Source organism: Poecilia mexicana, unplaced genomic scaffold (genome assembly GCF_051168715.1).
Source record: "Poecilia mexicana isolate PSO_F unplaced genomic scaffold, ASM5116871v1 scaffold_21, whole genome shotgun sequence".
NCBI classification, from domain to species: Eukaryota; Metazoa; Chordata; class Actinopteri; order Cyprinodontiformes; family Poeciliidae; genus Poecilia; species Poecilia mexicana.
Window position 1 is genome coordinate 12,171,744 of NW_028263390.1, and position 70,491 is coordinate 12,242,234.

The 70,491-nt window shown below is 38.7% G+C and overlaps 6 protein-coding genes and 2 non-coding genes across 8 annotated transcripts in view; 5 read left to right on the top strand and 3 right to left on the bottom strand.

The window, feature by feature from the left end:
• Positions 1-16,386: 16,386 nt before the first annotated feature.
• On the top strand, positions 16,387-21,925 carry zc3h14 (zinc finger CCCH-type containing 14). Its single transcript, XM_014990763.2, has 17 exons — positions 16,387-16,610; positions 16,927-16,969; positions 17,055-17,169; positions 17,250-17,290; positions 17,404-17,569; positions 17,653-17,965; positions 18,681-18,847; positions 19,103-19,203; positions 19,397-19,552; positions 19,634-19,696; positions 19,990-20,131; positions 20,286-20,488; positions 20,582-20,720; positions 20,843-20,982; positions 21,181-21,263; positions 21,355-21,460; positions 21,709-21,925. The coding sequence occupies exons 1-17, from the start codon at positions 16,575-16,577 to the stop codon at positions 21,714-21,716; spliced, it is 2,022 nt and encodes a 673-aa protein (XP_014846249.2). The 5' UTR covers positions 16,387-16,574; the 3' UTR covers positions 21,717-21,925.
• A 1,027-nt stretch (positions 21,926-22,952) lies between these two features.
• Positions 22,953-23,248, top strand: LOC148153048 (signal recognition particle RNA). The gene has a single exon (XR_015761887.1).
• Positions 23,249-25,582: 2,334 nt separating this feature from the next.
• Positions 25,583-25,763, top strand: LOC148153049 (signal recognition particle RNA). The gene has a single exon (XR_015761888.1).
• A 599-nt stretch (positions 25,764-26,362) lies between these two features.
• eif2b2 (eukaryotic translation initiation factor 2B, subunit 2 beta) lies at positions 26,363-30,046 on the bottom strand. Its single transcript, XM_014990760.2, has 8 exons — positions 29,792-30,046; positions 29,262-29,382; positions 28,279-28,430; positions 27,181-27,344; positions 27,001-27,096; positions 26,789-26,926; positions 26,637-26,703; positions 26,363-26,551 (listed from the first exon to the last, which is right to left on the bottom strand). The coding sequence occupies exons 1-8, from the start codon at positions 29,961-29,963 to the stop codon at positions 26,394-26,396; spliced, it is 1,068 nt and encodes a 355-aa protein (XP_014846246.1). The 5' UTR covers positions 29,964-30,046; the 3' UTR covers positions 26,363-26,393.
• A 540-nt stretch (positions 30,047-30,586) lies between these two features.
• tmed10 (transmembrane p24 trafficking protein 10) lies at positions 30,587-37,134 on the bottom strand. Its single transcript, XM_014990761.2, has 5 exons — positions 36,899-37,134; positions 35,076-35,196; positions 34,747-34,820; positions 32,475-32,601; positions 30,587-31,872 (listed from the first exon to the last, which is right to left on the bottom strand). The coding sequence occupies exons 1-5, from the start codon at positions 37,082-37,084 to the stop codon at positions 31,751-31,753; spliced, it is 630 nt and encodes a 209-aa protein (XP_014846247.1). The 5' UTR covers positions 37,085-37,134; the 3' UTR covers positions 30,587-31,750.
• An 8,856-nt stretch (positions 37,135-45,990) lies between these two features.
• fosab (Fos proto-oncogene, AP-1 transcription factor subunit b) lies at positions 45,991-48,350 on the bottom strand. Its single transcript, XM_014990759.2, has 4 exons — positions 48,029-48,350; positions 47,468-47,695; positions 47,254-47,361; positions 45,991-47,141 (listed from the first exon to the last, which is right to left on the bottom strand). Exons 1-4 carry the CDS (start codon positions 48,161-48,163, stop codon positions 46,518-46,520), a joined length of 1,095 nt encoding a protein of 364 aa, XP_014846245.2. The 5' UTR covers positions 48,164-48,350; the 3' UTR covers positions 45,991-46,517.
• A 669-nt stretch (positions 48,351-49,019) lies between these two features.
• On the top strand, positions 49,020-56,626 carry LOC106920010 (protein c-Fos). Its single transcript, XM_014990757.2, has 4 exons — positions 49,020-52,654; positions 53,077-53,274; positions 53,762-53,869; positions 55,317-56,626. Exons 1-4 carry the CDS (start codon positions 52,526-52,528, stop codon positions 56,007-56,009), a joined length of 1,128 nt encoding a protein of 375 aa, XP_014846243.1. The 5' UTR covers positions 49,020-52,525; the 3' UTR covers positions 56,010-56,626.
• A 9,525-nt stretch (positions 56,627-66,151) lies between these two features.
• Positions 66,152-70,491, top strand: part of LOC106920009 (jun dimerization protein 2-like) — a 10,721-nt gene continuing 6,381 nt past the window's right edge. The window contains exons 1-2 of the mRNA XM_014990755.2: positions 66,152-66,575; positions 69,098-69,151. The gene's annotated coding sequence lies outside the window, so the exon portion shown is untranslated. The remainder of the gene's footprint in view (positions 66,576-69,097; positions 69,152-70,491) is intronic.

Consider the following 70,491-nt stretch of genomic DNA (forward strand, 5'->3'; position numbering starts at 1 on the left):
TACGACGAAGGATGTGATTGCGATGTGACAAAACGTGGAAAAGTTCGAGAGGTGTGAATATTTCTCAAACCTTTTTCAGTTCTTTCCTTTACAGGTCATGTTGTATATTATCATGACACATAATCATCCGATTGTTCTTTACAAGTGTAGCTAACATTGGCTGGGACACCAAGTCTCACACATTACCCACATTGTCTGAACATGGACACTGGAGGATGCTTATCTGCAAAATATGCTTATCTTTTGGGTTTTCAAAAGATAAATACTTGCCATGGGTTGTATTTAAGAGTAGGAAGAGGACTGAATAAAAGTGCTGGCAACACTTTGCAGGATCATTTATGGAAAATATTTCAAAAACCCTGTGTCCTTTTCTAATCCCGTTTTGCAATTATTCATTACTTAGTGTTTGGATATCTCTCCCAAGGGGCAAATATATATTTCATGGCATTCTGTTTGTCCAGTTACATGGAGTCAACCTGATATAAATTTTAAACGCTAAAGCACGATGATGGAAAAGAAAACGCAGCGAGAGGAAAACATTGGTTAACCATATGTTAACTTAATAAGGCATTGCCTTATTTCACTTTAAGAAAGTCTTGTCTGTTTTTCCAAAACTAGATGACAAAAACAAGTTTTTTGGGGGGGAGAAGCATCAATTTAAAACCACTTATACCACTACTTGAAAACATAAGCCGGTAAAAAAAAGAAAAAGAAAAAAAAGAGCCTGATAATATTCAAAGGTTATAACTGATGTGGCTTTCTCACTCAGTGGATCTTAATTGGCCTGGTGTGGTGCCAGGACACTATGTGAGAGTGAAGCTGCAGGCGAGTCGGTGCCAGCAGAACCGCCAGGCCGCAGGAGGAAGAAGTATTGTTCTTGGCACGAACCAGAGCGACCAAATCCAAACACCCAGATGGACTCCAGAAGGCTCCGGCAATAATACACGCACCGAAGAAGAATAGAGGTCAGCTCAGGATACACTCACACACGCACAATACAACCATTGTTGCTGGCTGTCGACTCCAAAGGCATTTCCCTGCTCGCAGAAGTTTTCTAGCTCTGCTAAGTGAGGATAATTCAAGGGGATTTGGTGAAAATTTTATTGAGAACACATACAGATGTGATGCCTGAAATCAGATGGCGTGTATCTTTTTAAAGTGCAAAGTGATCAGAGTTTATAAAGGGATGTGTGAATGTATGGCGCATTTAAATCACTTAAGTAGCTTCCTCTTTGCAAGTTGGACATCATTTTAAAACATTGCTTGTTATAATTTACTTGCGGTACAAATGTCTAGACAAATGTTGTCTGCAAATATACTCATATTTCCGATGTAACCACAAATAAAATAAAAATAAAAGGTGCAAACTCAAAACAAATGTGCCACCCACTGAAAATCACACACTTCTCCACACTTCACCCTCTAATGTATCTTTCACAGTTGCAAGGAAAAGACACAATGACAACTCTGTCTACGGTCTTCAACATACATGAGCCTAAGAGGCATTTACGTCAAGTACGTATGCCGGCACATCTCTCTCTCTCGCTCTCTTCTGCTCTGTCAGTGTTTCTCTCAGGAAAACAAAAAAAAAACAAAAAAACGCCACAGCAGCCATAGCGACAGAGAGCAAAAGAAGACCTGGCCCGGGCCTGTCACCTTTTAGAGAGTCCTGATTGGTCGAGGCCCCGCTGTGTGAGCTTTGTTGCCGTGTGGACGTCGAGGCGGGCGGTTCTCTGAGCATTGACGTGGACGCAGAGCCGTCTCAGCAGTCCTGTCAGGTTGGATTTACACTCCGAGCTGAAGGCTGATTCTTCCACTGTGTGACACATTCTGGGACCAGAGAAAAAAAGAGGAAAGCTTATTGTTGTAGTTTGTGTTATTTACCTTATATATTGTGCTTGATATTCTTTTTTAAAAAGTTATCGCAATTTCAGAATGGAAGAAAAGTTGAGGGATCTGTATCTTGGATTCAGAAACCAACAATCCACTAATAACAAGCAGAGCTTTAAAGGGAAATGGTAATTCACCAAGGAGGAGTGAATTACAATATCCAGGGTCTTTCGACAGTTTTAAAAGAATGAGCTTCTATTTACAATCAAGACTTGAAGAGAAATTAAGTCTCAAAAATTACAGCATGCTTGAAGTAAATTTTCTTGACCACCCAAATCGCCTAAGATTCAATCTGACCTTTCAGCCTCCAGTAACTCTTGAAAGAAATATTTGTCTTTGCGGTGTCAGACCGACTGACTCAAGCATTTACCTTCCAGCTAAAGCTTTGATTAGAGAGTTGGGGGGGGGGGAGGAGTGAACAAAACATGAGGGGATATGAGTCATTTACACTTATTATCTGACTTAAGTCTAGATTTCCTGAAGTGGACTCAAATGCACTTAAGAAGCTCTTGACAAATCCCTGTCAGAATTACAACAAAAACTCCCTGTGAAGCCAGCTGAAAGTTGCTGACAAACCCGAGGTTCACCAGTATCCAACACAGTGCCTTACAACGGTACCCATTTACTTTTAACATTTCTGCACTTTCTCACATTAAAAATACAAACTTCTATGTATTTTGTAGACATTTTATGTGATTGATCAACGCATTTGGCTGCAGAGCTATTGCTACTGTCCTGCCAAAGACTCAAGTTTTTAGGTCCAACTATTGCCCCAATTACTCTAACCAACTTCACTGGCTCTCCTTAAGACTGCAAAATGTAGGATGCAAATGTAACTTTGTATCTAGGCCACAAAGCTACATTTTGGTCTCATATGACCAGAGCACCTTATTCTCCATGTTTTATATCTTGCTCTACGTTGTGTGATGACTCCTCTCTTTGCCTGCTCAAATATTTGACCTTCTGTCTCTCAGGTGAAGTCTGAGTGGATTGGAGTTAGTTTCCATCTGGAAATATATGGGCCCAATGTTCCCTGTTAATTCAGTTCAATCAGCTGGTGAATGTGTGCATGAATGGGAATGACTGAGTTCATTGTCAAGCGTCTTGGAGTGCCCTAATAAAGTGCTACATAAGTCTGATGTCATTTCATTTCATTTAAATTTGAACCTGGTTTCTCTTGAAACCCTGCCCCGCAGATAAGACTTAAATCCTTTGAACAATGTAACCCTCTTTGTTAATCTTTCTAAAGAAATGTAGCCAGTTTTGTTCTGAGCATTGTCTACGCTTCCAAATATTGATCTAATCAGATCGTATGAATCGTTTTAATTATGACAGGGCCATCAGTGAAATTCTATCAAACAGAATGAAATATCTGGGTTTAGTCCATCAAAGTCTCAACCTTGCAGCTGAGTGTTGCTGCAACAAACATCACAGCACCGACCACAGCTCTGTGGCTCACCCACATTTCCATTTTCATGCCCACAGTGAGTAACAAACCCCAAGTAAAGATGCTCCAAACTGGGGTAGAACCAAACCAGACATTAACCAGTTGAAGACAATGGAGAGGCAGCTACATATCGAAGCACCTGCACAGGGCTGGGTAATATAACAATTATATTTGATATATTGTCCTTTGTTCCACATGCAATATCCAAAATGAAAATCCTGACGCTATTCCAGTATAATTGATTTTGTGACATATGTTGTGGCCAAATCCAAACCATATTGTGATCCTCATAAGCTAAATCGATAGTGGAAGGAGAAAAATCAGCTTTGATACATTAAATATAATTTTTTACAAGTCTGACAAGTAAAAACCCAGATTGCAAAAAAAAAAAAAAAAAAAAAAATTATTACATTATGCTGCCTTGTCCTGTGTTTGATTACTGGCTTGGAGTCTCTATGCATGGAGTTTGCTCTCCTTGTACCTTTGTGAATTATCTCCTGGAACTCTGGCTTCCTGTCTAAAAACATGACTGTTTGGCAAATTGATCTCTCTAAATTGCCTTCAGGTATTAGTGTGTGCATGTCTCTCTTGTGTGTCTGCATGTTGCTATGTGATGGACTGTCAGTCTGTCCAGGGTGTTGTCCCTGAATAATGACCGAGGAGCATTATATGTTATACAAGGTCCAAGAAGACGAGCCAAATTCTCCGTCCATCCATTCATAGGTTTCCTGACAATGTTCATGGGGATGTTGATGAAAATCCCAGTCATCAGTCCATCACTGCTTTCTCTTTGAACTCGGCTTTAGGTAGGAAACGGGCCACATGTGAATCTGCCTCTGGGGCCATTGTTAGTCATCCTCCTCTCATTTATTAGTGCCCTAAGCGCAGTGTTGATAGATGAGGTTAAAATGCAGTGAATAACTTGTGACAGTTGTTTCCTCTGTAGGAAGGAGACGCACAATGAATGCTCTGGCTCTGTTGTTCCCAGACTGGGTCCAGATTGTGGCGATGACTTCCTATGAGTCCTCTGACTCACTTTCGTCTGTATCAGAGATCAACAGTGTGTTGATCTAATGATGAGTAAAGACAAGAAAGGTCATGATGGATTTTTTTAATTTATTTATTTTTTGCTCTTCTTTTAGATGTAATACATGTATGAATCCAAAAATATTGAAGAAAGTCTTCTTGTTCATTGCAGGGTTTCATTAATCCACAGCACAGCACCCAAGGTAGCAGTTATAGCAATAAGGAAAGCACATAATTGCCATTGCATAGTGGACTTTTTGTCATGTTGCTTTTAAACAATGATGCAGCGAAGCATCGCATGATAGATGCAAAGGTAATTGTGGGTAATGTGTGGAGCTGTTTCATACAGCTGCAGAGCGGTGCACTCCGTAATTAGCAGACAAAGCGGTGACCCTTGGTGGTTGTTGGGCTACCCCTGAGAACAGCCTCGGGCGTTCCGACCGAACTTTCATCTCACTCCAGCAACGCAGAGCATATTCAGAAGCATATTCATACACCAGCCTCATCTGTGGAGGGAAATCAGATGGGAGAAGAGAAATTAATTTTTAAGCATTTACTCACCAGTAGCTCTTTGTTAGGTTTTATTGCCTCGGCTATCAGTGCTCTTCGCTAGATAAACTTCAAAATAGACCGCAGCAGTGTAAAATCATTTAAACAGTTCCTTCCGAGTGCTGGTAAACTAATATAAGTGCAGAAGAACCGGAAGAAACAAACATCGTGAAGACGCTGGAATCCAAGGAAAGTGTAGGACTGAAGACAGAGCAACTTATTTAACATGTAAGAACATGTCTAGTAATCTGTCTAGAATAGATGACTGGATTGTTAACAGGCAATCTGGCAACAATTTAGACTCTCGCTTGTCGTCTTATACCAAAAGGGGTTAAGGAGGCCGATGAGAGGAGCGAGTGAGTGTGACAGTGCTGCAGAGGCTCAGCAGCTAACAAGGATTTGTGCACCAATCACCGCTCTCTGGATTTTGAAAAACGTTGTCTTGCTGATAATGTCGTTCTCAGATTCAGAGTTATCGGAGTTGTGAGTGGTGTAGCGGTAGAGCAGCCTCCAGGGTTCGATTGCCAACTCTGGGACGCCTGCTCAATGATTTCCGTCAACTTACTTCCTGTCTGATTCGCTGAAAAATGAAGATGACTTGCACCAGAAAAATATTTAAAGTAAAAGATTCTGAGTTATCTTCAAGAGCTAAAGCTCAAGAAGATTTAAAAACAGCATTAATATATATATTTATTTTTTTAGTGTTCCTGCTGTGAGCAGTCATTAATTATTTGCATTATAGGAGAAATGGCAACATGTGAAAGCTGTGGGATAGAGAATTCACCGTGAAGTGAATTATAAAGATGATTTTATAAAATGGAGTCGTATGCAGCAACATGCATAGCATTACTAAAACAGTACTCTCTGTGTGTCTGGCCTTACCTCTGATATGCAAACATTCCCTTTCTCGAATCAAGCTTGTTCCACAACAGACTCTGACAGCTTAAAAGGATGAAATAAAACTAATTTGCTGTTCTTTGTTCAGACTTCTGGTTATTTGTTTCTGTCTTGCAGCCTGAATAACATACAGATATGACTTGACACGTAGCAAATGCATTCTTCTGTTTATTATCTTCTATTAGATTTTTCTGAATTGATCTTGAACACCTCGCTGACACTGTAGCCTTCTTGGGGTGGATTTACTGCTTGGAAAACGATTGGACAGTTTCCTGTTTGTTTGGTAAACGTTTTCCACTTTTATTTTCGCTTAAGCTAACTTCCTGTTGCTATCATATAGCAGTTACTGTTTCTTATCATTTTACTTTTAATCAATTAGAAATGACTTAATATTTATAACTTTCAGTCACCCCTTTTATGGTTTGTTGTTCTGCTTGCTTTTGACTTCTCTATGTACTGTTTAGATACCTTTAATCTTTTTCTTTACCAACGTTTGCTCTAAAAATGATGAGAGAAAAAAAGTATGATGTTGGCTAAACAACATTTTACAAAAATGTTACTTTTAATTGACTCACCAAGCAGATATAGTCTCCAGTAAGGCTGTTTTAATGGATGAACAAATGCTTAGCGTAACCTTGGCACCAAAGTGACTATGCTAGAATATCTTTAAAGTCTATCAGTTTCATTATTTTACCTACCCACTACAGAAAATATAGGCCTGTATTTTCTAAATGTCTGGTCAAGTAATTAGGCACAGATTTACTCCGGGATTGCTCAGAAAAAGGTCATGAAATAACTCATCTTTGACGTTTTAGACTGAAGACGTTCCAGGGACATGTCCCTCTGGGCGTTTCTAGAGCACAGGCACTGGAAGAAGGAAGAATATATTACATATATATTCTGTCTGTAAGCCAAAAGGGTAGAGAACAAAATAATGTGAACCAACAGAGTCCCCAACATGGTCTTATGACCTTACCAAACCAAATAAAATAAACTTCTTGAGAAATTATGCTTGGATTACATCAACAGCTGTAATATTTCTGCACAATTAATTAAACAGGACATCACAGCATCCATATTTTGGTTACACGACTGTACACTGCTTGAATCTAAAACGTGAGATCTGACCTATTAAAGAACGTGTACCACAAGGTCAATTTGAGATTTCACCTAAAATCAATTGGAAATGAAGTTGAATGAAAAATATTGTCGTTGATCTCTACACCATTAGAGTCCGCTCTTCATCACTCGCTGCTCATGTCCTCTCAGCAGCAGCTCAGCGTGAGTCTCCTGTCTGCTTCTTTGTCTGACAGCTTTATTCACGCGGCAACGCCAACAGTGAATTTCACTCAAAGGTAATTAAGCCTGAAACCCAAATCCGCTCCCCCGTTCGCGGCAAACGAGACACAAAGTTATACCTACAAGGTTGCCGGGTCCAACAAGGGCAGTGAGAGCGTCGAAAGACAAGAGACTGAAAACTTCACCTTTAAAAAGTTTGATTTTGCGTTTCAGCAGTCGTTCTCTTGTGATTGCACTCAAGTGAGGCTTGCATTCAGTCAAAAAAAAAAAAAAATCAAGGTTTTCCTTTGTGAACTTTTAGCAGAGAATTTAAATGATATTTTAAGCAGGCCAAACAGCACACAAAGACAACATAGGAGGAGGAGGAGGAGGAGGAGGAGGAGGAGGAGGAGGAGGAGGAGGAGGAGGAGGAGGAGGAGGAGGCGGCTCAGTGCGGTGCAGGTGTTGAGCGTTGTCAGTGAGGGTGCTGATGGATGACTTGAGAGCAGAAGATCGCAGTTTACACCTGGAGGCCATGACCGCATAATAAGTATCTGAAACCATCTGTTGTCTGGACAGCTTTCAACAACTGCAGCTCTCAGATCAGCTCAGATGCATTTGACTTGCAATCGCACGGTTTAAAGACCTACATCTGTTCAAATCTGGCTGAAGATAAATGATGAAGCTGAGCATCACAGTGACTTTGGCGCGTCAGATGATCAATCGCAAACCTAACCACGATGCATAACTCGCTTAGCTTTGGATTTTAAATGCACAGTTTAATTCATTTGTAAGAAATTGACAAGTTGCTTTTCAGCTTTTAACCAAAAAGCGGATTACGTGAGTTTAAATTTAACATCATTACTCTGACTCAAACATAAAGCACAAAATACATAAAGCATGAAGTAGCTGCGACAATCGAAAGCGCATAATTTTAATTGTAGTTTATCACTTTAAACCAAGCAATACATGACTTTCAACAAAATCCTTCCATGATGACTCCTGTGACTTATCTTTGGAAATCATATCAATTTCAATGCGCTGTAATAGATGTGTGACAGAAATAACTGCAGAGTCAAGAAGCTTCCAGCCCGTTACATCTCTAAATAGATCTTCAGAGAACAGAAACTTTTAGAAAGTCTCCAAAATTAATGACAATAATTTTCTTCGGGAAATGAAAGTCTGGTGTTTTACAACCGCAAGGCAATAAGGCTACATGAAGCCCAACATTTTTATATAGTTTATTTTTGTATGTTTTAGGTCTTTAAACATTATTTTGTCAACTGGAAAACAATACATAAATGTATTTCTGAAGAAAAGAGAACACAGACACGCGTCTGTCTGTGTTCTCTTTTCTTCAGAAAACTGAAGTTATTATCTTCAGACCTAAAAAGGAACAATTTAGAGTCTCAGATCTTCTGAGTCCGGTCTGCTCTGCATCCCCAGAACCGGAACCAAACGAGGAGAAGCAGCATTCAGCTCCTGTGCACCACAAATCTGGAACAAAGTTCATGAAAACTGCAAAACAGCTGAAACACTGAATTCCTTCAAATCCAGACTTAAAATACACCTGTTTAGAGGTGTGAAAGTGAGGCAGTGTGTGGTGGTTAAATTGTAACCTCAGATTGTACCTGATATGTTGGTGTTATATTAGTCTAGGTACATTGAAATAAACATGTTTATTGGTTTAGAGTTTCCGTTTTGTTGTTGGAGGTAATCAGAATTTGTGACGTTTTATTAAGTTATCAATTGCATGATTTCTTGTGGTGTCCCTCAGGGGCATATGTCGGGGCCAAAATCTTTCATAAAATGTATTCATGTATTAGTTGACAACTTTATAAGTCAAGGTTCATGCTACCTCCTTACTAATACCAACCCAGAAAAAAAAAAAAAACAGTGTTACCATGTAAAAACTGCTAATGATGCCACATGCTGTTGTGTTAACCATTTATGTAAATTATTATGCACCACTGCAACTGTCAGATGTGGTAAGCAGTCTCTTAGTAATCTTCACAGCATGGCATAACTAACAAAAAAAAAAAAAGAAAACAAAATTACTCACAAGCAGCAACTTGAGTTCAAAATCATTGTGATGAATTTTCTCCCCCCGACGGACTCGCGTTGGAACAGTGAAACGGCCTTTGAAATAATTTCAAAAATGAATTTAATCTGAGCATTGGCAGAAAGCCACGATTTTTTTTCACGAGGATGAAAAGGAGAAACAGTTTTTACGATGAAACACTTTGCACGCATTTTAGCCCAACACCAATAAATGTTTATCTACACTTTCATTTCTGTTTTATTCATTTAATGATTGAATACCACCTTTTAGACGCTGACTATAAATACTAACCTCCTTTTCTGCTTTTGCTGAAGAATTACCCCTATTATTAATGTTTTCATATTCAGCCACTTTACAACCTCTTAGAAGTTTATTATTCTGCCTGATCATATATTAGTGAGCACTAAATGAAATGCTCCTACGCCCACATGGTGACTTCTCCTGCAGCAGGAAATATTCATTTTGACAGATTGTGGGTGTAATGTTTCTCACTGCTAGTGACTAACTACTACACTAAGACAGAGTGCAGCTCATGCTTTCAGTGTCTGAAAAGCTTTCCATTCACTCTGATAACAACGAGCTGCTGCTTCTATGTTAAGCACCAAAATTTGAGAGAGTAAATGCTTAATGTATAAAGCAAAATTTTATTCTCTTCCGGATGCATATAAAAAGGGATAACATGTCCGTTTTATGTAAAATGTTCTAATGAAATAAGATAAAGTTACCACTTTGTTGTTCAAAAACCCTTTTTTATTCGTTATTTAAAGTATACCAAAAACATAAATGAAACAAAATTGCATTTTGGAGCACATTGATGAAGTGGTGGAGAGGATAAAATTGGATTGCCTGGGCCATGATTCCTGCGATGTTTCTCCACCGGATTGTGTTCAGTATCCATGGTAACTGTGGTGGATGGTTCTTCACTACTCCCATCACTGCATCAGGTTTTAACGTAGACATCCATTACAGATATGTTGGGCACACAAGGTAGAACCACTGCTTTGCGATTTTAAAAGAAAGGAGATTAGCTGCTAGTTCGCTAACGTGCCATCGCAATGAAGACAGTCAAACAGTTCGCGTTCATCTGATGTACGACTCACATGTCAAGTCTGACATCAACACATTAAAATATTGTAATTTAATATTCCCTTTTTGAAGTTGTGTTTCTTTTGGGAGCTTCTTCGAACAATGGAGCTTTTTTCATCAATTAGAACAAACTGACACTGAAAAATCTTACACAGATTCACTTTGCTTTTATCTGAACATAAAAAAAAGATTATGCCAGGTGATTAGTCAGTACTGATGCAGGAGTTTTAGGTTGTTTAAGATTTGTCTCCTGCTCTGAACTGTCAAAGAGTTACAGAATGCCACACAAAACACAGATTTATTTATTTCTAATGGCGGAGAAAGCTTCACCGTTTCCTCGAGAAACCTTCACTGTTTCCTCGAGAAAGCTTCACTGTTTCCTTGTGCTTGCCTTGGCTGCAGCTTTACTTCCAGTCTTCTCATTATGCTCTTTGCCAGAGGGCAAAAGCATTTTGAAAATAGGACATCCCCACCTTGATCTGTATTCTTAGGAACCTGTTTTGATTGCTGTCTGCATTTAATGCACAAAATCCGTATATCCTTTTAACACGGGTGCCACTTCAGAGCCCGCTCTTAAAAACCAGATTCTGTGAAGAGCCCAACCAAACGCTGCCAGTCTGTGTGGGAGGTTGGTGTGTGAGAGAAAATAGAAAGTAACAAATACAAAGACAAAACATCCCGTTCTTAAACTTGATGCTGCTCTCTTAAGGGGAATTTAATAACACAACAGGATGGATCCTCGCAGCTCCGCTCAAACAACAGAACTCATAATACAGTCAGAATGTGCAAACACTGTGTAGTTTGCATTTTTCTCCGAAATCCACAGTCATATTCAAAAACTTGTCCTGACCTGCATTCCCACGCAGCACAAAAGGGGAACATGTGCAACAGTTTCCAGCTGTGTGGATCTGGCTCATCATGTTGAAACTGAGCCTCCAGGTGATTAAACCAGCTCTTAAAAGGTTTTCACTTGCCACACGAATCAGAAAAAAAGCTTCAGGAAGAGCGTTTGTGAATAAAAAGCAGGATTCACTCAAAATGTCATGGAGTATTCATATGTAGTCACACACTCCACTGGAACCAGGTTTTTTTTTTTTTTTTTTTGGTCATAGGCAAACATAAAGTAGGAAATTATACATCTTCTTTTCCTTCTTTGCTAATTTAAATCTGAAAAGTGCGATGTGCATTTGTTAGGATTTTCTTACACTGCAGGTCTTACACAGTATGGCTTTACCATACTGTGTACACATCTGTGTACACATGTGTTTACATCTAGAAACTATGGTTTATGATGATGGGTTTTTGTATAATACCTTAATGCAGAGGTTCCCAAACTGTGGGGCGCGCCCCCTAGGGGGGGCGCCGTGTCATTGCAGGGGGGGGGCGCGGGAAGCCGTCTGGATGAAAAAACAAAAACAAAACATGAACACTGTATGCGCTGGGTTTTTACTTTAGAATGGCCAACTCTCTGTTATTCCTATGTCAATTTGATACACTAGAGGCTTCCACACTTCCCATATATGTGTCCTCTGTCACTTTTATCAGCAGTTAAAACTGTTTAATCCGTTGTTAACATGTTGTAACCTGTTTTTCCGAGCCGCCTTTAAACGCAACGCCCTGGGTTTACACCTGTGAAGGAGACCTGCTGCTGCTGTGCGGAGCTCCGTAGGTTTGTGTTAGAATCACGGCAGCAAACCAGCAAAACGCAAAGAACTTTTCACAGTTTTTCCCTCCAAACTAACCGACTGAGTTGAGTAAAGCTGTTGGATGCAGGTAATGTTAGCTAAAAGATGACTAGCTAATATCAATACAGAACCTTAAGCTTAACAAGTACCTTGTAGGCTACCGATGTTGGTGTCTATTTTCAGCTACGTACATTCATTTTGCCCCCAAAAATGTTGATGCCCCCCCTCCCCCGCGTCGTTTCTACCAGACAGCCATTTGTAATCCATAGGGGGGGCGCAGAAAATGTTTGGAAACCACTGGGGGGGCGCAGAAGAAAAAGTTTGAGAACCACTGCCTTAATGTAAGTCAGACTGGGCGGATAACCTTTGTGAAGATTTTTTCGGGCTGCTAGTTTTAGTTCTGGGCCAGATGAACGTGTTTTTATGCAGAGGTGCAGCTTCTGTTTTGGCTCTGCCTGTATGTTCTGAGTGTCCTGTTTGAATGTTTGTCCTAGTCTCAAGTTTGATTCAGTGTCTAGCAAATTTTCACCCAACCCTGCCCTGTATTTAGCTGCATCTATCATCACATTAACTCAGAGCTGCTGCCCTGTTCCTGCTAATGGAAAGCCTCACCACAGTATGATGCTGCCACCAAGTTTCATGCCAGAGACTGTGTTCTCTACGACGGTCAGTGTTAGATTTCTTGCACACAAGGCATTTCCATATAGAGTAAAAGTTACATTCTAGTCTCATCTGAGCAGAGCCCTTCTTCTTCATCCCTTTTCTATGTTTCCTAAATGGTGTCATTCTTTTCTTTCAACCATTGCTTTTTTCCCCCCTGCCCCCTTTAGGCCAGATTGGTGTAGTGCATCCCTAATTGTTGTTGTGTACTGACTCTTCAGCTCATCTAGTCGCTATGCATGGGCCTCTTGGCTGTTTAAGGTATTGCTGTTTTTGCGTAGCCTGTCACCCAAGCAGCCCAACATGTCTCTGTAACATTAAGATGTTCAGAGTTTGGGACATGTTCTGTAACCTAATTTTGCTTTAAATTTCCCCACAATTCTGTCCCCGTACTACTTGATGTGTTGCATGGTGTTCTTAGTCTTTAATGTTCACTAATGTGCGTCAACAATATCTACTGAGATTGTATTGCACTCAGGTAGATCACTACCTATTTGCAAAATTACAAAAACAAAACAACAAAAAAAAGGCCATAATAAAAATCCAAACTGAATCAGGGAACCTTCTCTTCCATTATGACAAAATTACTGCAAACATTCAGAAGATGCCATCTTGTGCGTTATGCGCGCCTTAAAATACAGAATTTATAAGAATGATGAGTTATTTACTCCCATGTAGAAAAACATGGGCCAGTATTCTACAAAATGCATGCATGATACCTCGTTTAAATATGGGTGAACTGCGTCAAAGCCGAGTGACAAGGCTTCCTTGGTAGAGCTATTCTAGGAGCAAAGCTGGTTTCAGATTCACAAGCAAACTCAGGTTTGCAAACATTTTGCACCCGCAAACATGCTCTGTGCATGTACCCCTGTCTATTTTAGTTTGCATCAAACTGATAACACCCCTGAGATTCTCACTGGTTGTGTGCAGGCACTACCCTGCAGCATGCCCATTCACGTGAGCATCACCTTCTTGGGGGGAGCCAATGTAGGGACCATGGCAGAGTAGTTGTAGTGAATTGTTCTTTCTCCTTTTGTTGTTGCTGTTTTTTTCTTTAAGGATTTTCTCGACAACCTTCTAACTTTTCTCTTGCCATGTCCAGTGTTGATGCACAACCTCTTCACTGCAAAAAAAAAAAAAAAAAAAACATCAAGACTTTTTGGGGGGGTTTTCTGAGGAAAATTAGAGCAGAGCGTAACATCTGGCTCTGGGACAGGATGAAGTTTTTTGTGGTGTCAGGACTGTCGTCATCAAGGTGCATGCGGTCGAAGAGTTTGCAGAAGTCGATCAGTTGATTCACGAGGCAACTCTCCTGGTTTAAAGTGTTTCGGAGGAAAAGGAAATACAGTTACCGCTCAGTGATGTTTGTGTGAGAGGGTAGGGCGATGCCAGCCGCAGATTAGTCAACTTGTGGTAACAAGCTCTCAGAAGCTTCAAAGCAGCTACATTTGGAATTAAGGTAGATGTTCTCAGAAGTGTTTTTCACACAATTCCTTTATCTTATGTTGTTTTAGTGGTCCATGATCAAAACTTACTTGTGAAGTTTTTTTTTTTTTCCCTTTGTGTTGTACATATAACATCCTGACAAACAAAGCATTTCACTGATAAAAAAAACGTAAGACTTAAGGAGCTGAGATTCAACATAATGCCACTGGAAATTAAGCAATTAGTCACACTGTTCCTCAACTACAAAGTATGGCAGCTTCATCTGCACACAGCACATCTGGTGAACTTTACCTCGCAAACATATTTATACCTCATGAACATTTTGCCTCGTTACAGCCACAAATTTTAGCATTTCATTAAAATGTTATGTGACGCTTTGTGGAAACGTGGAATAACGTGATCAGGTAGCCTAAATGCAAAACAATGCAAAACAGAAGACTAACACTGTACCACGGTGGTGGCAGTATTGTACTTTGGGGATTTTGTTTTCTTCATCCCCTTTGATTTTGTGTGTGTGGTGCAACACTAAACATGCGTCTGTGCTATAAATTACCTGCCTTGGCTTGCATTGCACTCAAAAGGGGCATTGGCAAGGAACCTGAAAGGAGCAGATTAGAACTAAACATTGGGTAAGTCTGGAAGAAAAGTTGTTAGAGGCAGAGAAAGACTTGAGACCAGAGCGGAGGTTGAGACCAGAGCGGAGGTTCACCTTGATGCACAACAGCAACCCTAAACATACAGTCAGTGCTCCACTCAAAAGGTTTGAAAATCAAATTCCAGACCTAAATCCAACCGAGAATCCTTACACTAATGTTCGGAGATGCTCTCCACCCAATCTGCCTGAGCTAAAGCGTCAACTCCTAGATATCCACAGCAGACAGAGACATTCCCTGGAATTCCAGTAAAATTTGGTAAATGAATTTAAAGCACTTTTTCCTTTTTCAGATGTTTATCCGGAAAAAGATATTACTTTCCATTAACTCCGCATTTATGTACTTACCTTGTGTTCCCTCTGTTGCACAGAATCGAAGTAGAACACATTATGTTTGTGTTCGTTAAAGAGAAGATGTGGAAATGCTTAAGGAGCATGATTGTGTTTGTATACATTAGAGAAACCAGCTCATTAACACACTGAAGAAAACACACCAGACCCAACCTTGTGCAACACGGCACGGGGGATGTTTCGACAGCGCTGATGGATGTTGTTTTGGAGCTATTGTTCCACAGGTCAGTGCGGAGGTCCAGCTTCTCTTGTGATCCTGTTAAGTTGTGAAAAAGAACAGCAATGAGATAGAGCACCTTTGTGCCCCGAGCTGGATTTGTTTCAGGCATTCTCTGAGGGTTTCATACGAGACCATTCAAGGCTCGGTGTCTCTCAAAGACTGCCTGCTTTACGCCTCCTCCTTAACCTTGAACATCAGTGCAGAACTACACGGGGTTGGGGCGTGCTTGAGCACTGAGCTGAGCATTGAGCCACATGATGTGTGAATTATTCCTTAATACAACCATATTTTGATTCTGTGGTTGTAATATCTGAATACTGGGTAAAAAAGGAAAAGCTTGGCACCACACAAAGTCCATATATTGAGCTTTGCAAGCAGATAATGCTCGTTCAGCTCTGATGTAAACACTGCAAAAAGAGACTAAGCAGACGACTACCACAGAGAACGTGTTAGACATTCGTCTAGACTGTAGGCAAGATCCTTCCCGTCATTGTTAGATGGCATTGAGGGGTTGCAAAACAGGAAATAATTGCTGCGTAAAACACACACACACACACACAGCAATGAAAATTAGAAAGTAAAACATGCGTAGAGCAGATAAGTATGCCAACACAAATGAGATTGTAATAAACGACCTAGAGTTTAAACAAAGCATCAGCAACTGGCAATATCTTGTTTCACCACAGCAAGGTGTGATTCTTATTCTTATCTGAGCTGAGCACATTGTTCAAGTTGTCTTATTTTATTGTCAAACACCTTCACGTTATAGACGATCTAACTATTGTAAATAGCAATTTTCTGCATTCAGAAATCAAATGTTGTCTTGAGCAGTCTCTTGCGCCATCTAGTGGTTGACGGATGATTCGCCTCTCTTTTTTTGTTTCAGTGTTTGCTTTTTTACCCTTGCCACAACATATCAGTTTTTTGCTGACTTGTTTTTGAAATTTTTTATTTGATTAAGTTTTATTGTATTTGAATTCATATTTGGTTTTCATTTGTTTATTTACTGTATTTTTATTCAGTCCAGGCAAAACCTACATATTCTCGTTGGGACAGTGGGACAATGAAAGACATTAAAAAAATTAAAATTAAAATTAAAATAATAAAATAATAATAATAATAATAATAATAATAATAATCTTTTCTTAAGTTCAAAGCATAAAAGTTGAGCAAAACTGAGGATCGATTAAACTCGTGTCCTCTCGGTTCCGCTTGGTAATCACGTGATTCTACGTCACATCTGTCCCTAGCTGTTTCGTGTTGCATGTGTTATTAAAACAGTTCCCTCTTTTTGAAATATTGTTTGCTTGAATAAACAAGCAGGCATGGAGATCGGAACTGAAATAAGCAAGAAAATAAGAGTGAGTAGCTGTGGATATTGCGTTTGAACAGTCCGCCATGTTTATAAAAATAAAACCGAGCCGCTGCTAGCTCTTTAGCTTGTTAGCTTCAACGAGTCTAGAAATCAGTTTTTTTGTGCGCAGGGTTGGTTATGTGGCCCTCTGTTTGCAGTTCAGCTTAGTATGTTTGAGCTGTTTAATTTGCTTTGCTTTTTTTGTAAACCTCGGAATATTTTTCTAAAGTTTTACCATTTGAAAATGGAATCAGGGTAGCTAATATGCTATCCATACTTTACGTCGCTAATGCTATTTGATCTGTCGGTTTGTTGTCTTTCAGGCTGCTATAAAAAGCAAGCTCCAGGAGCTCGGTGCTTATATTGGTAAGCTCATGAAACAAGCGAAATGCATGGGACACACGCTGCTGAAATTTGGAACATTTCTTTAATGTTTATTTTTCTCCTGCAGATGAAGAGCTTCCTGACTACATTATGGTGATGGTGGCAAACAAGAAAACCTCCCAGCAGATGACTGAAGATCTCTCCCTGTTCCTGGGAAACAACACAATTAAGTTTACCACTTGGTATGATCAAAATGAAGTTCTTGCTTTCTGAGTTCACTCTGTGTTTCTTTCTATCATAACATTAAATTGACCTTCTCTAGGCTGCATGGTGTCCTGGAGAAACTACGATCGGTCGCCGGAGGTGAGAAACTTCTGCTGAAGTAGTTGTTTTTTCTGTACTTTGCTAACCATGATCTGATGTTTTATCGTTTGTCTGATTCTTTTTCTTTTTTTTGTTGTTTGTTTGTTTTTTAGAGCCACCACCATCTCTAAGGCATCTGCAGTCCGACTCTGTTGCCGTGTACGGGAAGCCGTGTATTGATGAAAATGGCAGAGCAGAAGACTTGAAGCTGCTGGCAGTGTCCAGCTCGCGGACCGATAGGATGGAAGCACCTGTGTCTAGTTCTGCTTACGACAGCAGGTACCTGGAACGCTTTGATATACATAGTTTGTCTACAAACGGTTTTTCCAAGTAATGTAATACTGATGCTTGTTTCTTATCAGGAAAGGGATGCTGGGGAAAGGTTTCTCGCGACATACCTCGACTATTAAGCCTCACACCGAGCCGCTCCCCTCGGAAGCCGTCATCGATATCAAACCTGAGATGGACGACGATCTAATTGCGGAGGAACCTGTAGAAATGGGAAACGGTCGCACCCGCGCTGCTAGTCGGCCGACCCTTGAGATCTACAGACCCGGTCAGAGCAAGTTTACGTCTGTGAGCTCTCTGGAGATGTGTCGGCCCCCTGAGGGATCCTCAAGCATGAGGCAGCAGGACGGCAGAAGCAGCAAGGCATCCAGAACCGGGCTGAGCAAGGTACAGGGATGTTTTTTTTTTTTATTATGATGCTTTTCAAAAGATGTTTAAATTCTTTATGTTTTGCTTCAATTGTAGGATATCTTGCTTATTTTTTATTTCTTCAGATTATTTGAATATTTTAATAGGTTTTAGCTTTTAAGTTTTGTTTTTTTTTTTTTTTGGTAATGTCGGAATCAACGCCTTCATTTACCACGAGTCTTGTGTTGAACATTTAGACAAAATAGTCTGTTTTTAACCACTGAACCTGTTGATCAGGGGTCTGCGATTCTGGATTCTGGTCCTTAAGGGCTACTGTTCCAATTAATCATTGCTGGACCAAATTTGAAGGAAAAAAATAGAAAAAAAATGTCCAAATTTGGGTTTTTCCTTCTATTGCGGTACGTTACGTTTACAATGCACGTCATTTTAAACTGTCTCAATTAAAAACCTCAGAAAAATAGTGGGACAACCTCATGATATTGTGCCATTTGCACCAAATTGTACTTTTCCTAGACGCAACTAAGAAAAATTGGGTCCGACGACAATAAATGACCCAGTTCTCACATTTAAGTTCTTCATTTTTATATCTATCATAAAATAACTGTAGAGAAATCAATGGTGACACCTTTGTTTGTTTCTTTTGTTTTGCCTGTGATGTTCAGCTGCTAGGCGGACGTCTCTGACCAGCATCTAGTCTTGTTCTTAGTAATGCCCACGTTCCTCCTTTGTACAGCAAGAAGAGATGTCCCGAAAGAGAAAAGCTCCCGTGGCAAGTTCTGTTGTTCGAGTGAACCGAGCCGATGACGAAGACAGCGACGATGCAGAAGACGACGACGACGCGGGTTTCGGCAGCCGCAGCCTCTCCAGCAGAGTCTCCCTTCCCTCCAAACCAGAACGAAAGTCAGTCTTGCCATCTCTGAATGTCATTTAAAAATATTTCTCTCTTTATTTTAGGACGGAAAAAACACAACTAAGCATTATGTTTTGTTAAATCTTCTAAAAATGTCCGTGTGTGTGTGTGTGTGTGTGTGTGTGTGTGTGTGTGTGTGTGTGTGTGTGTGTGTGTGTGTGTGAAGCTTAAATCATCTGCATTCTTTCCTGGATTGTAACTTTTTTTTTTTTTTTTTTTTTCTGGTGGGTGTTTAACTGTTTCAGACCGACTCTCCCACCAGCCAAGCAAGCCAACAGGAATCTGATACTGAAGGCCATCTCTGAGGCTCAGGACTCGATCACCAAAACTACGTCCTATCCCCCGAGTATGTTCCCGTCAGCCACGCGTCAAACACACCGTACCAGCATTCCATTATCATTAGCTATACAAACTAGTAACTAATTATTTGAAACATTGCTTAGAAAGTTTGGGGCTTGCTGCAGTCTAAATCTTTCTTACTTCAAAGCAGCAATTTCAAATCTAATCTCTGCTCTCCTACCCGAACCCCCCCCCCGCAGTCCTGCAGAGACAGACTGTTCCTGTGGCGCCCCGTACGCGCTTGGCCAGCAGCGAAGAGATGACCGCAGCCCTCCAACTGATGCAAAACCTGCACAGCCTGGCGCCCAGGGCGGAGGCATACGCCGCCGGCGACCAGCCCGCCTCCAGAACAACAAGTACGCAGGAACCCAACAGCCGCTCGTCCGTGTCATTGACTTAAGTGATTTATTTCTGTTGTTTCGTTCTTCCAACTCCAGCGAGATCATTGGCGTCGCGTCTTCAGCTGGACGGCAGCGACGCAAGACAGCAGCGTGAATATGGTAGGTGATGCTTGATTTGCAGAGAAGACCAATGTCCAACTCTTTTGTCTACAACTTTCAGACCAAATATTACATATGTTTGGTCACTTAGTGTGGATGTAAATATACTGACTTCCAAGGAATTATTTATTTCAAAATCCTGATTTTAGCAGACGTCTAAGAAATAAAGCATGCTTCAAAATGCAAAATTTCTAAAAAAGTTTTCGTTTGTTCTAATTAAACAGGGAACAAAGGATAAAATGTAAAACCCACCCACGAAGTTTATTTCCACGTTTGTTTGTTTTTTGAACCAGGCGCCGAAGCCCCTGCTGGCTGTGAGCCGAAGAGCTCCGATACGCGCTCCTTCATAATGAGTCGGCCGGTCATAGAGGAAGCGTCTGCCCGAAGTCAGCAACAAGTCCAGCCGCCAGCTTTGCCCCGCACCGTCCAGGCCAGGTATGCACAGAGCACGAGCTCATTACGAGACGAAAAAGTTCAAGAATTGTGACTTTTTTTTTTTTTACAAGGCATCAAATGTTTCTGTTTGGTTAATGTGTATGTTTTTGCTGTCTCTGATGACTCCGCTTGCTTTCTGTGGTCACGCTTACAGAGAGGGCGTTGACACCTCGAGTCCAAAGTTCATCGTGACATTAGACGGAGTACCGAGCCCCCTGGGCAACCTTACGGACGGAGACATGGAGCTGGACGACGTGAGGCCGCTCTCAAAGGCTACAGAGGCAGCCGGCCACGTCTACAGAGAGTCTAAAGTCAGCGTCCTGGACAGGTTGCAGGGAGTGGTCACACCATCTGAAGGTGTGTGTGAAGGGGGGGTGGGGGGGATGATGCCATCGTGGGTAAAAACGTGATTGACACACGTAACACTTTCTTTACGTCGTTCATTTACAGATGGGAGGATGGACGTGGACGTGGCAGACGAAGACGACGTTCCGATGAAGAAGCAGAAAGTTATGGAGCGCTGCAAGTTCTGGCCCGTCTGCAAAAGTGGAGATGAGTGTGTTTACCATCACCCGACGGCGCAGTGCAAGTGAGTGGCTTTAGTAGAAAAAAGTTAAATTACAAAGGCATTGAAGGTATATTGACAGCTGATTGACTGTTGTGTTTTTTTTTTTTTCTTTTCTTTTTTTTTTTTTGTCTTTTGTTTTTCAGGACTTTTCCAAATTGCAAGTTTGGAGACAAATGCCTGTTTGTGCATCCTAGCTGTAAATATGACGCTCGCTGCACGAAGCCAGACTGTCCCTTCACTCACGTCAGCCGCAGAGGCACTGTTGCTCCACCACTCAGACCAGGTACGTTAAACAAATAACGCCTATAAACTTAGCGTTAAGACATTTTTTTTTTTTTTTTGTTTGAACATGTAATAGCCAGTGAGATTCCAATGTGATCTGATATTAAAAAGAATAAAAGCCACAGCTGTAGCTGCATGAGTATTAAAACATTGCCGTAGCAACTTCTTGTTACTTATCGTTTGTAACTTGTTTTTACAGTTGTGCAGCAAAGTTCGAGTGCAACTGTGTGTCGCTTCTTCCCAGAATGCAAGAAGTTGGATTGTCCGTTTTATCATCCAAAGGTAGCAGCTCAGCACAGAGGCCATTATCCACATTGTCAACTATTTTTGTGTTCAAACCGAGCAGCTCTGACTTGTTTCCGTTCCGCTGCAGCCCTGTCGTTTCGCGACTCAGTGCAAACGAGCGGGATGCACTTTCTACCATCCAACTACAGCTGTGCCTCCGAGACACGCCCTGAAGTGGACGAAAGACAGAGCAGGTGAACCGTAGAGGAACGTCTCAAAGTATTTTCTCGCATAAATTAGAATGTTTTTAGCCTTTGACAAACTGGTTCTCCTCAACCAAACTAATGAGATTAATCTCTTTTTGCACATATCTCTCGTTTTCACCTGAAACGGTTAACGCCCGTCTTGATGAGTTTCAGTAACGTTGCCATGTCGATAATTATTGTGGAGTTAATTTTATGTAAATTTGCTGCATGCACTAAAAAGATTTTTTCTTTTCCAGCTAATTAAACCCAGAGAGTCTGATGGTCAACCATCAAGCCGTGGAAGATGATGTTCTTCTTCTTCTTGTGTTTCTGGAGCGTCATTAGTAAATGTAACCATTAATTATGTTCTTTTATTGTGTTGTTTTGACTGATTTGTATGAATTGTTTTGTAAGATGAAAAGCGAGTTTCTGCACGTGCTCCAGATATTAAAGACTCAACAATGTTTCTATTTATTTCACGTTGTCATTTCTTGTTTGTTTGTTTGTTTGTTTTTTTTAACAGGCAGCTTTGTAGGCTCAATATTAACCTTTTTATGAATCAGGTGAGGAAAAAGACTTCCTTTTATAGATTCCGATCTCTCCCTGAGAACAAGATTATTTACATCAGCTGCTGACATGATATTAAAGCTTATAACAGTGCAGGGCTCTTATTTGCTCTTCTGCTGAAACACAACCAGTCAAATACGACTTTTTTTTAAAAATACTAAAAACTCCTCAGAAAGGATTCTGTGAAATTATAGTTTTACTACCATAATCTAAAGAAAACAAACACAAAAAACTGCCGTTCAGAGTCAATTTTATGTTTCTGCATCTAGATGTCAGAATAAATTGAATGATTATTTCACTGACAAAAACATGTTGGCAACAACGTTGGTTTCTCAAGTCATCTTTTAGCAACTTCTAGAACCATAGCTGGGGGATTACCACCGACATGATAAAAGGTATAAATTAAGTATGCCAATTCATTTAAAAAGGATAACTTTTTATAATTTAACTGACATTCAGATCACAACTTAAATTAAACATTTTAAAAAATTATCCTTTTTTTTAATATATTTACATTTTTCCATTTTATATATATATATATATATATATATATATATATATATATATATATATATATATATATATGTATGAATTTTATTAATTTTACATGTATCTGTCTCCTGTTTTGTTCTTGCCCATAAGCATTTCTACCACATCATGCAAAAAAGTGTGAAAAAAAATATCCACCAATTGCCATAAGATCTGGATCCCCATGTCTGTTTAATTTACTTATTTTACTCTTTTCCAAGATTCAGCAGAATAAATTGGATTGTATTCCTTGTACTGCCAGTTCCTATAAAATGTACAACCAAGAGGGAAAGCGTTAATGATTGCAAAATTTCAGTCCTCCATAAAAAATAAATAAACTTTAAAAAGGGACATAATTTTTTATATTTTAAAATCGAACAGTAATTTCCATTTACTGGTCAGAGCAGCTGCTTGTTGCCGGGTGAGGTAATCCAAGCTACCTGGAGGCTGAGGCTGGAGGATTGCTTGAGCTCAGGAGCTCTGAGCTGCAGTGGGCTATGTTGAGCAGGGGTCCACACTAAGTTCAGTATAGATATGGTGTTCCTGGGGGAGCCTTGGACCACCAGGTCTTCTAAGGAGGGGTGAACCGGCCCAGGTTGGGAACAGAGCAGGTCAAATCCCCTGTACTGCTCAGTAGTGGGATCGCCCCTGTGAATAGATGCTGCAGTTCAGCCTGAGCAACACAGTGAGACCCAGTCTTTTTATACTCAGCAATAAAGTACTGTTACATCGACATTTACTTTTTAGCATCACTCAGCTGCTTGAACACCAGTTCTAGCTTCTTGTTTCATCAAAAGCCTCCAAAAAGCAGCTGAGATTTGTGTCCAACACCGCCTCCTTCTGGAGAGGAGCAGACACTACATCAAACTGGTGCAACTTAAAAACTTCACACCTAAAGGGACATTCAACTGATAAAATCAAATCAGTAAAATAACCAGCAAGCTGACATGTGATCATTCATTTGTCACACTTCAGTATAAGTAAGTTAAAGTTTCAGGGCTCGTTGTAGCTTTTCTCCAGCACAAATATGATTCTCTCCACACAAGGATGTTGTACCTGCTCTCCTCCATATGGAGGCGGTGCTGGACAAGTTATTATCTGATCAGCTGTTTGTCGCCGGGTGAGGTGGCTCTCACCTGTAATCCAAGCTACCTGGAGGCTGAGGCTGGAGGATTGCTTGAGCTCAGGAGCTCTGAGCTGCAGTGGGCATGGGCGTAGGAAGCGGGGGGGACGCGGGGGACATGTCCCCCCCAATATTGGAGAGAGCCACATTCGTCCCCCCCAATAATTTCACTGCAGTTGCGAAGAATTTTAAAATCTTCCACTCGCGTGCTTTTATTTTGAAGGCGCATAACAGCGCATTCAGCAGAGCGCTTCCTCCCCCTCCCCCCTCTGAACGGCTCAGAGTAAGGGCGGCAGCAGAGAAACTCCGTTTGAAGGAGGTAAACTGTCTGTCAGGAATGTTGCCATAAATATCGCTCGTTTATAACATCTTATTGTCAGTTTACTTTCATATATAGAACTAAATCTTTTTGGTTTAGCTGTTTAAATTCTGGAATAGTCACATGTCCAAAATTTTACCACTAACTTTAACAGTTAGCTAGTCTAGTCACAATGATTTAGACTGAAACAGCAGGAAAATGAGCCTTTTTATTATTTAAACTGAGCAACACCTGATCATACTTAACCACTTAACATGTGTTTATATATTATATTATATTATATTATATTATATTATATTATATTATATTATATTATATTATATTATATATTTAGGAGAACAGCAGTGCTAGAATGATGTTGAAGAAAGGTGAAGAAGCTCTGGTGAGGTCTTCATTTAGTTTATTGAAATATGTATTAACTCTTTTTAATTTTTAAATAAACTATTTTATTATGAGAGGAGCAGGTCAGGGAAGACATAGGAGAGCCAGTTGGCGTTTCAGGGTGTGAAGATATAAAAATTATATTAATTATAATAGAACCAGAAAGGAGAACAGGAGATCAGGTTGATTTCTTTCAACATTTCAATATTTTTTCATTATTTCCACACCATAAGGTTAATGGTTAGAAGATAATAAGAAAAGTGCTTGAGGAGAGGTTTAAAAATAAATTAGTGAAAATTTTTGCTACACAGTAAATAGAGTTGAGATGTATAATAATGTATACATCTGAAAATTAAGTTTAAATTCTCATTCTGTATGATAAAACATAATTTTTATATTTAGTTCACATTCTGACACTGTACATTACTGTAGTGTCTGTTGTAAATCCATGAATCCATGCAGGAACATCAGGCTGCAGAGAGTCAGAGGGAGGCAGAGACAGAAACACATATCCGTAGATATTTTAGTTAAATGTTTGCGGCTGAAAATGACAGGAGAAAAAAAACATTTAGTCTTTTTGCCTCAGTGTTTTTCATGAATCTTTGGTAAGTTACTGAATGCAGGGCTGGAAAGTGAGACTGAGTTAACAGTGAGGAGCTAAGGTGTCTGTTAGACGTGAAAAGTATAATTTTTGTTTATTTTGTAGATCAAACTGTTGCACTGATGTAGAGAGATGTTCAAGAAGAACAAAACTTGATTTTTTAGATTTTATTTTTGTTGGTCAAACTGCTGTATTGAGTTTAAAACTGTTGTGTCTTATTTTATGAGATGTTTTCTACTTTGGTTTTAGAAATAAGTAGAACCAGTTCAATTACCAGTCAATTTATATCAATGCATTTTGACCAATAAGATACATCAGAATCTGGTCGGCTCTGAGCTACCAGAGTTTTTAGCTTGCTAGTTGTGAGGCAAATGCTAAAGTGAGTGTTCATCCTGGAATGACAGTCATTATACTGCATAACTTTAATCTGATTATTGGATTGTAAATAGTAACATGTTAGAATACTTGTTATTGAAACAAGGGTCAGATTAGAGTAACACATTACTGATGTGTTGATGGCATAATTGTTTGACATTTCTGCTCAAGCTATTTACTCATCTGTCAGGTTTCCGATATGCGTCCCCCCCAATGACAGACTCGTTCCTACACCCTTGGCAGTGGGCTATGTTGAGTGGGGGTCCACACTAAGTTCAGTATAGATATGGTGTTCCTGGGGGAGCCTTGGACCACCAGGTCCTCTAAGGAGGGGTGAACAGGCCCAGGTCGGGAACGGAGCAGGTCAAATCCCCCGTGCTGCTCAGTAGTGGGATCGCCCCTGTGAATAGATGCTGCAGTTCAGCCTGAGCAACAAGGTGAGACCCAGTCTTTTTATACTCGGCAATACGCTACGGTCACTCAAATCATGTTTTGGTATCTGAAATCTGCTTTAACACTCATCCTAGCTTCTTGTTTCAACAAAAACCTCCAAAAAGGCATACGGGATTCTTGTTCAACACCGCCTCCTTCTGGAAGACATCTCATACTACACCAACCACATGCATAACTTCTTACACTGCAGCTAGAGAAATCTACAGTATTTTAAATCAAAATGAGGATGATACAAATTTACTCTACCCATTAATAAAAGTCAATCCAACCCACTGCCTTGAGATGCCACCTTATTTAAAAAATAGTGTTTTGCTACAATCAACCCTAAGTAAACATTTGATTAGCGTTTTCACTTGTAGACATTCTTCAAAATTGTCATTTTAAATAGAGAGCCCATTTATCCAAGCAACTTGAAGAGACACTGAAAAATCATTGGAAGTCAGAGTTCAATACTTTTCATCTTCTGTTTAGCAGCTTATATACTGAATCAACAATATCTAAAACTACTTTAGTTTTTTTTTCTTTTTCTTTTCTTATTAAGATAAGTAATGGACACAAAACAGGTTAAGTTAAATTTATTTATTAGCAACACAAATTAAAGCTCGTGATCCTCTGGGTGGTACAGTTCACTCATCAGTCGGTAGATATATGAAGGCGCGTGTCCTCCGATGTTAGATATGAACAGTGTGATGAGTTCTGGAGGAACGTAGTCAAACACCGGGCAGTGCACGTTGACCTTAGAGAGGATCTCACCTGAAACGTATACAATTAGCATATTAACATAACATTCTATCAAAGATAAACGCTTAACTTGTAAAGTAAATCGGTGAGGGTGTACCTTCAGTGAAAGGGAGGACTTCATGTGGGGAGACAAATTTATGGAAAGTGTCCTCCTCGTTTGGGAACTAAGGAGAGAAAGTATTTCTTTTATTATTTGTGTTTAAAAGATTTTTTTTTTTATTAGACGTTTGTTAACTAGTGTTTTCCTACCTGGGGCGATAGCTTGAACATGGGGGCACAGACGATAAGAGGCGTCGAGTGATGCTTGGCGGCCAAGGCGAGAGTGTGCGTACCGTTCACAGCCCTCAAACCGCCGTTGGCTAGAACGGTCTGCGTTCCGATGATGACCTGCCAACCAGATCGTCAAACAAGTTAAATTACACCGCCTTAATATGGAGCGAGTCTTCTGTGAAGATAAATACCTTATTGACCCGGGACATGACCGCAAATATTGCAGCGTCAGCAATCACCGTTGTTTCAATGCCAGCTTTGGATAGGTTGGTGGCCATTTCGTGTCCCTGTTGAAAAGTGAAGGTTTTTCGTGAGCGTTCTTGTAGGTAAACCTTTGCTTTCCAAGCTCTTTTCGATGTACTTCATAATACCTGACAGAAGGGAGCACACTCCGCAACGATGACATGAAACTTGCGTTTACGTGCAGCGTCCCTCAGGAATGCCTCCACCGTGCGGGAGCGCCCGATGGTCATGATGACCTCGTTGGAGTGGATGTGCTCCAGGGCCTGCATGGAGATGTTATCTGTTGTTCCTTCTGCAAAAGGAAAAAGAAAATCTCTTTAAACTTATAGACAAAATATTATATTTTCTCCAGTTTCTTTGTTCCGCTTTTCCCACAGTGAAATTCAAGCATTTCCAAGGTAAGTTTTCAAACGTTTACAGCACCACACTTTGGAGATAAAAGCAACACATTACTGTATGATTATAATTTAATAATGTTAATAATTTTTTGTGGTAGCATCCTACAGCAGGGACAAGGTAAATGATTTCATTAACTTTGTTTAATGTATAAAATATAAGAGAATCAATAAGTTACTCCATCTTATTAGGAGTAATAGTTATTACGTTTAAGCAATCCAAATAAATAATGTTAAAGTAAATTATGTTCCTAATCAAAATAAATGCTTAAAAACAGTATACAAAGAAAGTCAGAAAAAATCTCTATTTTTTTTTTTTTTGCTATGTTTTTCAGTATTTAGCACATAGAAATAAGTTTGGCAATTCTAACTGATCTGAAACAAAATAAGTTTAGTCTGATTTAACTTTAGACAGTGAAAAATATGTATCTATTTTTTTTTATTAGGTCTATGAAAATATCTGATTTCGACTATAAATAATGCTTTCCAACTGCAGGTCTTTAATAAAATGTTATATTACACTTTATTACAAAAGACTGAATATCAAGCACTTTCAAGGACTTGATACAGAAATCAAGCATTTTCAAAATCTTGAAAACACCAAATTGAAATTGGAGCATTTTCAAGGATCCCAAGCACCCATACAAACCCGGATACAAATACAGACCCCTCCACTCTGCTACCACAAAAAAAAAAAAAAAAAAAAAACTGCATAAATACGGGTGTTCTGTGAAGGCCGCAGAGATTTTTAGAGAACATCAGTGAGTAAGCAGCACTGTGGGTTTCAGCTGTGGGTAGTTCAGCTCTGTAAAACCAGCTCCACCATCTTACCCAGCTCAGTGAGAAGCTCGTTGATGGCCTCAATGACATTTGCTTTGAGGGGAGCAAAATGCTGTCTGAAGTTCTCCTCGCAGAGTCCTCCAGAGGTCAGCAGCTTGTGGAGGGACTCCTGCTGGTCTGCCTCTTCGCTGCTCCCTCGAGACCTGAGGAGGAAAATCTCAACAGTTTTACATCAGGTCAATTTTTTAACAGTTTTATTTTTTTCTTGTGACTCTAGGGTGCCAAGCATATTTTGAAGGTGAATCGTGGACTTCTGATTCAAACACTTTCGTTACACTCTGCAGAATGAACATTGAGAAACAGTGCTTCCATAAAAGGAAACACAAAGACAAAGTAGAGGCAAATCTACATGAGGTAAGTGCAGTCTTAGCTATGCAAAAAATGTGTTATTAGATTGTTAAAAATATTTAATTAAAAATAAGTTGAGGCTAACGTGGAAAGTCGTCTTATGATTCAGAATTTTCTACAACTGCATTTATCAGAAGTCTCTAATATTTAAACTTTACAGGGTCTGAAATGCAGGTATTGGGGTTTTTGCTAATTCTCTAAGCACTACATTGTCTAAATTTGGAATGACGGTTATTATTGTGTTATTAGCAGTTTTTAGTACCCATTTTTTCTCTTTAATCCTACTTAAGCAGTGAGTGGTACTTAGTCTGTCCACAAGCTTTCCATTTTGACTTTGACAAAATATTCACTATATTAAATTAAGAATTTGACTAAATATCTAGAAAATCTAGTAGAACGTGATGAACAAACAATCATATGTCATATATTCTGATTCATAAAATCTTAGAATTGAGGTTTATTTTTCTTTTGTCATTACTGCATATGGAAAAATACTCATTTCACAGTGATGTGATAAGTTGGGATATTTCATGTGCTACAAACAGCACTGTTTTACTTGATGTTGTCTTTTTGTCTTACGTTCCCAGTGCATGAACATATCTGACTCCGCAGCTGTCTGTCCTCACCTGGCGTACTCCTCTCTAATGATCTTCAGGACCCTCCTGATCATGTTACCCACTGTGGTTTCTGACGGCTGGGCGGCCGTCATTCTCCTCCCTTCTTTCCGTATTATTTCCATCAGATCACCTAAAAGCAGCAATCAACAAAAAAAAAAAACGTTTTAATGGACGTAGTAGCTGTTACTATATTGTTGCTTTAATTACACCTCTGCCCTAAATCGCCCCTTTTCATTTTGTTATAACATTGTAGAGAAATTACTTATTAGTTTTTTAACTAGTATATTTATAAAAAAAAATGTGGCAAAAATGTTGCTCAATTTAGTAAACGTACACAAATAAGAAACCATGACGTAACTCGCCCTATTTCAACGATTTCACAGATGTTACAGCAGATGTCTGAGATGTTCACAGATTATAACAAACTACACACACACACATTACAACAACAATAGAGCCAATTTCACAGTAATATAGTCCTCTGCATTATTATTATTATTATCAGAGGTTGTCAAAATAAATCAAGTGAGGAGAAGAACCTGCGCTACTCCACCGAGCCTGGGCTGTAATCTTGCGAAGCAGTGCGGTCGTTTCTCGGGCAGTCTCCGCCGAGCCCCGCAGAGGTCCCGCCCCGCTCCCTCCGCGCTTCAGGTCGGACAGAAAGGCTTCAACCCGCTCAGTCAGGTCGGTTTCTTTGTCGGGGCCCGGCATAGTTGTTTTCTAAATCAACGAACCGTCAGAAAAAGAAGACTGCAAGTTTCTACTGTTAATGTTGACCAGGAAGTACTTGTAAAGAACATCCGGTGTTGTAGCACAAAAAGCGCTCCGTCTGTCTCCCTTTATTATAGCGCTTGTTTTCACCAACAAAACCGACTAAAGGGCGAAAGCAAAAATCGTTTGTTTTCCACCATCTGTAGTTAGCTTTATTTTGATATTTGCACATTCTGCGACTATAGACCAGCTGAGCAACAAAGTGACATGCTTTCTACAGTGGCCGCCATTAAATAATCCGTATACCCCATTTAAAAATAAGTACATAAATATACTCTTAATAGTAAAATCTTAAAGTCTGTTGGCAAGCTTGTTTAATTTTCACAGATTTATTGGAAATGAAATGTTTAAGCTGCAAATATGACAGTTCTTTTCACAGCAGGGGGCGCTGTTTTGGGTACAACACCGAGTCGCCTATCAGTTTTTCTGTCGAAGTTTTTATTCGTCGTTTTATTGGTTGAAATTTGGTTCATATATGTATTTTAACCCTAAACCACTTTCTGAAACAAAAATGTATATTTCTCCCCTTCAAAAATATAGATTAAACTACAAAATAACTCATGTAAATCCATCCAATATTTTATTGAATAAAAGCCCAACACAAATTTACAAAATTTGTCAGTCAACATAAAAATTGACTACGCTCCATGCGCATGTTCATTGTTAAAAATGTACCAGGACAGCCTTCAACATTTCCTGTCAAAAGAAAAAAAAGAACCAAAACAAAAACATTAATATCTGAAACCACCCATATTCACATGACCCCAGCCTCAAACACTTGAATGAAAATAGGAACACTGGATGGATCAGCAGGTTCTGGTACTGGGAGGTGATATGCTGTAACTTGGAGTTGCCAGTTTAAAGCAAAAGGGTGCACGTTTGGATAATTGTTCAATTCCCGTCACAGTCGCCAACAACTGCATTTCGACAAGAAAGATTGCATAAATACATTAAAGAGGGGAAAGAGGAATCGCTTGGATATAAGAATATTGGTTCCTCGATACTTTTAATGGATGTTCAAAAACAAAAGAACATCTGAACATGCGAAAATTTAAAGAGAATTTATAATTGAGAACATCAATCTGAAAACTCAACTCCCACCCGCCCCGCAAAATCAAAAGAAAGATACCAGTAGAAGCATCTAGGTGGTAATTACAATATGAAAACAAACTAAAGACAGTTAATTTTAGCTACCGAACATATATGTAGTTTAAGTGACAACACAGAAGTTCAGTGGTTCCAATTGTCTTAAAGGAACAACCCACCATGTTTCTTAAAGCCTTCACTTAATAAAAAGGTGTTTAGTTTATGTGGCCTTGTAAATAATGTGTACATTAACAGAAGGGCAGACATTCACTTGTGGCACATCCACTCAGACCGAGCTCAGAAATAAAAAGAAACCAACTTTTCAAAGGGTTGATGGAAAAACAAAATCCATCTTATTCAGTCAGCTGTAACATTCAAAAACAGTGTAGAAAGAAATTTCTCTCTCCCATGTTTGACAAAGCATTTCTCCCTACAGGTTTTTCATGTTTCCAACTACTAAACAAGCAGGTAAATCTTATTTTCCTGGAAACATGGATACTCTCAGAGCTTTGAAAACTAGATGTTGAGCCCCCTAAACCCTGCTTGTTTTGTTGAAGCTAGTCCAAGGAGAGTGGATTGCTGGGATGTGTTTGCTGACTGGGAGGCAGCGTCCCTCGAGGGAAGCAGCCGGATGAGTCGATCTACTCGATCAGCTTCTTTGCCTTGAAGAAGCGCCGCAGGTAGAAGACCTGCCACGTGGCCAGGCCGATGAGACAACACATGGAGAATACACTGAAGTACAACACGCGTGTGTTTGTAGACTCTGTGGAGAAATTAAAAACGCTAGTGTTATTGGGCAGTAAGAAATTCTTGCTATCCCTGCAAAAAATTAAAAACCATCTAGCTTTCAGATTAGGCATCAACAGCCTTTTCAGTTCAAAGAGCAATTCCTGCCCAATAAAATAACATTTGTCTAAAGCCACAAAACTTTCTTAAACCTTCTCGGTTTCACAAATATACATTGCATTGAAGTTAGTTTTAATGTGAAAACTGATTAATTGTATTTCTATTTTTAGATTAAAGAAAAAATAAGTTTACTTTTAAGAATTCACTCCTCAGTCATTTTCATATTTTTTAAAACGGCAGAAAAGCAGTCAGTCAAATTCAAAACAACTAAATCAAAATCTGTAATTATGAAGTAACTGACTTAAAAACCACTAGGCTCAATCTGCTACAACAGATCTAAGATGAGAAGTTTAAAAACCTTCCTTTATTAGAAACAATTTTTTTTCATATAATTATTATCCTAAGTTAGGAAGAGCCGCTTTCAGAGGCAGAAGAGCCACCAGCTAGTATGTTCATTTTACATACGTATTATGCAATTGCGCAAAAGTACGAATCTGTGTAAGTACTGTGTTGGCGTACCATTGGTATCCCGCATTTCCTCTTCTCTCTTCTTCATGTAAGCAAAGTCATTGACAATGGACTCAGACAGATCTTCCAGTCGCCTGAGCTCAACCTCCAGAGGCTTCAGTTTTTCCACCTTTGCAATCTGGAGGGACAAAAAAATAAAATAAAATAAAATAAGAGAAACAGAAAGCTTATAAAACCTCTAAATAAAATGTTGGCATTCCAAAATAAAGCGGAACACAAAATTGTTGAATGCTCAGTCCAGCAGGTGTCACTCTTGAGCTAAAAATCACAAATAGGGCAAATATTTGCTAGGCTTTCCCTTTCACTTAGATTTGAACACCAACATTATTCAAACGGTGGCTGAAAAGGGAGATTTTGATCATGAACAAAACAACAGCAGTTCTGAAAGGTTTAGAAAATTAAAGGCCAATATTCAAATTTCAAAAACATAAAACCTACATTAATTATAAAACTAACTTGAGTAAGATCCCTTAATAGATGTAAATTTTATATACTTTCAACTTAATTTGATGTTGTTGTTTGCCTTTCTCTTCCTGTTGGAAACATCTAAAATAGCCACAATAAAGACACTGTAATAATTATTGCTCAAGCCCACTTGAGAATATGATAAGAACGTCTCGATTCCTTGGAGGCAAGATAATGAACTGAGGAGTGGCGCAAAACCTTTATTTGTTACTATATATGGAGTTTCCTTCCCATCCCATTCATCTGAGGGATTACAGAGCACAATTTGATAACAGACAACACTAACCCTGGAAGGTTTAAAGTAAAACAAATTCAGATAATAAAACTTGAGGAATCGAAGATTCTTAATCTTGGACTCCCTGCTTGTACCAACGATATGCTTCACGACATATTACGACCTTCATTCTGCCAGTTTCCTTCTGTATAACAGATTTATCAGAGCAGAGGTCAGGGGACCGCTGACCGGAAATATTTGTGGAAAACCATACTTGTACATGAAGATATTATCATAAGTCAACAAATCTTGCAAAACATTCTAGGAATGCACCCACACTCTGTGCAGATACACATGTGGGTTATCGTGGAACATTAAATATTTGTTGCTTTGGAGAAAAGGAACATCTCATTCAGTCACTCAGTTTGGTGAACAAAATTTACCAACGTTGTGTTCAAACATCAGATCGGTCCGTGCTCGGTTGAGTGATGGGCACTGAAGCTACTGTACTGTTGGAGGAAAATCTTAATAAAGTTCCCGAGTTATAAAAGGGAAAAATGGTTACGTAGCGTTTTCCTGTCCAGAAGACGTGATCCAAGTTACACGGAAAGATCAAAAGCTTATCAGATCTGGCACGGCAAACATTTTATTCACTTGACTGAAGACACAAGATTAACCATGTCAAAGAATAAAAAAAAACCCTCATCCCCCCCTTAATGAGCTAAATTAATCAAACACAGCCTTTGAAATCAATGAAATTCGGTGCAGTCAGAAAGAAAAGTTGATAATCAGGAGGAAAAGGGAAAAAAAAAAAGTTTCACAGCACAGATTGTGTCTGCCACGCAGACAGCATTGTGTAATGACATTTTTCTTCTCTTTCAAGTACACCCCCTACTGAACAGGTTGCAAATTTATTCAAGCATTATGTAAGTTAATACATGCGTAACACCAGCTCCGCCCTTCCTCCAACAGACAGGAATGCCCTCTTCAAGTTCAACTGTGAATATCCACCGACGCGCCATTCAGCTGAACAGTATGTAATGTTTGCACAACATGTGTGGGCAGAGAAAGGCGATTCTCAGCTACGAGCGACGCGTTTCTTCCTTTTTGAATCCATTAAGAATCACCTGACGCAGACGGATCCTGCGTCAGGTGACGCAGGATTCCCACAGCAGATTCCCACAACAGCAGATTCCCACTTTTATGTAAAGTCCGTGTTCATTATTTTTGTCATGGCACCATTTCAATTTTTAGGTTTACTTGCTGTTTCTTAAAAATGTCTTTTTCACAATGTTGACAAAAGACACCCACGCTACTGTTTGTACAAAGGAAGCAAACTAACTTTTACACTCATTTCAAAACGCCTCCGTCTTTCTACTATTTTTCTAACTCAACTAACTTGATAGTTGAACACAGCACTAAAATCTGAGTAGAAATATTCACGCTGGCATATTTCAAGCACATTTGGGAGTAAAAATCCCATCTGTAAGAGTACTGGGAGCGTACGCAAGACATTTTATCTACAATTTGGATCGGGTTTATTCGACATCAGGAAGCACAGACTTCCGTCTCCTGACACTTTACCTCTTCGTAGTTTTTGGCCTCGACACCATGCTTCATGTCCAGATTGACCAGCTGGTCAGGCACTCTTCCTGTTCCTGCGGATTTTCACAGAATTGAAATTAAACATTGTGACTGCTTATTTTGCAAAGGACAATTAACATTCTCAGTAAACTAAAAAAAAACAACAAAAAAAAGTTATAATTATCTGAACTTTTGAGGATTTAAATACGACAAAAATGTCTCCAGATTATTAAGAATAATACGAGGGATTCACAATACAATCAAATATAGGACTGTATTTTGATTAGATTCCTCTGATAAGCTTTTAATTGCTTTGCGATTTTGCTTACCCATGGGTGATTTGCTTTCAAAGCAAACCTCAAACATGTCGTAGTCCTCTGTGGTGAAGGCAAACTTTCCTTTTGTTGCATCTTCCTTTGAGTAAAGAGTGTGGCTGGAAGAGTCAGTGATCTACAAAGTTACAACAACAAACATTTAGACATATTCTGGCAGAACATAGCCAACATTTTTGGAGTAGTTTGAAAAATCCTTTTTAAATTAATTATTTTCAATAAAAGAAAACTAATTATGGTGGTTATATGTGTATATACATTTACCTGATTTAATATTGTTAATAATGTAAATGTCACCATATTTATATTGTACATATTTTCTGGATTGTTTGCACTGTTGTCGCTGACTTTAATCTCACTGTACGTGTGTACAGTGACTCACAAATTCTAAATATGTTTTTTTAATTTGATTAAAGATTGCAGATTAACAGAACTGTGTGAATCTTTTAGGTTGTCTAACAACGTTCAGAACGCTCAACTATTTCTTTTGTATTTTGCAGCCTTTTATTTTCCTTAGTATTTTTAACATCTTCTGTTGCTGATAGAATAAGAGCAACACTTTTGTCAACAGGAGGAGGTCAGAGAAGTTTATTACCTCACTCACCACTGATAAAATCAATATTAAATCATCTGTACTGAAATACTAAATTCAGGAGAATACATTCATGTTAATAAATAGTCTGAAATCCATCATATTCAGCAGATACTGACTACAATGAGTATTTAAGACTTTTTCAACTTTGGAAGCAACCAGCTGTTAACTTTGTTGCAGTCACATATTTGAGGTGTTAGTCTGCTGCCCCTTCGACTGTGAATTTGAATGGGTCATACTATAATGTGACACTTGAAAAAGTTTGCAAACCACCATCTGGCACACTAAATGCATTACTGTTAGCACAGATTATAATACATTTTAAAAAAGCATTCTGCTTAAACATGTTCATTAACATATGAAGAAACAATCAAATAAAAAATGTGCAGAAAGTTGTTTAGAATCAAAACAGAAAATTCAGGATTATTCCAATTCATGCATTAAAGCTAATGACCCAAATATGACCTTTAATGAATTCATAAAATACCTCCCAGAATATTCCATTTGCGTTTGTGTTTCCAGACTGAAAAAACAAACACTTTTTACTTTCAGCTATGATGAAAATAGATGGGAAAATAAAATAGATTTGAGATTATCATCCGTGATTTCTAGTTTTACAGCATACAAATTCTAATCTTGACAGCTGTTGGCTTTTAAAATATATTTTTAGATTTAAGAAAACATAAAAAAGTCTGGTTGCAGACGCCATTATGGGCCATTAATAAAAATAAAAATTTCCCAAGGCCTGGTTCATGTGAATATTACACACAAACTAAATCTGACGTGTATGTGTCTGAGCAGTCTGTAAGAGTGACGTGTAACAGCTACACAGCGGAGACTATGACACCTACATAAATACTGTAAATATAACTAAATAATGCAGAGCAAACACTGACAATGGGTTTTACGGCTGGCGTCAAAGTAATCAGAGTTTATACAACAAGCAAATTATATCAAAACCAATAAGTGAAAAAACATTGACAGAGCATTAGCTAGCTAGCTGACTGTAAAACCAGGAAGACGAGTTTTTCGGGCCTACCTTAGCAGCAATGCTAACAACAGTTGTCACTGACTAAAGTCCTTCAGCCCTTCAAATTAAACTTGCAAGAGTAAACTATCCCACTGTGTCGCAGCTACTTCTCTTTGCTACTGATATATAACAATAAAAAGCCATTTTGGTTTTATTTGAACTGTGTTTAGGCGTCAACGGCCCCCAGTATATGCTCACCTTCAGGTTAGTTTTGGTGTTCGCCTGCTCGCTGATTTCATACTCCCCCGTAACCAGGACGTCTTTATGGATCTCCTCTCGTAAGCATTTTCTAGAGTTGACCGGTAAAAAGAAAGAAATTGAAACGACGGATTCAATGAGAACCGGTAACAGCAGTAGCGCAGCAAATCGAGCCATGGCTACCATGAACCGACCGACCAACCAGCCCGTGCCAACCAACCAGCTTTACACCGAGCTCCGGTCTCGCTGAGCGCAGCAGCGCCCCCGCTGACCTGGAGGAAGAACTGCTATGTAATGTTTTTAGATGCAGGATGAACAGTCTTAAGTAAGAAGGAGACTCGATCTTTATCCCAGAGATTAACATATATTGGTACTAAATGTACCTTAAAATAAAAGTGAAAGAGCTCGTGAAGTTGGTAGGAGAGTGTTACTCTCCTACCAACTCACTCATGTCCTGCATTTGTTTAGCACTTTATTAAATCTAAGGACTCCGCGCTTTCACCCATTCATGCACAGATGGTGTTAAGAAGAGAGAGAGAAAGAGAGAGAAAGAATGTGTGTGTTACACTCACAGAGATAAGAACTATGTACAGCACAAGCTATGAGAAGAAAAAAAATCTTAAGTTATGATGAAACATCTGAAGAATGATCATGGAAGATTTCCACTTCAAACAGGTTCAATTTCTGTGGCAACACACTGCCCAACCTAGAATCAAGAATTTTGTTGAATGGAACCATTCTGAAGTAGGTCAAATTCTCTCAGCAATTACATGTATCAGTCTGGAAAGGGTTAGCCATTTATAAGACTTTGGACCTTTGAACCCCTGTCAGAGCCGTTTTCAACAATGGAACATGTTGAACAGTGGTGAACCTTCATAGGAGTTTCCAGGTTACTGAAACTTCTTCAACAATGCACCATAGTACGTCAAAGAATTGCAGACCTCAACTGGGATGAGTGTTCATGTTTCAATAGTGAGAAAGAGACTGAGCAAGAATTGCATCCACTGATGAATTCACTAACGGCCATTGTTTGCCAAAAAACAGGAGTTGAAACTTTAGCAAGTGTATATGAACCACTTGTGTTTTTCATTATCTCTGTTGTTTAACTTTTCATTGCTGTTTATCTTAGAAAATTTACGAGCCTAGTAGTGTTAAATGGCTGATGCCAAAACGTTTCTTACAACTACAACAGGAAGTGTTACTCACACCACAAGTTCAGAACCATTTAAAATTCTTAGGTAAACTGGAACTGCAGGAACGACATATTCAGATTGCTTCAGTCCGCATCTGTCTTCACACCTCATGTTATTTATTTTGCAATCAAATTCCACTTTTGATAACCTGTTGCATGGGTTCCCGTCCACTTCCTGTTCCCATGGCATTCCACTTATACAAACCCACTGAATGAATCAGAATATTATTCACAAGCCTCTTTATTGTAGAAACTTAATCACTAAATGGAAGAGATTTTATAGATTAATTACGAGCCTTTATTTCTGTTATGATTTCTCACAACTAACATCAGAATATTGCATCAGACCAATAACACACATTATCCATATATCCAACAAATTATTTCTAAAAATAAATAAATAAATGTTTTTTTGTTGTTGTTGTTTTTTTAGGAAAGATATGTTTAATAACTGATTAAAGGTTACTTTTTCAAAAGCTACTTTTTAATCTGAGAATCAAGACTCATTAGGGTGTATGTTATAATTTATTGACTATGACTCTACACACAGACATTGGGTGTTTTGCTCTAGAAGAAAGACTGTTGCCCATGAACACACCCTGCAATGCAGCATTTCCCAACTACGGTCCTCAAGACATTCTGTCCTGAAAGTCTTACATGCCTCTATGTTTTGACACAATGCAAATTGATTGCAATCACCAAACCTCCGCCGAGCTTACACATCTGTTGGATGGATTGGAGCACTAAATCATCTGAAAACATTTATCAAACATATTTATCAATTTTGTGTAAAGATGAGCAAGAATAAATGTTTTCTTCTAAGCCATAGCATCAGTGACTAAAATATAAGATTAATATAAATGACTTATATTAATCTATTTTTTTTTCTCTTTTGTGTCCAGTTTTGCTCCATAATAACATATAAAGCTAGGAGAAAGTGTCCAATAACAGTATAAGGACAGCATGGTTGCTTATCATGTTTCTCTCATGATAAAACCTGTGGAAGGCAGAACCAAAGGCAACAAGCCATCCAGCCGGTGGAGTCTGAGAGGCTCCATGATGTTTGAAAAGACCAGTCTGACCAAAGAAGGGCACTTCCTACAGTTCTGGTGGAATATTTTTTATTCTCTCATGCTAAAAATTCCATTTAATCATAGTTGTAGTGGAATCAGTGCAGCCACTTTACTTAATCAAATAATTAGTAAGAAGATCTCATTGTGAATAATAAAACTTGTGGTTCTGGAGAACAATTATTATTAGTTATTACAGCTTTTTCTTGAAATCCTTATTTAAAATGTAAATATCTTTGGTTGCTTGACTGCACTTATTCACAAAATCAAATTCAGAAAATCGTATTCTCTGTCCTTTTTCATATGACAAAGATCACCATGCATAAGACAAGACAAAGAGCTTAAATGTGCTTAGTTGTATGTAAATATATTGAGTGGAATTTTTTTTTGTTTTAAAAATTAAAAATCCCTTGTACTACATTACTGAATTTCATTTACAGATTACAACAAGCAAAAAAATGGAAATTTAGTGGTGAAGCTGTCTGATTTGATTTTCCTCTTTATTTTATAAGATTTTTACCATTGACCTTAAGTCATAAATCACAGTTAATTGTGTGTCCTGCTGACTAAATTGCACGTCAGTGATCAGACTGCATTGTCTCTGTCTGCAGTATGTAACATTGTTTTGTGAGGCTGACATGCCTGAAGACTCTTGAAGTGTTGCAATCCAATGTCAGGTTCGAGCAGGTTACTGGAGAGCTGTAGAAAATGGTGAAAACAGTTACTGAAGATCTGTGACCCATTTAATTCCTCCTGGTAAGATTTGCAGTCTTACCAGTTAAAACACAAAGCTTTTCTACAGAATAATTGGTTGGAGCAACATGACAATATGAACTAGAAGCTATTGTTTTAAAAAATTTCTCATATGTCTGTGGGATTCCTCGGAGGAAACAATAATTTCCAGCAAAATTCTGGTGGGAGTCTTACATAAACCACAGAGCATTCTCAGTCTGGGCTTCCCAGTGTGTCTGAATGGCCATTTCCTGAGACTAATATTGAGTGGCAGTGTGTGGGAAGACTTGCGCAAACACATCATTTCGAAGCAGCGAGAACCACAATCAATCGATCAGCGGCTTTGATTTATTCTGCTGAATAACAACAATGTTAAGATGATAGCTTTTACTTTTTGAGTGTCCAAAACACTCAAAATGATGTTAATGATCACACAATAGTTTCGTTGCAACATGTTTTTTTTCTTTATGATTGCATAATATGTAGTCCAGCTTGAAGAAATGGAGGCATCATAAGCAAGCGTTTGCTGGGATATTTTGAAAATCCCAAAAGCCATTATTTTTCTGTCAGCAGCTCAGGGATTACACAATTGTGCACCCTATAGCTGTCCAGTTTCCAGGGAAACATCCTCGTTACTGATCCCACGAGACGCGACGAGGACATGCTGCCGAGAGGGGAGTCTGGCACTATAGGTGAACAGTAATTATTGGGTAGAGAAATCCCTCCAGTATTGCTGCTTACTGAGTCAAATAACCTCTAAGAATAGCACACGGCACACACTCCACTGGGCTTTGGGGATTTTAGACTGGAAAAACAATTCATAAAATATTTAAAATTTAGAGTGTTTGGCCGTCATCATGCTCCAAGAACAATTTCACATTTTCTCATATTACAACCAAAAGCAGTGCGCTTTGTAATGAATCTGAGCTTACTGTTACCAACACAAATCTGAAAAGTGTGACATGAATTTGTATCAACCCCCACTTAGCTTTGCAGATTGCAGATTGCAGAACTACCTTTCAATTAACAGGTGTCAGTATTGTAACATGTCTCTTCCAACTTTGCACACATGCAAACAACATTTTGACCACTGATCTTTACAAAATAGCCATAATGTGAAGCTGTCAGTGTTTGTTTGACTTGATTCCTTGCACCTTCATATTTTCAAATCATGTAATGATTTGTTAAATGCTCAAAGTTTAGGGTGTTGTTTTATAATCTAATCAAGCTTCTACACAACCTTTTACCGGAGCTTCTTTTTCTGCTGTCTTCTTTTTTCTTCATGCTGCCGTTTGTTCACTAATGTCCTCTAACTAACCTCTTAAACCTTTACAGAACAACTGTATGTCTACTGATATTAAATCACATATATTCCCTAATTTGATTAATTTGATGGGGTTGAATTAGAGATGCACATCTACTTTGCTGATTTTCATTCGTAAAATGTTTTGGAAATCGGGTTGCACCTCCACTTCGCAGTTATGTACTGCTTTTGTGTTGGTTTGTTACATAAAATTTCAATAAGTGACATCGAAGATTATGATTGTAACTTGGTGAAATGTGAAAACCCTTTTTGTTGAATTTCAAGCAAAAAAAGTTTTAACATATTTATTGCGGTTTACGTACGTATTTCGTTTATGTGAGACGGAACTTCTATGATTTATTCACCTTTTTATTGTCCTCTTGGCTTTGTGTCATGATTGCATGTCAGTTGGACTACTTCCTTAAAAGTGCACTCCTTCTGACGCAAGTTAGTACACACCCTTCAACCGGCTCGTGTCACACTGCGGGTTGTGCACGTTATTGCGAATGAAACGCAGATAAATAGTTTGAACTCAAGTCTAGAGCAAACCAGAAAACGAATTAGTCACACTCTACCTCAGGTGACCCCATGGAATATGCTGCCCTGCAAGAGCGTTCAATGAAACTCTTTCACGTTTTGTTCCAACAACAGACTTCACTGTGCTTTATTGTGATGATATGTGGTGAAAAACACAAAAGGTTAATTGTGATGTGGACAAAAAAAAAATGACGGAAGGTTTTGAGAGTGGTTACAGCACCATAATGTGGAGATTCTTTTCAGCAGGTTAGTTTTGTTGGGAAAATAAATGGAACTAAACAAAACACACTTTTGGCAAGGGACTATCTCCACTGCATCAGATCAACTCGTCATGTTAAGGAATTTCAACATGTCTCATATGAAGATTGATTAGTCTCTACAAGAGCTGACTGACGTAAAAAATGTAGGGCTGGATAGCAATCACAAGTCTGATATATTCACATTTCTAGACGGCATTCTGACATGTCTCTGAAAAATGAAGTTACTTGGGGGCTCATCTTTCTTAATACAAAGCCAAGCCTAAATGAGCTTTTGTCATATTGGCACGTAGGCGAACTCAGCTGTTTCATCATCACCGCTCTCACAGAGGCAGGGATCTCTGTCTGTCTCCCTCCCTGGTATCCTCATATATACATCATTTTTCCTCCTCCAGCCTTGCCTTGGTGCGTACTGCTTTCCTCCTCTCCCTTTCTCTGTTATGCACTGCCTGGATCCTCCCCTGGGCTGAAGCACCGACGCAGGTTGGCGTCACAGTGGTCTAATTTTACTGCTGTTGATGCTGATGTTAAAAGAAGCAAAAGGCACCTGCTATTTCTGCTGCGACCCCCGTATCCCCCCCTCCTGGCAGAAAGGATATTAATAGAGTTATGTGGCGCTGCATGGTCGCACATAGAGCTGAGGAAAAGGAGGTGCTGTTTCAATGTAAAAGAATACAGACTGAGCCAGAATCAGGCTGTTATGCAAGACCACAAGGCTAGTGAAACAGGAAGTTCTGTCAAAACACAGGTTTACTAAAAGCTTTCTTAAAAGTGCTCACCATGCATAAAGAAAAAGTTTTGCTTTGCAAATTTTAGACTCCTCCGCAGGTTATGCTAGGATCTGGCTTCAAGGTATGCACGATAAGAGAACAGCATGCTTTGTATCTTGTATTGTGTTGCATAAAAAGGGTGTGACCGCACTACAGACACTGCTCAAACGTCAGAGTTAGTTACTTATTGTGCGACAGTAGTTTTCCTTAACACACACGAGCGCATTCACGCACTACGCATTTCCTGAGAAAGCTCCATTGGGCAATCCCTCACTGAAACATTTTGTACATGCGGATGTAAAGTTGAGAAGAGCAACGAGGTAAAATTACACGTAGGGATGAGAAAGGTTGGGTGACAAACTTTTCAAGAAACAATGTTGCACAAACCAATTATTTTTCCAAACTGCAAATGAGGAAATACATGTTCAGTCTTCTGTTTCCCATCAGAAAATAGGCAGGATTAATTTGAATTTATAGTCAGATATTCATTGAAACACAAGTTAAATATGTGTTTCAATGAGGCACCTTCTGTATAGCATACTTCAGCAACAAGGCAACTCAAACTTTCCTGACATGATAGAAATATGTCATAAAAAAATAAGCAAACAAACAAAAAGGAAACATTGCATTACAGTGACAAGAAATAGAAGCAACAACAGGTGTTAATCCAGAATTAAATATTATTAATCTATTTTCCAGTTATTATTAAGTAAAGAAAGGATTTCAAGATACTCAGAACTTAAATTAGAGGAACAAACTAAATGCTGCTCCTCCATGTTTGGTTCTGAGGAGGAGTTCTGGTTCTGTGAGGAGGAGGGAAGTAAGACCAGTGAGTAAAGACTAACCCATGGACGAGTGCTTCAGATTAAAGAACTAGAAGTTCTTTAAATGTTCTTCGGGTAATAGAAGGCTGGCTTTGTAATTGTCTTTATGTGTCTCTGCAGGTTCAGGTCTGAGTCCATCACTACATCCAGATTTTGGGTCTGATTTAACTTTATACATAGCTACCAATTCTATGCATGCTTATATAAATCAGCGATTCTTGAGAATAAGGACAAAACGGGTTTTCATTTTCCCATATTTTTTTTTATTATTTCTCAACCTTATCTATGCAAATAAATATAAAATGATTTTTAAAATACCCCATTAGTTCTATTTTTTAAACTAATTTTACAGACAAATGCTTCTCAAGAAACAAAAGAAATATTATTTAAAACAAAAAACAACAAAAAGTCCATCTGACGGAGTTGACACAGAACTGAAGGTGGTGACAAACTAGTGAGTAAAAAGAAAAACTTGATACATGTGAAGTAATGCAATTTATGCAAAATACATTAAAATGAATTAGCTGCACTTTTAAGTGAGATTTGACAATTTCACTGAAAGAGTCACAAAAACTGATGGAGTTAACATCTGACGGAGTTGACGAAATGCCAAACTATCTCAATTTATATGATGTTACTCTGAAAGAGACCATATTGTAGCTTGTCAGGTCCATGAAGTCTTTACAGTAAACCAAAATTAAGCTTTTATTTCACAAAATTTCATCAAAGTTTTGTAAATTGTCAGTTATGGAGTTGACACATCATTGTTGTGACGAGCAACTTAGGAATAAAACAGAAGAAAAAACTAAAGAATAACTTAAGCTAACCAGAGCTAACTAGCCCTCTTAGCAAAGGAAGAGAAAGGAAGAGGTCATGGGGTCTTCAGAAGTTCTGGTGCCCCCCAATAATGCCTGATTTTATTTTTTTTATTATTTTTTTTTTTTACATTATTTTCATTTCTGACGCTGTTGACAAAAACTAGGGACAAATTTCAATGGAGTTGGAAAATATATAAAAATTATGTTTTATTCAATTTATTGATACTTTTATAATTATTTATATGACTACTTATACTTAATTGTCATAATATATAATTTTAGTATTTATTTAATTGTTTTAAACTTTTATAATGTATTGAGTTCTGCTCCTGGACAAGGAGTTCCTTGTCCAGTAGTTGGCATCATCCACCAACTACAATGTTTAAAATAAAAAAAAAAATTCTGCAAACACCAGGAAAACATACATTGTTGTGCTCACATGACCCAGGTTAGTTAGTCAGATATTTGAAAAAAATATATTTTGTGTACATTTTATTCAAATTTTGTGCTATATCAATAGGACCTGTTTTGTCCCTATTCTCAAGAATCACTGAAATAACTGTGAAACCCTGAAAACAGAAACCATGAAGGGCCTTCCAAAAGTATTCCTCCCTATTTAAGCAATTCACTTATTGATAAGTGAAACTTGACACACTTCAGTGTGTTTTATTGGGATTTTTTTGTGACAAAATCAAAGAATTACATAATTGTGAAGTGGAGGGAAAACTAAATATGTTTCTTTCGACACAAGAAGAACAAATATGTGTTCAATTTCACTATGTGACAGACAGCTTATGTATGTCACATAAGTTGTCATTAAAAATAAATCAAGCAGTTGTAAAAAGTAAAAAATAAAAATAAATAAAAAATCTTAAGATATTTTTTGCAAGGTGCTGTGCTGTAACCCGCCTTGTGCATCATGTTCAAACTGGTTTGACATGTAAGCCTAAATAATTTCCAAGTAAAAATTTTCTTCCTCTTTTATATTTTCTACAGCCTTTTTTTTTTTTTTTGCGCATTTGTATTTTTCATCATAACACCACCGAGTAAAACCAGCATACATTGTGGTTTGATCGTTTCTTTCAGATCCTCTTGCAATATCTAAGCTTACTGTCTCTCAAAGAGATGTGAGAAACAACGCAGCCTCGATTGCGGAAGGAGTGCAGTAATTTTCCCCTTTCCAGTGGACATGCCAATTTCACTTCAGCGAGAGTACTGCGACAACGATTTTTGTCCTTTGGTGGAAAAATAAGGCGTACGAAACTGAGCAAACTGTGCAGAGCGGACAGTCTCTCCTCTGCTGACAGACTGCAACAGCGACTCCACATTGGTCTCTATATTTGGGCTCGGAAGTAAGACGTCATCGCGCAACGCTTGCAAATTAAAAAAATGGAAAGAACGCACTGACGTCAAATCCCTGACGTTTCGCCAGCCTTGACAACAGACGGAACAATAAATAGAGCCGGTAGAGGAGCAGGAAAAATACAGCTATTTCTATACGAGCGCTTTTCAAACAGTTGCTATATTTTAACTGAGCCCGTTTTGTAGAAATATGGACGCTGAGAGTTAAAATTAGTCAGACAATTGAATGAATTTAAATATCTCTATTTTTTATTCACATGTCTTACAAACATTAGTCAGTACGCTAAAAAAATAAAATTTAATAAATTAAAAGGACAAGTGTTTTCACAGAAAACTCCATATTATAGTTTTATAGACCACTCAGACCATGGTTCAGACAAAGCACACCAGTTGTTTTTTTTGTTTTGTTTTAAGTTTCACAAACAGTTCACAAATACTCTAACTTTCAAAAAACAAACTTGGTCAAATAATAACTATTGCTCTCACATAACATAACAATAAACTTTTTTTTTTAATCTAGCACCATGAAATCATATAAGGAACTTGTAGAACGACTAAGTGGTATTAGTTGAAACATGCTTAATAACTTGCTACATTGGTGTAATAGGCAAGTAGCTATACATAAAGGCAGATAAAATCATAAATATAATTTGCTTCCTGGTACAAGTCTGCTCCATAGCCCTGTAATCTGCACATCTGTCACATATTCAAGAAAATGTGCTTCTAGGAAGAAAGTTCATTTTTGGAAGAGTCTCTAAAGGGCCAGCAGGGTTGGTGAGCTGAGGGAGTCAGAGGACTGATCGTTGCTGTTGCTTCCTCTCCTATGTGCGATGCCGCAGGTGGGGAAGGTCTCAGCCTCTGGGAAGGTAAAGGCGAAAGAAGACGTGTAGGTGGTGCATGCCGGGGTGCAGGTCACCACAGGCGTACACAGGGGCTCAAAGTCATTGTTGCTGGTCGAGGTGTGAAGGGGCTCCCAGTCCTGGCCTGGATAGAGGGTGCTGGACAGGTCGACCTCGGGGACCGAGTGTGCTGTCTCCATCTCCGTCTTTTCCAGAAGGTTTAGGGATTCCTCGAGAACAGAGGCCTCCAGGTCTGCCATCTTAACCGTGCTGTCTGAGACTGCGGCGGCGGAGGGCACAGAGCTGGTGCTGGAGAAGATGGAGTTGGAGGCTGAGGTGAAAGTTGGCTGGCTGGAAGTGATTGTGGAAGTGACGGCAGTGGAGAGGCAGGGCATGGGGAAGTCTGTGTCCAGTTCTGAAGGGATCTTGCAGATAGGCTGGTGGGCCGCCAGAATGAACTCGAGCCTTTCCTTCTCCTTCAGCAGGTTGGCAATGTCATTCTGCAGGGTGGACTTCTCATCCTCCAGCATATCAGTTTCCTGGCAAAGGGGAAGAATAGAAGAAGTGGTACTTAGATGGCTGTTTGATTGTCATTAGCTCTGGTGGTGAATAGGTTTTGATAAGCGAGAGTGAATCAGGTGGGATACTTACAGCTTGCAGGGTGTCTGTAAGCTCTCGCCTCCTGTTGCGGCATTTAGCTGCGGCCTGTTTGTTCCTCAATCTGCGAATTCTTCTCTTCTCTTCCTCCTCGGGAGAAATCTGCGCATAACAATAATAAAAACAGTTAGACTCCAACTCTTTCAACTATTTCAACTCATTCATTGTTATGTAAGACCTAAGTTATATGATTAGATCATGTAATTACCTGTTCAACTCTGCCCCTCTTGGTAGAAATGTGAGGTCTGGTCGTTGCAGACTTCATGGCTGATCTGGGGTAGGCCGGGCTGGGCCTCGAGGTGTATGGGTGAGCCCTGTGAGAGGGGGCCACAGAGGAGACCAAAGGCTGGACCATCCACTGCAGATCCGGGCTTGTTGAAATAGCTGTAACGGTGGGGATGAAGGAGGCACTTGATGCTGACAGATCAGTGAATTCCTGGAAGAAATAAAGGAAAGAACATGAGGGGATTTGGTATAAGTACAGGAGGAGAGGGGGTCGCAATGGAGGAGTTTATAAAAAGCTGGACTGTTTAAAAATATCTGTGTGATGTCAGCTATGACGTTACACACTCTCTATGGAGTTTCCAGGTGGATGAATGGAGATTGCATGGCACTATTTGCACTGCAATCATCTTCCTACCATTCACTAACTTTTTACCCTCAATCGGAATCAGTAAATCAATGTAATAATCAAGCTTGGACTAGCTCTACAGAAGTTGTTGTTCGCAAGGAGAAAAGATAAATAAATAAAAAATTTTACTTGACATACCTGAGACTGGGGAGATCCCAAGCTGGAATAAGATCCTGGTGGTGACGGGTAGTATCCCAAATTGTCCCCAGACGGGGAAGCTGTGCTGCAGCGTGAGGAAGAGTCGCACTCCGTATTGAAAGCGGTGAACATCATCGTCCCGAGAGTAACAATTAAAAGAAAAAAGAAGACAGAAGATCCAGGCTAACTCTACTTCGGGGCTGTGTAAACTTGAGCTGAGGAAATCCCTTCAGTAGGTTTGTGGAAAACTCTTAAAAGTGCTGCTGTTGTTCGTTTTCCTGTAGTCCTTGCTCTGCTACTCAAAGTTTGAATGCCAACTCTGGAGTTGAGGAGCTTTTTATAGAGAATCTCAGTGTGACGTGCAGGAGGCGGGACTCTGTCACTTGACACCGCGGGAGAAAACCACCCAAACATTTGCATAGCAACACAGAAAACACCGAAAAACAACCACTTCAGCTTAGTCTTACTTTAAAAGAAAATTATACTAAACTCTTCTTTTCATTTTCTTTCAGCTGACGAAGAAACACGGAGTGTTTTGGTCGCTTTAAAGCTCGTCGGCAGAGAAATGGAATGTTCCAGAGCGGGATCCCCGACGCGTCATTTACCAAATATGGTGTACCATCCTGTATGAAGGCGGTGCCTGATGGGAAACACACCATCTCGAGATCGGCAGAGCTTTACATGACGTTATGTAAAACAACAAACACAGAGGCTGTTGTGAAAACCGAATAAGTAGGAGAATGGTCAGAAAGTATAGCAGCCTACTTGACAAAAATACTTCAAATATACATCAAAACAAACAAAATTTACCGTGCTATAACAAAATGTATAAAGATATAGCTTTATACTAAGCTTACTAAGGTTCAAGAAGCTCATATAGGATTTTAGAGCATACAATTATTTGTAGTTAAACTGCCAAAAGTTAAATTATTAGCTGCATGTGTAACTGAATGAAAAACTGTAAAAGTAAAGTGTTTTATTCATGTTGAGATTAAAACATATCCTTATATTTGCCACAACAAGCCATGCATTTTAATTGGCTTTAGACAGCACTAAACAGTTAAACAGGATAATACTGATAAAACACAGCATGACCAGCATGGACACTCTGCCTGGTCTGTGGCTATACAGTCCTATATTGCAACAAATGCAAATGTTTTATGGCAGTTTTCTTACAAGAGTCAGCCTTAGAAAGTTGTAATTGCTTGTCTGTTGGATCATGTTTGATTGATACTCTCCACACCCTACAACAACTGCAGTTTCAGAAATGCTTTGATCCAGTCATCTTATGAACACAACTGGACTCTTGTCAGACTTGCTCATTTTTTTACACTTCTGCATTTTTTTTATTTTTTTTTTTAATTTTTACTGTTTTAGACGCACTAACTTTTAGGACAAAATGTTTGCTTCCTCCGTAGTATATCGCTTTCACAGAAAGGTACCATCAGAAAGAGATAGGATTCACTTCACCTGCCACAGGTGATATTGTTGGGCCTGACAGCTGTACCTTGTAAAAGCAATTTTTTGGCAACACCAAATTGTGCAGAAATTTTTGACATATCATAAATAATCCAATCAGCATATTTCACTGACGCATGCCTTATCCACACTGGTTCTGTATAAACGTACTTCTGTAGCGTCAAATGTACGTGTCAAAACAAAGGAGACGGCACGTGTTATTGTACATCCCCAGGCAGAACTTGTTCCTTCTGCAATCTCACCAGGGGTGTGTGTAGCCTTGGGGCAACCTCTAACCCTGTTTGATGCGTGTAGTTTGCCACGAAAGCAGTCTTGCTTGTTTGGGAGTGTCCTGACTGTTTCCTCCTGAAGCCAAAGTATAGGGAGTTCTCGTGAAGGTTTACATAAGAAGCTGAGAGGAATGTGTGAAATGCAGTAATGATGACAACACAATGTTTAGGTTTCACTCTCCATCCAACATTCATGGTTTGAAGAAATTGCGTTAAAGTTCAGCAATTCAGTAATATGAGTAACAGCTGATTATCAAGAATTTTTTCTCTTAGATTGGTAAAAGTGTTTTTATTAAGTTAGTCATTGTTTTATATTTTCTGACATTTGCATTGCTGTTGTATTTATCATTATTTACAGTGATTTAAATGAAGTAATTAGCAATATTATATTAAAGTACACAAAATTTAGCGTTTGTTCTATTTTTTATTTTTTTATTTTTTTTTACATGGGTAGAAAAGCCAGAAAAGAAACACATCAGGATCCCAGGCTGCTAACTGTATTGTTATCAAAATAAACAACGTTCATAATTAAGAAAGTATGAACTATTAAATGGTGGTACTGTGTCAAAGTTTATCAGTTCACGTTAACGACCTGTGTTCTGATTCCCGCGCTCGTGTTTTGTTGAACATTCCTGGTTGCCACAGCAACGCCCAACCCCTTTCGCGTCAGTGACGTACATGTTTTGCATAGCAACAAAGATCGTCAGTGTTGTCAAGGATTACCACTTGAAAAGAAAAAAAAAAGAGAGAAACCCAATCTTCCGCTTCGGTAGTGGGGAGCTGTGCTCTCGTAAAATCGCATCAGAGTGAGACGTCTGTTGGATTTTCTGCGCTTTGGGCGGTCGCTGTATTTCACCATGGTGCCGCCGGAGCAGTGGAATGAAACAGGACACCAAACAACTCTTCAGGTTTTTGTTTGACGGCTCGGCAAGAACAGAAACTTCCATGTCAGCCTGAACTGTTTGTTTTTACTTGGATTCACTGAAGTTAAGAGATCAGACTAAAGAAAGGAAAGTAAAGCCAAATAAATAATAATAATTATAAATCGTATTATTATTATTATTATTATTATTATTATTATTATTATTATTATTATTATTATTATTATTATTATTATTATTATTAGTATTATTATTTCCTCGTCAATCCGTTTAGTTAAAAAAGTTGATTTTTTTGTTGTTGAAATATTTCACAAAAAATAGTCATTTGCACGTTAAAAGTTAAAAAGTGAAAATCACAAATAGGATCACAAAATCTTAATGTATGTTTCAGACCACGAGCTGCACAGACACTCTAAATTGTCAGTTTGCCTCATTCACATAAACTTTAAACTCTGTGAACATTCATGCTCTTGATTTGATTAAGCCCTTAGCTGTGCGGTGTCAGCTGCCTAATGCTACAGCCAATCTGAACTCTTTCGGTTTAGAGTCGCTTGCAAGTGGTTGAATAGGCTCAGTGCGACCACCCAGTGTTATGCCGGTAAAAGAACCCAGAGGGGGCAGTGACTGCCAGGAAGCCTCTGGTAACGCGCAGCCCCTCTGGCCAGTAACTATTCTGCAACTATTCCTCTCACACCAATGGATCTGTGAGGTCATCTGAAAATCTAAATATAGCCATCCATCCAGTCTGTGACATTGTCCAGCGGGAACTGGTTTAGGATATGGGGGAAAGCACTTAAATCATTATTCACGAAAAATTAACAGATAGTGGAATTTTATAAGCATATTATACAACTTAATGTGTCATTTCCAGGGATTTTTTTATGGGGGATTTAACACTTGCTTAGGGCTGTTTTAAATAGTCTCCTCAGAGCAGGTGCAGCATTCAGTGTGACGCTATTGAGTAAAATTTGTGACGGTTGTTGCAGACTCTCATGAGCTCGTTTCACTTTTATTTTGCGGTGAGTTGTGATGAGTACACACACTCACGCGCGCCCGCCGGCACAAACGCAGTCAGTCTGCGAGCTGGTCTTCCGGAAGAACCATATATGGCTCGACTGGTCCATTCGGCGATTGGCTGCTTTGGTCCTTGATCTGTTGCTGCATGCAGCTGTAGTCCTAAGCGGGCGAAATGCAATGTGAGGTCATAATGCAGAACCATAAACAATCTGTCAGAGAGAATTGGTTGACAATTATACAAGCATTGTTCTAATATAAGAAAAACAATAAAACGTATATTGTGAATGATAGAAGGAGCTCTTTCAGTTTATCCGGGGCGTTTCAATGCAATGTCGTGATATATGGGAGGGGGGCATCATACCCGTGATGCAGATGCTGCATACATAATGTGACGTAGTTCATTCATGGCGGTGGGCTTCTTCTGCAAGCAGGGGTGTCACTTATTAACCACATGCTATTTTTGGATAATTGTGACAATATTTTTGCGTTACAATGATATGTCTTCAAAGTTTCGCTGTGCAGGCACCTTAAGAATTTAGAAGCCAAATTGTAAAAACCAACGTCATCTTCATTTTCTGTGTCACGGCTGCTTCTGCGGAATGGTTCGGTCTCGCCACACAGATTTCATTCATAAAATTCGGACTCACTATAAAAGGCGGGCCTCTCCACTATATCTGCACAGTTACCATTTATGAAAGCTGGCAAATGGAGTGTAAGTAGGCGTTCAAGGGAGGTGGGGGGGGTCTGCTGTTTACGTAGAACATATAGATAGACGTATACGGATAGACGGCTCGGCTCTTTACTTTTTTATGCACTGACCTCAGAAGAGAGAAATATACAAAAAAAAAAAAATGCATCCAGACTCCAGCTCTGAGCTCGACCCATCCTCCAGCTGTAGTCCGGCAGCGCCTGGCGGGGACACCCCTGGGTGCAGCCTGCGTCCTCCTGACTCGCTTTCATCATCAGTGGACAGCGCCAAGGTAGATGCTATTCTGGTCGTTAAACAGGTGAAGACGAGTAGTAAAAATAGATAAATATTCCTCACTTTTCAGTCTGCAGTTTGATTGATGTGGTGGATGTTGCCGTAAATATTTATTTGACATTATATTCCCTTTGTCTTGTAGGCTGGAAAGCACTAGGAGAGCATTCAAATTTTGTTTCCCCTCTAAATTAATTATATTTGAAGCTTCATACAATTTGAATTTTGACCCTTTATTGGAATGGTGATAATTAGAATGAGCTTTGCTTCTATTATCTTTTTTTTTTTTTTTTTGGTAGATTTGTTGTCGACTCCAAATGATTGATGCAGGATTTAACTATTGGTTAAGGTCAACGTGATTGTTCGCTGAGATACGACCAAATTATGGAGATTGACTCCATGCATAATGTGCATATCTTCCAGGATGGTGACACCTCTGCACCAGCCGCCTTTGTTCCGTCTGTGACTGCAATCTCAACGTCGCCAGAGCTGAAGTGGATGGTGCAGCCGACTGCCATCACATCTGGGTTTGCAAAAACCAAGACCGATGGCGCAAACCAGTCGTCCCCAACAGGTGCAAAGAGGGCAAAAACGTGCAACAAGAAGGCGCAAAAGGAGCAGGTAGGCAGTGGATTTACTTTACTTTTACTGACAATAAACTCCAGTGACCCATTAATTAATTCTTTAGTTTATTTTTGATGTATTTCTTGAATCCATGTTTAATATCAAGCTCCACCTGCGCCTCTGTTAATGTTGTTGGAGTTATCGCGATGTTATGAATGGGGCATTAAATATTGTTGCAATTAGGCTATACGTACAAATCAGTTGCACCGGGTGTTAATTATATTTAATGGTTTATTAAAGGAGCACCGCTCTAATAACTGTGAAGGAAAATTGCATGAGGTGCGCGCTCTCGCGTGCATCTTGCGCGTTCCAGTGGGTGCAGCATTTCGAGAAGATCTGTATTCCCAGCACTCACAACAAAGAAGATTTCCTCTCTTCCATGGCAAAGGACATTGTGCTGTGGAGTTAGCTGTGAATGAAAAATATAGCCCTAAGGTTTTTTTTTTCTTTGATATTATTCCTATTTTCGTTTTACTGATTTCAGCCCTCTAAAGAAGACGAGGAAAGAAGGAGGATTAGGAGGGAGAGAAACAAGATTGCTGCAGCAAAGTGTCGCAACAGACGGCGGGAGCTGATAGACAGCCTTCAAGCTGTAAGTGTGCTGTTTTTTGACATTATGCAGAAGACATTCCCACAGTGGAAGCAAGCCGTCACGAAGAAAGGCAGACATTAATATGACATGGCATTAAAGGCTGCAAAAGCAAAGCATGCTGTGGCTGCTCAGCACCAAAGGAGACCAATCAATCTGGGCTGTTTGTTGAGCATAACACATACACAACGAGAGCAACACAAAATGCTTTTTATGATAACACATTTAAAATGAATCATTTCTATGCATATTTTGTAGAAAATGAATTTAGGTGAGTGAAGGACGAGATAGGATGGATTGTAATTTCCATCTTGCTGCCACTTTTCTAACCCTCACTCCCCAATAAAAAGTAGCAATGTTCATTGACAACCTTTTCAAAACATTTTTCTTTTCAATGAGACACATAATCTAATGTCAACTTCCCAACAGAAGTTCTGTAATACAGTTACAGAATTTTAAAATGATAGAAACTTCATGTGGTGGGAATTAAGCAAAGTTAATATTAACATATCAAACTAGCTGACTTAAAAAAAGAAAAAAAAGAAAATGTACATAAAATAAAATTATTGGTGCCCCCCATTAGATCAGCCCTTAAATCCCTTTTTATGACCACCCCTAACAAAATTAAAATAAAAACAGCAAACAGTCGCAAATAAATAAACAACACTACAAAGTAAGTAAAGACCCAGACAAAGGAAGGTGGCATTGGAGGCTGATGAAATTAAATGGTATTGAGGAGGTAAAATCTATTTTTAAGTTAAGCAGCTGATATAATTGGTAAATTTCTTGAAAAATAGATGATGATTAATTCCACATTTTATGAAAAAAAACTGATATAAAAGTAAGCTTATCAGCTATATAAACGCCAACTAAAACGTGTGATAAACTTAAAGACACAATTAATTTAAGATACAGTTTAAATAGGAATAATAGCAAGACTAAATTATGCATCGGAAGGTTGTTCCACATACCAGGGTGGGAATAAAAAGAAAATCTTGCCTCTCTGTGGGTTTTCATACTTTTACTGCTATCAAAAGACCCGAAGGATCTGAGTAGTTTGTATAATAAAAGGGAATCAGACTAACATGTATGACTGAGGCAATTGATGAGTAAAAAAATATATATCTTAAAAGTTAATGCTGAGACTTTTAAAACTGGAGTAATCTGCACAGCAAAATTTTTGGAGTTACTGTGTTTATATGAGGTTCTTATAGTATGAAACTGAATCGTCCTATATTAATCCCACAGTGGAGAAATTCATTTGTTACAGCAGCAAAGCTCCCATTTATGTAGATATATGTAAGATATGTAAAAAACTGTATATTAATAAAGTGCCTGCAGATAAAGTAAAATCAAAACCCTGCAAATTCAGAATAAAAAATAAATATATTAAAAAAATTATTGCGGTCTGTTTGTAAGCCTCTTCTCTTTTTGTCCCGTCTCTTCTCAGGAGACTGATTCGCTGGAAGAGGAGAAGTCAACTCTCCAAACTGAGATAGCTGATCTGCTGAAAGAGAAAGAGAGGCTGGAGCACATCTTAGCTTCCCATCAGTCCTCCTGCAAACTGCCAGCACTTGATGACAGCGACATGGAGGAGGAAGAGGAGGAGAAGGCGGAGGATGTTGACTCAGTGCTGCAGGATCCTCCGGCCTCCCCGCCGCTGCTCTCCATCCTGGAGAATGTAAAGACCCCTGAGAGCAACGTAGCTGCTGGAGAAGTCCCCGCTAGTCAGGACGCAGACCTTTCTTGTGTCCCGGCTTCGGCGGCCATCTTGGGGAACTCCAACATCCTCCTGTGCTCCAGTGCAGAAGAGGAGGCCTTGCAGGACCTTAACGGAGATGACCTTGACGATTTGGTGCCCAGTCTGGAGATGGCTGCGTCTGTCCCTGACATAGATCTCAGCGGGCCCTTCTGCCTCCCAGACTGGGAAACTCTCTACAAGTCTGTGGCAAGCGACCTCGAGTCCTTGACCACGCCAGTCATATCTTCCAGTCCCACCTGTAGCAGCTTCCGCACCGTCTTTTCCTTCAGCTGTTCTGAGATTGAATCCATGGCTGAAGACTGCGAGGGCCTCAAAGGCAGTCACGCAGGGTCAGAGTTGATGAAAGATAGTCTGAACTCCCCAACACTCTTAGCCTTGTGAATGCAAATAATTTATGCAACAATATACAGTATTTGTATTCTAACCAGCTAGCAAGCTATCTCTCTCAAATAACCTTTTGTAGTGTGAGCTATGATGTATAAACCTGATAATTAAAGGTTGTGCATATTGACAATGTGTTTTCTGTAACTGTGACAGGGTTGAATTCTTCCATTTTGTTTCAACTGTCTGAGTTTACATTTGTGCTGGAATCCAAATGCATGCAAAAACAACAGAAAATACTCATCTGTATTCCAACAACAAGGTGGTGAATTGTGTTTCTAAGAAAAAAAAATCTAAATGTGATATAAAGTTAACACACATTTGATATAGCTTAATATATGTGAAACAGTGCTATTGTGACAAGTGAAAATAGAGAGATGCTAAAATGTAGCAGTGTTGGTGTAACATCTTGCTGTGAGGTGTCCCCTGATCTGACTTGACATTTATCACCTGAAGCTTTTCCATAGCCAAAAATCAAAATGAAAACATAGTCACATCATGTATTTTCTCAAGATGTACTGTATTTTATGGCATAGTTTATTTTTTTACTCATCAAATATGATGCTGATGCAAAAAATGGAATATTGCTGAAAATAAAACACAACATTCACAAATCATTTATTTGTCTTGTTGTGAAATTTGTATGTATTATTCGTTTTTATTCAGTATTTCTTTCCATCACAATATATATATTACTACAATGCTGTGAAAAAGTATTTTGACCCATATGGATTTCCTCTGTTTTTGCTTTCTCATCTCTATATATGTTTCAGTTTATAACATTGGCAGGTGCTCCAATCAAAACCCACATTTATATATTACATTTATGCATAAAACATTACATTTAGTGAATTTTTGAAAACATACAAACTTAAAAACCATTCAGACATGCAATCTCTTTAATCACTGCAATCTATTCATTTAAGTTTGAATGTTTACAAATAAGTCAGCCCGGGATGTATGCATGGTTTTTTATTTTTATTTAATTTTTTTATTGATATATTTTTAAAGCTATTTTTTTTACACCTAACAGGAATAAATCTCGACAAGTTGGGGGCCCAGGACACATTGAAAAACCTCTATATATAGGTTTTTTATCATGTTCCCGGCATTTTGTTTCTATTATCGCTATGCTATGCTGATTAATTCCCTTGATGATTTTATGAGTAAAAATCTGTTTTAAAGACAAATGCAAACTACTCAATTAATGTTATTTTTTAAATAATAGATCAGTAATTGCTCTTAATAACTCATGATTAAATGCATTTACAACATCTAACTCAACCACAGATGCTAAATTTGAATAATCTAACATTGGTGTTAAAAAAGCAAAAGTCATATTGTTCATAAAAATGAATTCTTACACGTCAAGAATATTGATATTTTCGGCATGTCGCTTCAGAAATACGTCACCGTGCTATTTTTATTCTCAGAGTTACATAAATCGGGCAGAACTGTGCTTAAACCGACTGGGAGCCGCAGAAACTGCACGTTAATTATTTATTCATACCTCCGTGTTTGCTGTCACGGCCGAAGGAACACGATTCCCTTCAGTCAACGCACGTCTGTGCGTGCCGTGCCGACCGAGCGTGACGTCAACACGCGTTTTGCCGTATCCTTTCGCTTCCTTTGACCATATTTGGGTGACTGCAGTTGTTTTGTTTCCATGGCGACGGGTGTCATATTTCAGTACTGGCTCTATTGAAAAGACCCAAACAAGTGCCCTACTTTTCTCATCAATTATACAAGTCTCCCTCAACGTGAATTACGGTAATTGGTCCAACTGGTAAATTGACAAGTTTCTCGTAACAGCAAACTGGAAGCATTACTGGCAATAATTAATCCTGCTTAACTCCCCCTTTCTGCACAAACAGCTATTTAAACGGCGTTTGCTGATGATTGTTCTTCAACGAGCTAGTAAAATTGAATTACTACATTAGCCTAATATCACAGTGAATCTGGAACATTTTAATTTAATGAACTTACATACTGGAAAGTGCAGATCATTAAATATTTGGGACACCGGCTTTACATGGAGGCGCAGTTTTACCATCCGTCAGCAGGGGTCACTAAAAGCAAACTGCCACAGATAGTCTCTATTCCTTATTCTTTTATGGCCATACCTTCACGTTATAATAGTCTTTATCACATAAAACAAAAATTCACTGATATTTAAACATTACATTCAAAAAATGAATGTGGAGAGGGTTTGTTAATGTGAGCATGGTTTCGGCAGTGTGTTGAAATTCATAGATTGCAGTTCTTTGTTGTTTTTTTCTCTCACTCTATCCACACTGGTGTCTCTCCAGCAGTCATTGGGCAAGAGGCAGGGTACAACCTGAACAGGTTGCAACATAAACAAATAACTATACACACACACACACACACACACACCTACACACACCACACACACACACACACACACACACACACACACACACACATCTACAGGCAATTAACCTTACATGGGTTTACACTGGCTTTCACCGAGAGAACTTTCTTCAGGACATGTCAAATAACATTTATGTTTGCTTTGACTGAGAGACTTATATCGTAGTACCTTGTTAATAATTAATGGCAAAAATACACCTTCTGAAATATTGCTCAATTAGCTATATTTTATCAACCTACAATTAATCTCATATTTAGGAACATAGTTCTCAGAAGGCCATTTCTAGGCAATTTTTTAGTTAGTCTCATGCTGAGAAAGCATTGATAGCCCTTCAACATGTTCACATTTTCTCATGTTAAATGCACACTCTTTCTATCAAATGCAGAAGGATACTAAAGGGACAAGGCTTTTAAAAGTTATTAGATCTCTTTCAGCTTTAAAATGGGCTACTATGTATTTCTTTATTTTCTATATTTATGGAAAGGGTTCACAAAATAAAAGAAATTCCTTTGTAAAAGTAGAGAGATATGTATATATATATATATATATATATATATATATATATATATATATATATATATATATATATATATATATATATATATATATATATATATATATATATATATATATATATATATATATAACCTTGCATCTAGCTACAAAACATGTAATGTTTCTCTACAACTTGCGAAGGAACATTTTTAAGATATTAGTTAGGGTGTAAGCATATATTTGATTCTCTGTGTATAGTTTTAATCCTTTTTGAACTGAAGAAATACCACAATAAATTCAAACCTTATCACCAAATTCTTGCTTGCAGACTTATTGTAAGTTGGGTTTGGAATTATAATTTCAATCTACAAAAATATAACTTAAGAGACCTCTAAAATAAAATAATAATATGACATTCATTATGAGTTGCTCTATGAAACCTCTGAGCAGAAGTGCATAGAAAAAACAAATATTTCCTATTATTTTATATGTGCTGCATTCAAGTGAAAAGTAAAGTTTTGACGTGATGACCCTAATTAATACGATCTAAATTACAGAAACACTTAACGATTTTTGCACTTAATTTACTTCTCATCCTCACTGTGCGACATAGTTAACTTTGCCTGCTTGGATACAGAGCTTTAGCTTTCTATTTTTTCCTCTGTTGTTCACTGTTTCCTGGTGTGTTGTCTCACACACCTCCTGACCACTCTGTCTCCCGCTTGCTGTAATATTCCCGAGGAAGTGCTATATTTACAGGGATAAATCAATTCGGAAAGGTTGGGCTTCTTAACATGAGTAATTCTGGGAGTGAGCAACCTTGCACTGCTGCCTAACACAGAGAGATACGTGCATGAACTCACTGCCTTTTCAGAAGTGTTTCACAGTAGCATTTCCACATTTTGTCATTCAGATTTTATGCATGAGTTTTTTTATTTGAGAGGCACCCAAGATTGCCACGATATCTCTGGAGGAGCGGCAGATTTCCACAGCAGCTGATGAGAAGTTGTGGGTTGATTACAGCTTCGTTGTCTGCCACACGTTGATGTGAAACTGAGCAAAGCATCTAAAGCCGCGTTGCCTACCAATGTTTGCACACTTTCACACAATGATCGGCATCGGTGTGTGAGAACAGCTGGGTGAATGTGGCGTCGTTTGGAGTCTGCAAAGAGACTGGGACAGAGATTCGCAGTCCAGACTTAAATCCAATTGAGAACCTGTGACAAGACATGGGAATGAATGTGCATAGTCAGTGACTGAGCACTAGAAACTAGCAGCTGTAGTAATAGATTCTAAAATCTATTGACTCAGGGGAGATTTAGAAGTTTTTTATTGCCATTTGTCTTCCCTTGCACCATAATGCACTGCTTTGTGTTGATCTATACAATATACTGAAGGTTAGGGAAAATGAGGTAAAATTGAAGATGCATGAATAGTTATGCAAGGGACTGCATTTTGTAAAACAGTAACACATTATTTAGATCTTTGTTTTTAAGATAGTTTGCCTATTTCTCTCACAATGTAAAGAGAAAATTATAAATATTTCAGTTAAAAGTCACACATTAAACGCTGAGTTGATGTCTTGATGAAGAAAACACTACAAAGTTTTGCTCAACTGAAAATAGGATCACTCAACTCTTTAAACCAGCTGTTTTTTGGGGGTTTTTTGAGAGAGGAATATATAAAATAGATGACATATCAAATACTCTGTATACATAGGATGGGAAATAACTATTTAGTTGAAAAATATTTGTAAAATATTTGACTGATTCTGACAGAATGATCCCAGCATATCCAAAAAATACATAAAAATCAAGTCAATTTTTCTCAGCTTCACAGAAATCAGGAACTGTCACTCTGCGATAACACCCGAGTCCCAAATTTGACATCGATTTTCAACGCGGGGCTTTCCACCTTAACATATATTTTCTGCTGAAGTTTACAACTGTCTGACAATATTGGGAAAGAAGAACAAAAGGAAGGAAGGAAGGAAGTTAAATAGAGCAGTGGTGAAAATAAACTTTGTGTTGTATGTCTGCAGTGATATGAATGGTGAGTCAGGTTGGTGTCTGGAAGCGTCTGGATCTTTGGGTATTTCCCAAAAACTCGATGTTGGTTAAGACAAGACAAAACAGTTCCCTTCGAGCTATTCTTATCAATTTAATCAGACGATAAAAAAAAACAACAAAAAAAAACTGATTTGTTTGCACGTTGGTTATCTATTTTGGCTTAAATCAAGTCAAAACAAACAAAGAGTCACCTGTAGGCCTTTTGCACTGAGTTTGCATGCAAGCATTTGGTGACAGTGGAGAGACCAGATTGATACGGGGAGCCATCTGCCTCTCCTGGTGAAAAGGACAGAGGAAACCAAAATAAGCTCTAAACGTCTGTCAAAAGGGAAAAGAGCACAAAGCTAATATGCAACATCTGAGGACAAAAGGTAGCTCAGTCAAATTATTTATTTATTTTCTTTTTTAGTATTTTATAGCTTCTAAACAAATATTGAGTATTCTCAACCACAAATGCATGCATGTTATTTGTAAATGTTTAAACCTCCCCTTATTGTGTGACATGAATAAATAAAACGCATTAAGAATGAGTTGCTCATTCCAAGCAGTTTTAATTGTTCTATGTTTAATCTCCTTATTAATTTTCTGAAGCTTCTTATAGATATGAATACGCAAATAATTTTTGAGGTATGGTAGTATTTATCTTCTGTGGACTCAGTTTTGAGTGTTGTCTCCTTATTTCTGTTGCTAAGGAGAAAAGAAGGGTGAAGAGAAGTGAAAATAAAATATTTGGATCCTTAACGGAGAAATTGCATGCTTTTTGCTGTCATCAGCGAGTTAATGGCATAATTGTGGCTGCTTTTTTAAATTTTTTTAATCAGAAATGGCAGAGTTAATTTGGTTGGTTACTTTCCTGCCACAAATCAAACATTTAGGTGAAGCACATTAACGTTTAATAGGGTTGAGGTGCTGGGCAGTCCAGAAGCCTGCAAAACAGACCCTCAGCATGATGTGACCAGCGCCACGCAATGTTTGAAATCCTTAGTGTGCTTCCTCCAACTGTAACTGTGGTTATTGTGACACGACAGGTTCATATTTTCCAGAATTTATTTTGTCTTTGCAGACATCTGGAGATTTCAGTAGAGCTTGAAAGTGTTGAATTTGTAGCAGGTGCTTCTACAATCCTGCTTTCCGTCTTCCAAGCCACATTTAACTGGCTTTATGTTTTCCCAGGATCCACAAGATCAAAAAGGCCTCTGGTAGCTGGAACGTCTGCTTAAACCACAGATTAGACCTCATTTTGTCTCCAGTGAAAGCCTTTACTGCATTAAGACATTGTAGAAAATACATAATGTTAATCAAGCTTCCCTTAGTGCATCTTAATTTTATTGAGGAGAAGAGAGCAGAAGCTGCTTTGTGAAACCCGAAATATTCTTCAACTTTTTTTTGCTGCTCTCTACTTTTAATATTGCGATAAAAATTTTTTATATATCACAGCGGAACAAGTGATCAGGGGAGCCATTTTTCATTGTTCCTTTTAATACATGTCAGATTTTATCCACACCGTTATCTGGGGGCTCTGTTGGGTTTAGCAGGATGCCAGCTCAACTGTTCCACCTAGAACAAGCAGCTGAGTTATTAGAGGCTCACCGAAATATCCCTCTCTGTTCCTTATTTTAGATTCTAATTTGGTTCCACGGTGATTTATGCCGCGCATCTGAGCAGAGGTCGGGGCGGACTGTGCGTCACAGTCGCTCCTAACATAGATGACAAATTTTAGGGGAGACATTTGGAGTTAATAAAGCAGAACTGAGCCGGCAAACAGACGGATTTCATAAGGCCGGAGGGTCCTGGACATGAGTGGCTCAGACAGTGCAGAGGTTGTCCCTCCGTTGCAGCTCTGAACTTCCAGCTGAAGTATTTGCTGCAGGCAGGAAGGCAGCCACAGATGTCACTCAGCACATGAACACACATGGCTTGGACTCATTTGGCACTTAGATCCTTTCAGAGAAAGCGGTCCCTGCCAAAAACAATAAGCTGTTTGTTACACAGAGGGAGCGTGCGGTGCATTTTATCTAATGGAGAGCTGCAACCACGAGCCAATGCACAGACAAGATCATAAACACTATCATTAAGCAGAAACTGAGAGAAACCCAAAGCGGGGCGTAGTTAAAGAATGCACTTTACCGATTTAACATTTTAAATCATGTGTCAACATACTGTACAGTCAGGATTTTCATCTGGTATGATCCTCCAGAGGGCTTTGCATAAAAACATGATCTGCGGCGAACTTTCCAACACCTGCCAGAATGATGAATGGAGACAGAATTCAGTTTGTGGTTTTGCAGCTTTGCCGTACTCCAGCACAGGTCTGGCTTTGTGGACTCCAAGGTGAAAAGCAAACGAACTGCATTTTGAATGTAAGCAAGCGTTTGTTATTTTAAACTGTTTGGATAAAACTAATAGTTTTATAGGCTGGCATTCACAGGAGGTGCAGCAAATGGTAAAATACAGTTATGTAGTTAAGAAAGTTAAAGAAAAAAAAAAAGAAAATCACGAGTGACAGAATCCTAAGAATGACCCTTAATAAGTACAGCACATCTGGTTACATGTTGCATGTAAAGCTTCAATTAAATTTCAAGGTAAAGTTAGATTTTTCTGCTCTTTGCAGAGGAAATCCAGCCTGGTGCAAGTATTTTTTTTTAAATAACAGTGATCTAAAGTCTGGTCTTAACATAAATATGATCTGGAAGTTGTCAGGGCACAATGTGTCAAAGAAAAATGAAGCTAAGAAAAAGATGCTGCTGGAGCAAAGTTGTCTCTGAAACATTTTTGACAGATAAACCCCAGTTGTGGAAACAAGGAAACAGCAGTTCTCGTAGTCTTTTCATACACAGAACTCTCCCAGTACTAAATTTCTGCTAGTGCTCGCAGAGCACCAGTTCTTTCTCTTTTCACTTTTGCAAGCATCGCCCACAGCACAACAAACTGGCGCTAACTCAGGACCATATAGGAGCCTTTTTTGTCGAGAGTTTTTTTTTCTGATTTGATTAAATTATGACAAATCAATAAAAATGCAATGCTTTAAAAAAAAAAAGCTAAAATAACAACTGGAATAACCTATATTAATAAATAATGTCTTTGACTGTCAAGCAAAGGACATTCTGTCACATCAGTTCAGTTCATTGTTGGATCAGTAATCGTTTCTTTAGAGTAAAGAAAGCAACAATGATCAAGCATGGACCACCTGAAAGGCCCCTAAATGTAATTCTGCTTAGGAGGTCATAACCTTGGACCACCACTGGATAATATGAAATTAAATGATTTATTGTTTAAATACAGCAAGCTTTAGTTGTAGTGGTATAAAAAAAAGCAACTGAATGAGTCATTTTAAAGTTTTTCAGCATTGTTCTGAGAGATAAAGAAATTAAAAAATAAAAAAAAATTAATGCGTTTCAATTTTCTCTTGCTGATTCAAGTTCAAGCTACAATAAAAGCTGAGGAGAAATGAAATGGACATGAGCTACAACTGAAACTATGATGATTTCTTTTGCAGCTAACACACGTGCAAAAGGATCTGAAGCGCCTCTGTTGTATCATTCAATCTGGCAATTAGATCAGTACTTTTTCACGTTCTCACCTTTGATCCTGATGATTTAACTATAATACAGAAGAGGTTAACTGTGCAAACATTTTTTTTATCAGAAAGCTTTGAAACACAGAAAGCTCTTTCCAAATAACTGACACGATCAGTCTGAACAAGCCTCTAGAAAAAGTGTGAACGGTCACCACAAAAACTGAGAACACAAAGACTACAAAACATCTGAGTCACAGCCAAAACCTTTGGCCATGGCTCTACTAGATCCACAAGAGGGCTCTCTTTGAGAGTTGAATGAAAAGCATTTGGTAAAAAAAAAAGAAGAAGAACAAAGATAAAATTATTATCTTTTTTTTCCCTTTCTTGCATTGATAACTGAGCTGCCAGATTAATTTAACTCAGATAATTTATCAATAGATTATTTACTTTTGTGAGCCGTTAACTGGCATGTTCAGTTTCTTAAACTTAATTATACATAATCAAGGCTTAAAGAAACAAGCATTTTGTAATCTGACTTTAAACCACATTCTTCCAACTGCTGGAAATAATACAATCATGTTAAACACTCCACACCAGAAAATAATGATGTAGTGGTGTCGCATGCTGCAAAGCACATTGAAGGAAATAATTTGAAATACTTAAATTGATTTATATTTATTCGCTAGGAGAACATATTAAAACATTTCCAGGGCCGACCCTATGCTGAATAGGGCCTTGAGCAGAATGTGCCCTGCGAGCCCCCCACAGATAAGATGTGGCTGAATCAAAATCCAAAGAAATAAATAAACCACACTATGCCACATAATGGTAATTCTCGGTAAACATGTACATTCTCAATGTCAAATTAATTTTCATAATATGTTGATTGGTTTAAATGAAAGATATAATAATTTTTAGATTTGATGTTTGGAACAATGGAGCAAAGATCAATGTATTGTTTAATCAAAACTAAATTTATAAAAAATGTCAGCATAATCAAATAAATAATACTTGCCTGTAAAAACTGAAAAAGAAAAAAAAAACAGTAGAACAAATAACAATAATAAAAGAAAAAAGGTTATAAATTATTCAATTCAACTAACAGCCAAACTAGAAAGAGTTTCTTCTAAATAACAAATCAATTTCTGTGTGAATAATTAAGGCTCCTGAGGATTCCTTAATTGCCTGGAGTCGTTAAGCAGCAGCTTGGTTTGCTCATTTTGGGGCCGGTCCTAGATAATCACATTAAGAGAAATGACACAATGAGCTCAAAACAAACTTTTACTCTATTGGCATGTAATTGACTGCAAGTACTTTGACTGTGTTTTCAATCAACTGTGGTTTAGAAGTTAATATGCTTTAATAGTTTGATTATTCTTCTGGTCCCAGCTGTTTATGCTGCAAAAATGTATCATATTCTTGATTAATTAATTTAATTAGCAGATGTTTATCTCATTAATTACCAATTACCTCTTAATAGCTCTTATATTAAAACAGCTTTTTTTTTTTTTTTTTTTTTTTAAAAAGTCTATATTTTAAATATATTCATTTAGAAATTACGTACAATATTACTTAGTCATTTTCAAAGCCCTTTTGTGTTGTTTATCTGTTTGTTTATTAAATTCTGTGTAAATAAAGAGCCGGGTGAGACTTGTTTCAGATTTGGCCTCTAACTCCTGTCAATTGATAAACACTGTGTTGGATCGCTTCTACATTCCGTCTCTTTATTTATTGACCCGTTTACAGCGGCGGCCATGTGTTGATGGGTTTATGCACCAGTCTGAACTCGGCTGCAGGTATCTGTTTCTGTTTCAGTCTGTCCTAGTGTCTGTCTCTGTGTGTTTTCTGGTTGCTATGGGTGGAGCCAACACAGCACCGCGTCTCTGGGGCCTCCTCTCGCATTATTTTCATCCATGCTTACGTCTGGGAGCCGTGTGTTCCGCATTCCTGAGCCTCTCACTCGGTACTTAAACGGGCTGATGCAACGACCTCCGCTCAGTCCTTAAAGCTGCCTGACTCCTGACTGCCTCAGCGTGACGTTTATTCTCACATTGCGGGATTTTTTTTTTTTTACTGATTTGGACGCAAAACAGGCAAGTGTGTGTTTTAACAGTCTGCTTTTAAGCTAGCGCGCAGTCACATTTTTTCCTCTTAGTTGGTTCAATATTTGCATATTGTTTTTCGCACTTTCTTTCCACCACGTCGTAAGGGATTTATAACACTATTTGTTTAGCTTGGCGGGAGGTCTTGCGCGACATTATTAATGAGTTATTTGCACATATTTAAGTGCGGTTTCTTACTCATTTTTAGCGAGAAAAGTGCTCGGCTTTTGAACGGCTGTAAAGTTTTCCGTCCGCCGCTGCCACAAACGGAGCCGTTAGGGACGTTGTTGTTCCAACTGTTGTGGCAACTGTCGTCTTTCCAGCTCGATATCTGGCCTCTGGAGATATTTTCATCTTCCATCATCCGTAGTGTCCGTCAGTCTGTTGAAGACGGTTATGTAACGCTATTACACACACTCTCTCTCTTTCTCTCTCTCTCTCTCTCTCTCTCACACACACACACACACACACACACACACACACAGAGCAGGTTGTACAGAAGTTGCCCGCTAGCTTAGCCGAGTGCTGCAGCAGTTAGACGCCCAGTAGCAGAGACGGTTTTGAGGCACTGTGGGGCCCCGGTCACTGCTTTCTAATAAGGTCCCCTACAAAAACAGCCCCCTGCTGAAATTGACAGAATAGCACCATAAATAATAAAGGAGTGTTTAGGTTTTTTTTTAAGTCTTTAATGCATCCATTTGTGTTGATCTTTCTTTTGATTTATACATTTTATTGTGACCTACTGAGCAGCAGACCAAATTTTAACACTTTGATCTGATTTAGATTTTTGTCAATTATAAGTGGACCTGGTTTAGACATATATTCATCTTGTTCTGGGATCTGGAACCTGTGATTCCAGAGGCCTATTAACTTTGGCCAATCATCATTTTGAATGTTATCATATTTTAATATATAAATGGAATAGGAAAGGTTTTGTGAAGTATCTATAAATGGGTTTTCCACAAGCTTCCATATTTATAGGAAACAGTGATGCTTTTCTTTCTTTTGAAACTCCAAATGGGTAATAAAATTGTGGCTCTTAGATATCACCACTAAACAAACAATTTATACACAGTAGTTATTTTTAAAACGTTAAAATCTCTTCTCATGCACACACATATATATAAATATATATATATATATATATATATATATATATATATATATATATATATATATATATATATATTTTTTTTTTTTTTTTTTTTTTTTTTTTTTCAAAACGTTAGGTTTTGCAGCTCTACTTAATATTAATTTTGGAAAATTTAGGAAAAAATCGATATTCATCCGCAAGTATCGTAACATCCAACTGTCACCTTGCTCACTCACTGCTTGCTTCGCCGGGAGAGTGATTAGGTTATCAGGTTTAGAGTGATTCCTTCAGACGTTAAGTGTCAAGGTTAAAAAGGTGTCAAACTATTCAGAGCAGGATACTCGGTGCACTTTATTTACTTTACAAATGCATGTAAGCTACAGTTTGCACTGTTTCAATTAAAAGAAACATGTTTTCTCACCACTTCTTTGATTCATTTTGTCCAGCTGTCGACTTTAAGTCTGTGTCCATGTCCAACCAGAGCCAGGTATTGTGTAGTTGGTGCTTTTAATCAGTTTTCAGTTAAATTATTTCAATCCAACTCTACAAGTCACAAAATGTCACCAAAATCACTCTGTCCCTCTAAAATCTTTCAGAAAATTGCAAAAGTGTATTGATTTGTATTGATTGCTGAATATCGCAATATATTGCGATATTCAGCAACCGTGAATATCGTGAGCAGAATATCGTGTATCGTATCGTGAGATTATTGTATCACTACAGCCCTACGAACTTGTGCAGCCTTAATCACGACACAGAAAGAGCTAGTCAAAAAGAGAAATAATGGTAGCTGCCATAAAAATAGTCATCTTTTCTTCTAAAGAAATTTGCATGCAGAACTAAGACTAATATGTTTAATTTCTCCCCTTTTAACTTCCATTATGTGCCCATGAACAATCCATTTCCTCCCCATGCTCTTAAACTTTTCCATATCACTATGTGTTTTCATAAATCATGAATGATCAGTCGTCCTCTTGTGTATTTCATTCTAACAATTTACTGTTTTCTAGAAACTGCATTTCATCTGTTTTCACTGATGATTACAGTTACAGTTGAGTCAGAGGTTACACAAGATGACATGACCACAAATTCAAAGAATACTTAAAAATAAACAGGTTGTCAAGGCAGATCCAACATGTTCCTGCGACAGAGTTAGATGTGTGAGACATTCTGTTGCGTGCGCCTCGGTTTTGTACCTGACTTTCTTGGGAGCAGTACGACAGGAAATGATTGTGGTCCCCAACTGATTTCTCAGTGCCGTTCTGGCTGATGCCGTTATATATATGTATTTTTTTTTTACATGGGATTTAATTTATTGCTCATTTGTTTTGTTTTTGTCTGTTTTGTTTTTTTAAATATACATTTGATTTGCTAGCATGCAAATTCCAAATTGTGACAGATATCCTCTTTGCTCCTGCAGGGCGTCCAAACACGGTTCATCATTGACAGAAGACGACTGACAAGTTCCCTCTGAGTAAGTATGAAGCATATCAAAATCTATTCAGTTTGCTTTGTTTCTAATTGAGACGCTCCCTTGAGTTCTAGCTTCTGCTCCACTGCACACAGACACAAAGACAAATCATGTCTTGGCTAATTCAACTTGAAACACGAGTGATGTAAATGAAGTGTGTAGTTTCAGCTGAGGCTGTGAGCTCAGATCGCCTCGCTCTTCTTTGCTTTGGCTCGTCACCGTGTACAAATTTGACTCGGCCAAATGCCAAATGAGGAAGGAGACACGTTTTGTGTCTTGGCCAGCCTCTCTACACTCAGTGACTTGAAGGTTAAAGGTCGTGTGTGCAGCATTAATGAGGATTTGTTGTGGTGGCTTGTGTTTGTGGCTTTGTGTTGGTTTCATCCCTTACAAGTTCAAAGGTTCACCCTGCAGGCAAGCCCCATCACCTGGTGCAGTTACATGCTTGTACAAATATACAGCCTCACTGGGGAAACTATTTGCACGGTTATATATATATATATATATATATATATATATATATATATATATATATATATATATATATATATATATATATATATATATATATATTTATATATATATATATATGTTTCCTTTGTGTCTGAGTGTGTGTGTGTTGTGGAGGGTTTAAATGCCCCAGCTCCTGCCCGGACACATCCGTGAGATGGTTTCCGCATAAGTGGAACACTGCGGTGGATTAATGGGAAAGGGCTGGCGAGCCGACGAGCAGCGCGGGCACCGACGGTTGTGGTGGTGGTGGTGGGGGGGCCTCGGAGGCTGGACGCGGGCGCACTGAGTTTATTTTAAGTAGAAATGCCTTCCAGCGCGTCTCCGGAGAGGTAGGATTGCCGGGCTCCGCTCCAGCTCGCTGAATAGACGGCAGACGCATTGCAGGCGAGCGAGCCAACTATGCAACAGCTCAGTAGTACTAATACTACTGCTGGGAGAGCAGCTATTCACTGCTCGGGGTATCACATTATCAGTATTAGCCCCTCATAAGCCTTTCCACATGGTTTATGAAAACAGTGCTCGACATGAACACCCAAAAAGGTGTAACCCTGAAAGAAAAATGTTTTTTTTTTTTTTTTTTTTTCTCATAGATATGATTTCCAGAGTTCTTGAATGTCATTTTGGGACAGCAGCCAGTTTTTTTTCTTTTTTTTTCTATTTAGAAAAAAAGCACCCCTTGCCAGAAAATATTGACCCAAAAACCCTGATCTTTTGCTCCTGGTTTCGAAGACACTGAACCTTGTTTGATCACTCCAGCAGCGCCTGCACCGTGCAAGTGTGTGCTTGACACGCTGCAGATGAGGAAACATCCGAGGACAAAGTATGAAAAA

Excerpts from the sequence above, each read along its gene's own strand:
- eif2b2 (XM_014990760.2), bottom strand. The coding sequence starts at position 29,963 with ATGCCGGGCCCCGACAAAGAAACCGACCTGACTGAGCGGGTTGAAGCC. Across the intron at positions 27,345-28,278 it reads CGAGCTTCTCACTGAGCTGG|AAGGAACAACAGATAACATC; the intron begins GTAAGATGGTGG and ends TTCCTTTTGCAG. Across the intron at positions 26,552-26,636 it reads AGTCCTCCCTTTCACTGAAG|GTGAGATCCTCTCTAAGGTC; the intron begins GTACACCCTCAC and ends TATACGTTTCAG.
- fosab (XM_014990759.2), bottom strand. The coding sequence starts at position 48,163 with ATGATGTTCACCGCTTTCAATACGGAGTGCGACTCTTCCTCACGCTGC. Across the intron at positions 47,696-48,028 it reads TGGGATCTCCCCAGTCTCAG|GAATTCACTGATCTGTCAGC; the intron begins GTATGTCAAGTA and ends TATTTCTTCCAG. Across the intron at positions 47,362-47,467 it reads AGAGGGGCAGAGTTGAACAG|ATTTCTCCCGAGGAGGAAGA; the intron begins GTAATTACATGA and ends TGTTATGCGCAG.
- tmed10 (XM_014990761.2), bottom strand. The coding sequence starts at position 37,084 with ATGGTAGCCATGGCTCGATTTGCTGCGCTACTGCTGTTACCGGTTCTC. Across the intron at positions 34,821-35,075 it reads TGAAAGCAAATCACCCATGG|GAACAGGAAGAGTGCCTGAC; the intron begins GTAAGCAAAATC and ends GAAAATCCGCAG. Across the intron at positions 31,873-32,474 it reads GGAAATGCGGGATACCAATG|AGTCTACAAACACACGCGTG; the intron begins GTACGCCAACAC and ends ATTTCTCCACAG.
- zc3h14 (XM_014990763.2), top strand. The coding sequence starts at position 16,575 with ATGGAGATCGGAACTGAAATAAGCAAGAAAATAAGA. Across the intron at positions 16,970-17,054 it reads GGAGCTCGGTGCTTATATTG|ATGAAGAGCTTCCTGACTAC; the intron begins GTAAGCTCATGA and ends TTTCTCCTGCAG. Across the intron at positions 20,983-21,180 it reads TGCTCCACCACTCAGACCAG|TTGTGCAGCAAAGTTCGAGT; the intron begins GTACGTTAAACA and ends TTGTTTTTACAG.
- LOC106920010 (XM_014990757.2), top strand. The coding sequence starts at position 52,526 with ATGCATCCAGACTCCAGCTCTGAGCTCGACCCATCCTCCAGCTGTAGT. Across the intron at positions 52,655-53,076 it reads CATCAGTGGACAGCGCCAAG|GATGGTGACACCTCTGCACC; the intron begins GTAGATGCTATT and ends CATATCTTCCAG. Across the intron at positions 53,870-55,316 it reads TGATAGACAGCCTTCAAGCT|GAGACTGATTCGCTGGAAGA; the intron begins GTAAGTGTGCTG and ends GTCTCTTCTCAG.